Source organism: Corylus avellana, chromosome 5 (assembly GCF_965113065.1).
Source record: "Corylus avellana chromosome 5, dhCorAvel1.hap1.2, whole genome shotgun sequence".
Taxonomy (NCBI): domain Eukaryota; kingdom Viridiplantae; phylum Streptophyta; class Magnoliopsida; order Fagales; family Betulaceae; genus Corylus; species Corylus avellana.
Genome location: NC_142494.1, coordinates 10,982,238 through 11,053,931, shown reverse-complemented (window position 1 = coordinate 11,053,931; position 71,694 = coordinate 10,982,238). Strand labels below are relative to the sequence as shown.

The 71,694-nt window shown below is 36.0% G+C and overlaps 4 protein-coding genes and 1 pseudogene across 6 annotated transcripts; 3 read left to right on the top strand and 2 right to left on the bottom strand.

Moving 5' to 3' along the window:
- LOC148585768 (uncharacterized) overlaps positions 1-15,579 on the bottom strand; it is a 15,632-nt pseudogene extending 53 nt beyond the window's left edge.
- Positions 15,580-39,474: 23,895 nt separating this feature from the next.
- On the top strand, positions 39,475-53,662 carry LOC148585767 (uncharacterized). 2 transcript variants are annotated; one of them, XM_088516248.1, is made up of 8 exons: positions 39,475-39,797; positions 39,956-40,068; positions 47,897-47,946; positions 50,934-51,167; positions 51,330-51,482; positions 52,940-53,035; positions 53,124-53,144; positions 53,400-53,662. In XM_088516248.1, exons 1-8 carry the CDS (start codon positions 39,514-39,516, stop codon positions 53,568-53,570), a joined length of 1,122 nt encoding a protein of 373 aa, XP_088372374.1. In that variant the 5' UTR covers positions 39,475-39,513; the 3' UTR covers positions 53,571-53,662. The 2 variants fall into 2 exon arrangements, with proteins under 2 accessions (XP_088372374.1, XP_088372376.1); XM_088516250.1 differs by lacking the exon at positions 51,330-51,482.
- A 1,283-nt stretch (positions 53,663-54,945) lies between these two features.
- On the top strand, positions 54,946-59,806 carry LOC132180413 (Adaptin ear-binding coat-associated protein 1 NECAP-1). Its single transcript, XM_059593220.2, has 8 exons — positions 54,946-55,264; positions 56,121-56,152; positions 56,640-56,740; positions 56,836-56,908; positions 57,051-57,082; positions 58,846-58,936; positions 59,087-59,201; positions 59,298-59,806. Exons 1-8 carry the CDS (start codon positions 55,151-55,153, stop codon positions 59,607-59,609), a joined length of 870 nt encoding a protein of 289 aa, XP_059449203.2. The 5' UTR covers positions 54,946-55,150; the 3' UTR covers positions 59,610-59,806.
- A 2,175-nt stretch (positions 59,807-61,981) lies between these two features.
- Positions 61,982-68,066, top strand: LOC132182885 (uncharacterized). Of its 2 annotated transcripts, none has more exons than XM_059596250.2 (6): positions 61,982-62,087; positions 65,197-65,376; positions 66,218-66,938; positions 67,020-67,133; positions 67,293-67,450; positions 67,525-68,066. In XM_059596250.2, exons 2-6 carry the CDS (start codon positions 65,290-65,292, stop codon positions 67,720-67,722), a joined length of 1,278 nt encoding a protein of 425 aa, XP_059452233.2. In that variant the 5' UTR covers positions 61,982-62,087; positions 65,197-65,289; the 3' UTR covers positions 67,723-68,066. The 2 variants fall into 2 exon arrangements, with proteins under 2 accessions (XP_059452233.2, XP_059452234.2); XM_059596251.2 differs by having other exon boundaries at positions 61,984-62,087; positions 65,206-65,376.
- Positions 68,067-69,423: 1,357 nt separating this feature from the next.
- LOC132182960 (protein trichome birefringence-like 42) lies at positions 69,424-71,294 on the bottom strand. The gene is made up of 4 exons (XM_059596333.2): positions 70,775-71,294; positions 70,494-70,668; positions 70,037-70,221; positions 69,424-69,954 (listed from the first exon to the last, which is right to left on the bottom strand). Exons 1-4 carry the CDS (start codon positions 71,200-71,202, stop codon positions 69,453-69,455), a joined length of 1,290 nt encoding a protein of 429 aa, XP_059452316.2. The 5' UTR covers positions 71,203-71,294; the 3' UTR covers positions 69,424-69,452.
- Positions 71,295-71,694: the final 400 nt, after the last annotated feature.

The following is a 71,694-nucleotide window of genomic DNA, read 5'->3' as shown; positions in this document are numbered from 1 at the left end:
ATGAACAATAGAACCTGAGTCAATCCACCAAGTATTGGAAGGAACAATAGTAAGATTTGATTCGAAACATACGCAAGCTAAAGGCTTACCTTTCTTTTCGAACCATGCCTTACGTTTGAGGCAATCTTTCTGAACATGCCCAAACTTTCTGCAGAAATGGCACTTAACACTGTTTAGTCCCTTTTGATGAACCTCAATCACTTGAGGAGGTCCATTAACTTTAGGTGACTCTATCTTTTTGCCCTTCTTAGGCTTCTTCCACTTCTTTTTGGCTCCATGACTTACAAGATGAACAGAATGATATCCTTGTTGCTTAAGCCTTGCCTCTTCTTGAACAAGCATACTGGCCAATTCATTTACATTCCACTTATCTTTAATAGTGTTGTAATGAATTTAAAATGGCCCATATTGAGAAGGCAAGGAATTCAAGATAAATTGTACAAGAAAAAATTCATCCACATTCATCCCAAGAGCCTTTAATTTAGCAGCTCGATTTGTCATTTCAAGGATATGCTCATGCATCCCACGTGTACCATCAAATTTCATGGTGGTAAGTTCAGCCATCAATGTCCCAGCAAGAGACTTGTCAGCTGAATGGAAACGTTCTTCCACAGTTGTAAAGAATTCTTTAGCACTATCACATTTAGGAAGTGTTGACTTAATATTATTCGCTATGCTCATTCGCATAAACATAATGCTCAATCTATTCGATCTTTCCCAAGACATGTATAATGCCTCTTCTTCTGCACTGCTTGAATCAGTAATAACAGGCGGTTTCTCAGTCCGGAGTGCCAAATCAAGATCCAGAACACCAAGGTGAAACTGAACTTGTTCAGACCAGTCAGAGAAATTTGTTCCATTAAGAATCGGAACAGATAAAGCATGAGAATGTAGAGAAATAGGAACTGACACTGCAATAAAATAAATGCTCACTATATTAATGCTATGAGTTATCAAAAATAAAATAATATTTTAAGTAGTACTACCGCAATTCACCTTTGGGTGGAAATTACAATATACTAAAAATATATATATGACCATTATGGTGATTCCCTTTCACCTATAGGAATAATTAATAATGCATCCGTAATTCGATAGGTCCGTTACCTTTGGGTATCCGGTTCCAACTCTCAATTAAGGATGCACATTAATTATCCCATCTTAGTTTATCAATCACTTGAAAGGTGGTGCACCTTTGGGCCTATCCAAAATATTCATGTGATTAGAAAAACCGTCAAAAATTTGCAATGCCATTATCTTAATACCTGGGATATGGGTATTAAGTTTCTAACATACGACTTGAAATCTATGTATCCTTTTAGTCGGGTCACTTTGGTGATCACCAAACTATTTCATAATATAGATCTCAATTCGAAATAATGACAATGCAAACCGAATAGTCATAATATGCCTTTTTAACATTGATTTACATAAATATTCATGTTTATAGATAACAAAAGTAATACATGAAATAAAATAATCAATCTCTTAAAGACAACATTTACTGTCATAATATTAATTTAATTCTTTAAAGCAGCAGTAAATTTGGAGCAATGAATTTTGCGAATAGCAAATATATAAAATTTTTCCATCTGTCAATATTTATAATTTGCACTAAATGATATTTCTAAACTGTGCACTAAGAGTTTTGCATAATAAAAGAAAGAACTCGATTAATCATATAGAAATAAAGACATGCATGTGTACACAATAAACATTGATAAGGTTTATCGTTCATACGTACACAATAAAGACTAAACTAGCCTTTATTGCACATAACATCCACGACTTCATGCTTTTAATGGTGCGTATGTTTTGTAATTATGCACTTTATGCCAAACTCATAATCATATATGCCAAACACGTACCAAAATGACTTCTGAATATATTAGCAAAGTGACATAAACCGTAATAGCAAAATATTTATTTTATACCATAATAATACAAACAATTAATAGCAAGTGCAATTCGTGTAGTAGGGTCCCAATTCTTTATTGTCCACGCAATAACTCTTTTAGAAATTATAACCTAAAAGAGATCACCAATATACCTATATGTTGGGATGTTTCATGAAGAGTATCATTAATCAGTCACATGTCATAAATCATAATTACGAAACAGATGTACATGACATGCATAAATAAAGATAGATTCCAAATTCAATGTACTATAATTACAGAAACCTCAATTTAGCATCTAGTCGTTTTAGTTTTGCATACACAAGTGACAAATACAAAAACATCACATTGGCATATGCAAAAATAAATTACGATAGATACGGATTTAATTAAGAGGTTAACTATTAATATTTAACATATTTCTTAATGGAAAATCATGAAAGTTACAACTAAGGCTCTGATACCACATGTAAAACATGAAATGGACATAACACACTATAACTTCAAGATCTTAACTATCATGAATTTCACAATAAATTGATAAAAGAAAACATACCAGAATCCATTGCTTCTTTAATTCTTCTTTAAAAGCCTAAATACCAGAAATCGGTTTCTCTCGCTTGACCCACTTAAGGTACACGAAGATGATGGAAATTGCGTACATTTATAGGGTAGAGAGAGGACCGGTTTCCTTTATTCCTTTATAACTCAACTTCCCATCAAAGTAAGAGTTAATTCAATAGGAAACCACTTCTCTTAATTAATTAACCAACAGTTTATTAAGGATTAGGATTAAATAATCTCATAACTTAAGGAGTCCAATAAATACTCATATGTGCCATGTCATGTGGGACATTAAATTCTTACAACCAAGCCTAGAACATAGCATATGATGCATGAGCTATAACGCCCCAGTGAAATCAATTAACTAGAATTGACTTGATGGTTCGCCTCCTAGCCCTATTTCGTGAGGAACAAGACTTAGGGATCTCATCCTCTTGGAAGAAAGACTGCAGTGGAAGACTTTTGATTGAGGGACAAAGATAACTATAATTTAAATCCACAATCATAATAACCAGAATGAAACTTAAAGCATCATAACTGTAATACTCTGACAAATCACCATTTTTTTAAAAGAGTTAAAGATTTCTTACTTAGCTAGTTAACAATTCCTTAAAACAAAGCCTTAAACCAAGTGACATAAACCTTCTTTAAATAACCCAAGTCCCTTAAGACTTTTTAGAAGCAAAAACCCCAAAAACACCCTCACTGGCCGAACACTCGCCCCGGGACCACACGAGCACTCGCCTAGGGACCACACGAGGGCTCGCCTAACCACCCCTTACCCCTTGGACAAAACACAATTATACACCTGAGCATTTTTAACCTGTTGTGAACAGGACACAAGCGCTCGATGCTACAATACACTAGCACTCGCTAACGAGACTTCAGACTATTGGACAATACCCAATCATATGCCTGAAAAGAATTTTTAACCCCTTGTAAACAGTACACGAGCGCTCACTCAATAGTACATGATCACTTGCTGTCAACTCTGAAAAGCAATTTTAACTCATTCTTCACTTTTCAAACCCAAAGCACGCCTCCACCCTCTATATAAACCTTGCTATTCCCTTAGCCACCTTCCACCTCAGAAAACCTAACCCTAGTGCGAGGAGAAGCTTGGAGAAAGAAAAGAGGAAGTTTGATGCCTTGGTACCTTCTAAGGTGATTTCTTGACCCTTCCTTTATGCCCTTTTTAATTGTTGTTACTGATTTCCTAGTGTTATAAGTTTTAAAGATGCTATGACAAGCTCTTATACCCATCTTTTTAACAAAACCAATAAATGTTTTCAAAAGGATTTTAAACACCTCTTTGATTTTTTGTGCTGTGTTTTCTTGTAGTATAAGTGCTTATCTTGTGATAGAAGCCTAGGACACATTTTTGGGGGCTCTTGGCCGAGCCTTACCCTCTGGCTGAACGCTCGCCCTAGGGAGTGAGCGCTCGCTGATAAGTGCTAAAATATTCATATTTTAGCCCTTTAATTTATGTTTGTTAATTTCTTAGTTTTGTTGTTTTGTGTTATTTTATTTTCTTTTTGTGTTTTCTGTATTTTTTGTAGGTCATGGAAGAAAAAGAAGCATTCCTGGAGTGTTCGAGCATTAAAGGACAAAATTGGGGAAAAAAGCTAGAAGTTTTGAATCAAGCGCAAGCATTCATATAGTGCGATCGATCCCAACAACAAGGATCAATCACAAGTGTGCAATCGAGTGCACTATCCATATGATTGAGCGCACTCGTGCGCTAGAGAAAAGTCAGATTGCGGCCAAGACTCCTTTTACTTCCAAAATAGGGTTTTCCAAGTCCTTGTTGTACAAGGACTTAACCCTACGATTTTTTAGGGTTTCTAGGGTTTTCCTAAGCCTATAAATAGACCTCTAAGCCTCACAATTATATACACAACTTCAAGGAGAGGAATAGGATGCTACTTCAATGAGTGTTTTCCCATTTCTTCTTTCCCTTTTCTTTTCCTTTTATTTTAACTATGCGTAACTAACTTTTTAGTTAGGGGCTAAATTGAAGCCCTAATCATGTCTTTTTAAGATTTCAATATTGGCGTCTTTGCTACAATCATATTTTGATATATTTAAATTGATTATTTCCTACTTAATTGAATTCCTCATATGAATGTGCCTGATCAACATATGTATGTGGTATGGATTAGTTAGTTAAGTCAATTTGGATGATCGAGTCATGGGCTTAATAGAGTGACAAAAGATACCTTTGCGGGTTCTTGCAGTAATCAACATGGGAAACCGAGAGTATATACCCATGCCCTAGGCCTTATCTGTTTGTCGATTTCTACAGATTTATGTTTTTTTAAAGAACAACTTAGTATACACCCATGCTAAATCCTTTGAGAAAGAAAAGAGTTAGAGTATACACCCATGCATAATTTGTTGCTTAGGAAAATCAATAGCTTAAGGAGTATACACCCATGCCCTTAAGTTGACAAACATTAAATATATTGGTATGATTGGTACATTGGCATATTGTTATCTTAATTAGTCTGATTCATGGTGGATATCGAATCCCTAATGCTTTCATTTACCTTTATCTCTTTTCATAATATCAATTTCGTGACAAAATTGGTATTTAATTTAGAAAATCAATTCTAAGCAAAATCAACAATCCTCGTAGGAATGATCTCATATTTGCCGCACTATAGTATCGTTTGATCTTGTGCACTTGAGAATTAAAACGTACCAATTGTTCGCCTATTAATTTAGGTCGGTATTTGGCACAACAAGTTTTTGGCACCATTGCCTGGATTGTTTAAAGTTGTTTAGAATTATTTTCCTTAGTTAATTTTATTTCTATTTTAATTCTTTTTTTGGCAGTTTCTGTTCTGTTCTCCGAAGGTGCGCTCGAGCGCCCATTCCATGGGGATCAAGTGCACCAGTGCGATCGATCGCACATCCGGACAGCAGCACATAAACTATTTTAATTAAGGATCTGATTTTTTTTTCTTTTCATGCAGGGTGGTCATTTGAGTCTGCATCTTCATAAGTTTTATTTTTAATTTTGTTTTTATTTCCCTTTTAATTTTAACTTCCTTTTGTTATTTTATTTTTGTTTTCACACATGTTGCGAGACATTTCAACTCCCCATGGGCCATGTTCATATTGCCATAATCCTTATCACCATGTTAGAGATTGTCCTTCAACAAGACAATTTTCTAACTATTCTTATGGGCATATGAACACATCATTCTCTAAACCGGGGGAAGACAGCTATTTTGACTCATATAACCCATCATGGAGCCAATATTCTAATCTCTCGTGGCAAGCTCAACCTCCTGAAAATCATGCTCCACAATTTCATGAATTGCACCATCAATCATATCAGCAGTTCTATGGTGAATCATATTCTTGGCTAATTGACAGTACGACCAAGAGGCAACTGCTGCAATTCTTAGAAGCTCACGAAGAGGAGCCATCTCCCATCAATTGGCCTCAACAATACCAAGAGCAACAGCAGTATCAGGCCGAGCCACCTCCTCCTAAGATCTCTGAAGAGTTATTAGATAAGATTAGAGTGTTGACCAATAGTACACGGCAAATAATTGTGACAATGAAGGCCCACCCCAAACAAGAAGCTGATATCCTCCAAGAAGAAGAAGAAGAGCTCCAAAGTCAGTCGGTGACCACTCCTCATGGATATATGGAAGAAGAAAGTATTTTCTATCATGAAGAGAAGCCATCTCCACAGTTCTATGGTCAATTATATTCTTGTCTTAGTCCCAGTCTGCGGCAATCCATTTTCAAGATAGTAGCTCATGAAGAGGAGCCATCTCCAATCGATTGGCCTCAACAATACCAAGAAGAAGATTGCCAAAGTCAGTTGGTGGCCAATCCTAAAGGGCACTACATGGAGGATGAGTGTACCTACTATCATAAGTAAGCTATCACATTTAGGAGCGAAGAAGTGGTTGAAATTAAAGAGGAAGAGAGGAAGGAGAGCAAATTGAGGTTCCACAAGAACCACATCGAGAAAAAGAAGAAAGCATTGAGAATTCTTCAACATCAACTCTTATTCCCAAAGTACCAAGAGTCTAGGAGAGAAGTCTGTTAGAGCCACCAAATGAGCAAATTGAGGACATCATGATAGAAAAGCTCCCTGAGTATTCTTCATATTTTATTCTAGTTCATGATTCCCTTCCGGATGAGAAACTGTTTGAGAAAACTCAGAGTGGTCCACCCCGATCTATAGAAAATTGGAATTACTTTTCTGTAGGAAAAATTCATTCTCTTTGGTCCAAGAGAAGAAAAGACTGGTGCTTTAAGTTTAAACTTAAAGGTCAAAAAGCACTGAGCACTTCAATGATGAGGATTCCGTTGGCTTGGTAGATCCCCTATATTTTGACTAAATGAGTTAGCTCCACAGGTTCGAGCGCAAGCCCTATTCACTCAAATCCTATTTCAAGCCGAGATTCATGATCTCCATCCATGTTTTATCTTTTCCATTGTTGTTTCATGTTCATTCTTTGATTATATTTTTACAGAAATGTGTTACACTTGATTGATATTTGGTTGGAGTATCATTTATCTGTTTAATTTTACTGTGTTTTTAATTTTTAGTTGTTTTACGTTTTCCTTTAGTTATTAGTTGAATTTTGTTTTTATTTAATATGTTGTTTTCCTCACCTGTTGAGTTGTTGTTTCTGTTCTATAAGTGCGATCGAGCGCACCCAGTTGCGCACTCGAGTGCATTATCAACGTACACCCCTGCACGCACGAGCGCAACACCATTACACACACTCTTGCACGAGTATGATCGAGCGCACTCGACCAGAGGCTCACATGACCTGTTTTTAAGCTACACCTTCCCTTCCCCCTTCACCTTCTCCCATGCGACGTGATACACTACCATTGCCCCATTTTTCTCTGTTTTTGACAAACACAACCTGTGGCCATGGATTTTGCCTTGTCTTCTGTGTTAGGTTTGTTATTTTTGTAAGGGCTTGAGCTTTTATTTTACGGTGGTTTGGCATCACTCATTCCGGAAGCTGCACACTAGGTGTTTGATGAAAGTTCTTAACCAACTTGCAAGATACCTAGAAATCGGGCATCATCATCTCAAGCTTCCAAGGCCAAGGTCACTTCATCCCAGCCCACTTTTCAGCAGAGGGAGCTCATTTTGGGGACTTTGATGACTTCACAAATTTTGAAGCTACTCAATAGGAAGTCGAAGAATTCAAAAGTCGTGGGTTGAAAAGGTTATTCAAGCCAGTCACCTCATGGGATAAGTGTGCTTGCATCTTCTTTGGGACAGCAATGAGAGGAGTACAATAGTCTGGCTGAAGACATTAAACTTAGCGCTCATGGGAGGCACCCTATAGCATATCCTTTTTATTTCTTTGTTTGTTTCTTTTTATTTTATTTTTCATTTTATTTTGTTTTTCAGGGACAAGTGTGCTTGCATTCAAGTTTGGGGGTGTGCTACGAGCCATACTTGTCCAGCTAGTTTTCCCATCTCCTGGGTAAGTTCTTTCCATGTTATACACACATTGGGGACAATGTGTAATTTAAGTTTGGGGGTATGGGAGATACATGTACACACACTTTGTCCCATTTTTGAAAAAAAAAAAAAAAAATGCTTGTTCATGTCTTGTCTTAAAATTTTGGTTGATCTGAAATCATTGTGATTTGATTTTCATTGGTGAGCTTAAAATTTTGAATACATGATCTGATGATAGAATTTTTTAAGTTTGGTTACTTTAGGCAATTGAGAATTCACATGTTTGATTTGATCTAACACAAGCACATTAGCACATAATTTGTGGGGTATGACATGTGAGTTTGATGTATATGTTTCCATGTCTTGGGTGAAACTGGATGACTTATTGGATGGACACTTTGGCATATTACACATATAAAAAATAATTAAAAAAAAAAAGAATAAATAATTGATCATTGATAAGTTTTTCACTAAGTAATTGGACCTATTGCCTCAGTAAGCATTGAGTGTTCACGTCAAAAGGTGAAAATTTTGATTTTGTTAAATTTATGGCTAGTTTAAGTTTGTACCCTTGTTGACTCGAGTTAGTAAGTTCTTCAGGTATCTTTACACCTAATGCCTTAGAACCATCTGATTTGGAAGTCATTGACTTAACACTCGCTATATAGGTCAATTAGAAAGCTTAGGGGAACTAAACATTGCAGAGCCTGATAAAAAAAATAATAAAATAATAAATAATAAAGAAAAGAAGAAGAAGAAAAGAAAAGAAAAATATGGCATTGTTTTTCATTCGGATGGGAATTTCAGTGAACTTTGAGATATTGAGACAATGCACTTTGGAATTACTTGTAAGCTTCATATTTTTGTGCTAATTCATTTTACACTGTTTCGAACTTGTGATGCTTAAAGCCTGCCTTTTGTAAGTAATTAGACTTTAAAATTTAAATTCATTGGGAAGATGGAGTTTATCTTTTTAAGCTTGCTAATGAATGAAAATCTTGATTTTGAGTGCCGCTTCAATTTTTGGATAGTATGAACTTTGCATAATGTTTGTGGGTAGTATTCCTGGAAAACTTTCACGAGACTTCACTCGTCCTCTAGGGAATGCCTAGGGGTTTAAAAGGCTTGTTGCATACACTAAATGCAATCATACATCCCACGAAAGAATGATTTATCTTTTTGTTTTCCATTTATTTTTTAGTTTCGTATTGCTAAGGGACTAGTAATATGAAAGTTTGGGGGTGTGATAAGTGATAAAATATTCATATTTTAGCCCCTTAATTTACATTTGTTAATCTCTTAGTTCTGTTCTTTTGTGTTATTTTATTTTCTTTTTGTGTTTTCTGTGTTTTTGAGGTCATGGAAGAAAAGGAAGCATTCCGGGAGAGTTCGAGCATCAAAGGACAAAATTGGGAAAAAAAAAGCTAGAAATTTTGGATCAAGCGCAAGCATTCAGATAGTGCGATCCATTGCACAAAGCCTAAGCTCGAGCACACTTGCGCTCGAGCGCCCGACAATCAGAATCAAGCACAGGTGTGCGATCGAGCGCACTCGTATGCTGGAGAAAAGTCAGATTACGGTCAAGACTCCTTTTACTTCCAAAATAGGGTCTTCCAAGTCCTTGTTGTACAAGGACTTAACCCTACAATTTTTTAGGGTTTCTAAGGTTTTCCTAAGTCTATAAATAGACCTCCAAGCCTCACAATTATATACACAACTTCAGGGAGAGGAATAGGACGCTACTTCAAGGTGTGTTTTCCAATTTCTTCTTTCCCTTTTCTTTTCCTTTTATTTTAATTATGTGTAACTAACTTTTTAGTTAGGGGCTAGATTGAAGCCCTAATCATGTCTTTTTAAGATTTTAATATTGGCGCCTTTGCTAAAATCATATTTTGATATATTTAAATTGATTATTTCCCGCTTAATTGAATTCCTCATATGAATGTGCCTGATCAACATATGCATCTGGCATGGATTAGTTATTTAATTCAATTTGGATGATCGAGTCTTAGGCTTAATAGAGTGACAGAAGATACCTTTGCGGGTTCTTGGGGTAATCAACATGAGGAACTTGGAGCATACACCCATGCCCTAGGCCTCATGTGTTTGTCGATTTCCACAGATTTATGCTTTCTTAAAAAACAACTTAGTATGCACCCATGCTAAATCCTTTGAGTTAGAGTATACACCCATGCCTAATTCGTTGCTCAGGGAGATCAATAGGTTAAGGAATATACACATATGTCATTAGGTTGACAAACATTAAATATACCGATATGATTAGCGCATTGGCATATTGTTATCTTAATTAGTCTGATTCGTGGTGGATATCGAATCCCTAACGCTTTCATTTATCTTTATCTCTTTTCATAATATCAATTTCGTGGCAAAATTGGTATTTAATTTAGAAAATCAATTCTAAGTAAAATCAACAATCCTCGTGGGAAAGATCTCGTATTTGTCGTACTACACTATCGTTTGATCTTATGCACTTGCGAGTTAAAACGTACCAATTATTCTCCTATTAATTCAGGTGGGTATTTTGCACAACACTCGCCCAGAGAGCAAGCCACCCGTCCCCCTAGCCCCATTGTGTGGTAAAAGCTTTTAGTAGCTCTTTTCATTAGATGGAACCACGTAGAGTTCTTTAATACTGCTTATAACGATGAGTCGTGTTTTGTTATAACAGGGATTCATGATGTCGGAGGAGTCGAGCGAGTGAACGAGGTAAGTAAACACTTACGAACTCTTTCCTTAAAAACGTGTAATATGTCAGCTAACTGAGCATGCGTATCATATAACCATGTCTACTATTTGTAATAACTTGGTAACTGCTTTAATAACTAGTTGATAAGATGCCTAGTATGACATGTTACACCGATACATGCGGTATAACGGCCATGGGCTTACTATGTAGACTTGATTCTATGGTCAAATGTGTGTGTTGTTATATAGGCCTTGGATCTAATGGTTGTTCCATGACCAGCACAGCCTTAACAGGTGGTCACTACAGGACGTATACCACTAGTAGCGTAGGCACCCGAGGTCGGACTCGGTTGGGTTACTAGTGTTATGGGCGGTAGCGTACAATGGCCAGGGCACTGGCATTGTATTACAGGTCCCTCAGAACAGAGCCAACCCTACTGAGAAGGGGTAATATCTCGGGTAGACCATATATAATAGTTATGACTTAAAAAAAACATTAGTTTTCTACATTAAAATACTTAGGTGATTGCCGCCGGGAGTACACCAACATTTATCAAACCAAAAAATATTTTCAAGGTGTATTAATGGAGACAACACCTCTTTTCAATGTTTATCAAAACTGCACGTTTATTTCTATTTAAAAATAATGAGCTCATGTCATACCCACTTGTGAGGTTTACTTACTAAGTCGTTAGACTTACGCAGTTATTACTCTTATAGGGAGCTTGTTCCTAGAACCCAAGAGTGGTATGGTTCCCACCACAGACTTTGCTTTAAGATCTTCATTCTGTTATCAGGTTTGCTTTATACTATTAGTTGCTCCATGTCTTTCAATTTGAGGATTATACTTGTCCCTGTAATGATTAATAGATTTCCCAGATTTATTTTACATTCGTATGCATTAACTCTAATTATGCCTAGAAGGGCGATTCCTCATTTAGCCACCAGTTGGTTAAATATTGGTAATGGCCAGTAACCCTGCTAGATTGGTCAAGGCCAATTTAGGGGCATTACAGTATGCTATCAGAGCATACGGTCTTGCCAACCATAGCGAACAATTTGAGAATAGGCCGCAATACCCTATGTATAAATCTTAAAAGACTAGAGTATAGGATAGACCTAGGTTCTCTATTATTGTTTGATTGAGGTGCGGACTAGAGTAACAGCCTTCTTGATTGTTTAGTATATAGGGTTGAACAAGATCGCCTGCTCTGCGTTACAGGCACTTGATCCTACTCTACACTCAAATGCGCAATGGATGTCGACGTTGGGCAACAGTTCGAGAATCGCCAGCTTAGTACGAGCCTTATGCACTAAGATACAAGCCTCACCCCATCAAACACAAGATTTCAACCCAGCCCTTTCGGAGGCTGAACCCTCTATCACAGGATCAAAATCATGTAAGGTAAGCACAAACAGACTCCAAGGGTGGCCAGAAAATGGAAAAGTGGAAGCATCGCAGCACATCAGCAGTACGGGATTTTCCACCTGTCCCCGAAAAATATAACTCCTACCTTAGCGCAGAAAGGAAGCAGGAGATGTACACACACCTGACTCAAATCGAAGACGAGTACGCCAAGATGGAGCAAGTAAAGATCCAACTACTGAAGGTAAAAGCCCCGCCAGCTGGGTCTTACCGATAGAAGGCCACTTTCCTCTCCAACATTGACAAGGACTATGAGGCATTTGTCAAGGACGAAGAAGACCCGTTAGAAGAATCGACCGGAGAGTGTTAGACTTAGAGGTTTGGTAACTTTTGACTAGATAGGTTGCTAGGCAATTAGACTACGCATTGTACTTAGCTGTACATTTTGTATTTGGAGCTCGTGTGTTGTGCAAAATGAATTTCGAAAAGAAAATGAATTTTACTCGTACCTCAAATTTCACAAATTCGATTTTCATGTCAATTTCAATCCCAACTATACTTGTTTTGATACCTCAATTATTTCAAGAAATTACCTTGTCTTGAACTGTTGGTTTCAAAAAAAAAAAAATTGGGCCTCGGGTAGAGCACTCGCCCAGAGCCCCACACGTTCCTCTTTAAAATGGATAAACGCTCATTTTAAACCCTATTCCTCTCCATTTTCTCTCAAGCCAAACACTTCTGCTCCAACCAAATGCTCATTTTAACCCTATTCCTCTCCATTTTCTTCATCTTTTTAACAAAGGTATGTGATTTTAACCATTTTGAACTCAAGATTTATAGTATTGTGATTTTAGGGTTTTTGAATTGGGATTTTCAATTTCTTGCATTTCATGGCATCTAGTTGGTTGGTTGTGTACTAGGATCATACTTTAGGGTAGGCCCTTGTGTTTGGAGCGTCATTTTCCCTTCAAATCACCACATATTCGGATTTGGGGATTTTTGTCCTAAATCTGAAATCCTTGTGTTATCTTTACCCCACCATGCAATTGATGCATGGATTGTGACCCAAATGCCCCTATGATGGCCCATGAACAAAGCCCACTCACTCCCTTGACCAATTTTGACCAACCCGAAACCCTAGCTTTTGGATTTGGGGGTTTTCGCCCTAAATTAAAAATTTTTGGTTTTTGTGGTCCTAACCTTATGGGCCAATTGAAGCCCAAACCCCTTAAAACCAAATTCCGAGGACAAAATTCTTTTAAGGAAGGGAGAGTGTAATACCTTGACAAATCACCATTTTTTTTTAAAAAAAGAGTTAAAGATTTCTTACTTAACCGGTTAATAATTCCTTAAAACAAAGCCTTAAACCAAGTGACCTAAACCTTCTTTAAATAACCCAAGCCCCTTAAGACTTTTTAGACGCAAAAACCCCAAAAACACCCTCACTAGCCGAACACTCACCCCGGGACCACACGAGCACTCGCTCTTGTCCTAGGTGCGAGCGCTCGCTCAAGGACAACACTAGCACTCGCCTAACCACCCTTTACCCCTTGGACAAAACTCAATCGTACACCTGAGCATTTTTAACCAGTTGTGAACTATACACGAGATCTCGCTGCTATAGTACGCGAGCACTTGTTGACCAATCTTCAGACTATTGGACAATACCTAATCGTACGCCTAAAAAGCATTTTTAACCCTTTGTAAACAGTACACGAGCACTCGCTCAATAGTACCCGAGTGCTCGTTTTTCAACTTTGAAAAGCAATTTTAACCCATTCTCCACTTTCCTGACCCAAAGCATGCCTCCACCCTCTATATAAACCTTTCTATTCGACCCTTAGCCACCTTCAACATCAAAAAACCTAACCGTAGTGTGAGGAGAAGCTTAGAGAAAGAAATGAGAAAGTTTGAAGCGTTGCTACCTTCTAAGGTGATTTCTTGACCCTTCCTTTGAGCCCTTTTTAATTGTTGTTACTGATTTCTTTTACAAGGTTTAAAGATGCTATGACAAGCTCTTATACCCATCTTTTTAACAAAACCAAGAAATGTTTTCAAAAGGGCTTTTAAACACCTATTTGATTTTTTGTGCTGTGTTTTCTTGTGGTATATATGTTTATTTTGAGCCTAGAAAAAGGAAAATGCCAACCCATATCCTTAGATAGAAGCCTAGAATGCATTTTTGGGAGTTCTTGGCCGAGCCTTTCCCTTTAGCCTAATGCTTGCCCTAGGGAGCGAGCACTCACCTAAAGAGTAGGCCACCCGTCCCCTTAGCCCCAATTGTGTGGTACAAGGTTTTAGCAACCCTTTTCGTTAGATGGAACCTCATACAGTTCGCTAGTACTGCTTATAATGATGAGTCGTGTTTCATTATAGTAAGGATTCATGATATCGAAGGACTCGAATGAGCGAACGAGTTAAGTAAACCCTTATGAACACTTTCCTTAAAAATGTGCGATATGCCAGCTGACTGAGCACGCATATGATATGAGCATGTCTACTTTTGTAATAACTTGGTAACTACTTTAATAATTGATTGATAAGATGCATTGTATGATATGGTGTACCGGTACGTATGGTAGGGCTGGCAAATCGGATAGCCCATAATGACCCACCACCCGTTTAGCATCAACTCGAACACGACCCGTTTAGCTAAACGGGTGGAAACCCCAAACCCAAACATGGCCTACTAAAATTGGTGGGTTACCGTGTCAACCCATTTAGCCCGTTATTTTTAGCGGGTCGTGTCAACCCGACATGACCCATTATTTGCCTACTAAAATTGGTGGGTTACCGTGTCAACCCATTTAGCCCGTTATTTTTAGCGGGTCGTGTCAACCCGACATGACCCAGTTAAAATAATGGGTCATAAATGGGTTGACACGACCCATTTAACTTAGTTACCCCTTTAACACGCTTTGACCCAAACTGTTTCTCCAGAAATATGATATAAGTCTAATATCATTGACATTCAATAATCAAATTAATCAATATCACTTATAATTAAACCCATAACACAAAATCACTTACCAATTAAGCAAATATAAAACCATATTAAGAGAAAGATTGTAAAAAAGAGCTAGCAAAATCAAAGTAAGAAACAAAACAAAAACAATATCCTACTATTACAAAACTTAAACAATATTCCATCATCACAAAACAGAAACAAAATCAAGTCAATGAAATTGACGAATGAGGCTCCACAAATATGCTCATTTTAAGGACTATTAAATATTAATAACTTGTGCTCTAGAAGAACTTGGAATGTCATATGAATTAATATCCGTTGTCAGAACCTCCTCTTCTTTGCATTCCAACTTCATTTGAGTGTGCTCTATATCAAATGATTAAGGGGAATTAATGTTATTATAGTTTAGTCAAAAAATAATAAGTAAATAAAGAAATTAAATATGCAAATAATTAATATTACCTTGCTCTCCAAATAACCAATCTCTAGGGCAAACTAGTGCCTCAACAATATCAGGTTTGAGTGAACTCCTATACTGATCAATCACACATCCACCAATATTAAAAGTAGATTCTAAAGCAACAATTGAAACAGGAATACTCAAAATATCACGAGCCATTGCAGCTACTTCAAGATAACGAAATTCATTTCCTTTCCACAATGAAAGGATGCCAAATGTTGCATTCTTATCCAAAGACCTAGGTTCATCCAAATAATGTTCTAATTGATTCTTTTGTTAATGAGCATCAACTCCACCAAATGCTAGATATTCCTACATGGAAAAAAAGAGAATATAAACATAAAATTACTAAGTGGTTAAGCATATTTTTGTGCAACTATCCACCTAAATTAATAGACGAATAATTGTACGTTTTACTCGCAAGTGCTCAAGATCAAAACGATAGTATAGAAAGCAAGTACGAGATCATTCCCACGAGTATTGCTATAATTATGCTTAAAAGAGAATTCCCTAAATTAATTAACTGAATTAAAATGAATTAAAAGATTGAATTCAAATAATAAGAATGAAAATGTAGGGTTTTGATATCCACCGCTAATCATACTCAAATAAAACAAAAAATATGCCAATGTTCCAATTACATCAAGATACCCAATGTTTGCCAACCTAAGGGCATGGTAGCTACTCCTTTAAGTTATTGATCTCCCTAAGCAACGAATTAGTCATAGTATCTATTCTAATTATTTTCTTTCTCAAAGGATTTAGCATGGTATCTACTAAGTTGTTCTTCAAGAAAGCATAAATGTATGGAAATCGACAAACACATGAAGCCTAGGGCATGGTATCTACTCCCGGTTCTCCATGTTGATCAATCCAAGAACCTATGAGGGGGTTCTTTTGTCACTCTATTAAGCCCAGGACTCAGTCATCCAAATTGAGTAAAATAACAAATCCATACCACAAGCACATTCATGTGAGGAATTAAATAACATAGGAAATAATCAAGTCAAGTATCCAAAATATAATTGTGGCAAAGGCGCCAATATTGAAATCCTAAAGAGACATGATTAGGGCTTCAATCGTGCCCTAACTAAAGTATTAGTTACACATAAATTGGATAAACATCATCCTCATACAAAAATAAGAAAATAATAGGGAAGAGAAGAAAAACCCAAAACTCTTCTTAATCTAGCTTCCAATTCTTCTCCCGGGTTTGTGTCTGCTTCTCCCCCTCTATTTGGATGAATAGAGGGTCTATTTATAGAGTTTGGAACAACTCTAGACATTCTTGTGCAGCCTAACAACTCAGAAATCGAGTTGGAGATGGATTCTAGACTTCAAAACTGTGCAAAACCGTGTCAAATCGTGTTCTCTACTGCCTAGCACACGACTGTGCTCGATAGCAAGATGGGGCACTCGATCGCATTATTGCGATCGATCCTAATGGTTTGGGAGCTCAAGCGCATGACTGGGCTTGATCCTGGCTGCTGATGCACTCGAGCCTAATTTGGCTTGCACTCGATCGCATTTCCTTCAGCTTTTCTCGAAAATGGCTTTTAAATGTGAAACTTGTCGGAAACGCTTGCTTTTCTTCAATATCCTAAAAATGCAAGAAAACACAAAAACAACACAAAACATCAACTAATAATAAAACTAAGAGATTAATATATGTGAATTAAGGGGCTAGAATGTGTAACATTCAGCACTTATCACGTATATATACTAAGTTACTAAGAGGATAAGAAACTAATGATATTCACCTTTTCCCAATCTAGTTCTTGGTAATGGTCTTGGGGCTGAACAACTGTGGAGCTTGAAGTTGTAGAATAAGTACTATACTCCATAAAAAGATGGCTTAATTTATCATGAACATTCACAAACTCTACAGATTCAATGGCTCCATAAATCTCGTATAGTAGTATATAGGGTGAAGCTTGTAACGAGAATCTAAGACGACTACTATGGCCAACACTACAACGAATTTTGACCAATATTTCTCAAATTTGGAGATCATTTGTGTTGCCATTAATCTCTTATTCTCATCTTCGCTCACAAGTTGTTCCTTCAAGTTCACATAAATCTTGGCAACTACAGGAAAGTATAAATTGGTTGTGGGATACTTGGTACCACAAAATTTACATGTAGCATGGTAAAAGTAAGCTGAGAAACTGCTGATATTATTCACCTTTTCCCACTCAAGTGCAGTAGGAAAATGCTTATAGCTTGAATCAGTCATCTCCAAATAACTAAAAACATGCCAATAGTGAATAGCACTCTCAAGCGTAAGATATGTAGAATTCCATCTGGTTGGCACATCTTGTCTTAACCTCTTTTTACTATCCAATGACATTTGATTCACAGTCTAGAGAAAATTTTGTTTTCTACCTTGTGATCCTCTAACATACTTCTCACTTTCTCGAATCTTTTTGATAGCATCATTGATCTCCTTCAATCCATCTTGCACTATCAAATTAAGAATATGGGCACAACAGCGTAGATGAAAGAACTCACCGTCACAAAGAAGAGCTTTCTTAATGTTCAATGTTTGTTTTAATCCCTCAACACAAACATCATTAGAAGAAGCATTATCTAATGTTATAGTAAAAACCTTGTTCTCAATCCCCCACTCTTGTAGCAAAAAATATATATTTTCAGACAAAGCTATACCATTATGTGGTGGGGGCTAATAAGTGCCGAATGATACACATTCTAACCCCTTAATTCACATATGTTAAGCTCTTAGTTTTGTTATACTTTGATGTTTTGTGTTGTTTTTGTGTTTTCTAGCATTTTTAGGATTTTGAAGAAAAGCAAGCGTTCCCGGCAAGTTTCAGACTTAAAAGGCATTTTTAGGAAAAACTTGAGCCATGGGATCGAACGCAGGCAACACTAGATGCGCTTGAGTGCCCAAACTAGCAGGATCGATCGCAACACTGAGATCGAGCGCACCATCCTATGATCGAGTCCAGTCGTGCGCTAGGCAGCTGAAGACACGGTTTGCCTTCACATTGTTTCAAAGTCTAGAATCCAATTCCAACTTGATTTATGAGTTGTGAGGCTACACAAGAACGTCTAGGGTTGTTCCCAAGCCTATAAATAGACCCTCCATTCATCCAAATAGGATATACAATCTTGGGGAGAAGAATTGGAGGCTCAAGTCAAGAAGTGGTTTCAGTTTCTTCTTTTCCTTTTTATTTTTATTATGTGTAACTAAACCTTTGTTAGGGGCTAGATTGAAGCCTTGATCGTGTCTCTTTAGGATTTCAATATTGGCGCCTTTGCTATAGTTATATTTTGGGATATTTAACTTGATTATTTCTTATTTGATTGAATTTCTCATATGAATGTGCTTAATCAACATATGCATGTGTTTGGATTTGTTATTTGTGTCAATTTGGATAACCGAGTCCTGGCATAATAAAGTGACAAAAGAACCTCATCACGGGTTCTTGGATTAATCAACATGAAAAACCGGGAGTAGATACCATGCCCTAGGTTTCATGTGTTTGTCGATTTCTACAGATTTATGCTTTCTTGAAGAATAACTTAGTAAATACCATGCTAAATCCTTTGAGAAAGAAAAGAATTAGAGTAGATACCATGCCCTAGGTTTCATGTGTTTGTTGATTTCTACAAATTTATGCTTTTTTAAAGAGCAACTTAGTAGATACCATGCTAAATCCTTTGAGAAAGAAAAGAATTAGAGTAGATACCATGCCTAATTCGTTACTTAGGGAGATCAATAGCTTAAGGAGTAGATACCAATATACCATGCCCCTATGTTGGCAAGCATTAAGTATACCGGTATGATTGTTGCATTGGTATATTGTTTATCTTAATTGAGTATGATTAGTGGTGGATATCAAAACCCTAACCCTTTCATTCTTATTATTTCAAAATTAATCTTTCAATTTGTGACATTCAATTAATTAAATTAGAAAATTACTTTTAAACAGAATTTCATCAATCATCATGGGAATGATCTCGTACTTGCCTACTATACTATCGTTTTGATCTTGTGCACTTGCGAGTAAAATGTACCAATTATTTGACTATTAATATAGGTGGGTAATTGGCACAAAAAGTTTTTGGCACCGTTTCCGAGAATTGATTTAAATTTGTTTAGAATTTTTTTCCATTAAGTTTACTTTATTATTATTATTATTTTAAAATCTGTTTCTCTGTTTCTGTGTTTTTCCATTTTTGTTCTGTGGCGGTGCACTCGAGTGCCCACTCTAGGAGCTCGACCGCACCTGTGCAATCGAGCACACAGCCAACATCGGTATTCTATTTTAGTTTTTCTATGGCAATGCGCGAGAGCACCCAATCCAAGGAGATCGAGTGCACGAGTGCAATCGAGCGTGCCTACTAGTGTGATCGAGCTCACTTACCAGTGCAATCGAGCGCACATCTAGACAGCAGCACTCCAAGGCTGCATCTTCAGGCCGGTTGTAAGTTTTTTTTTTTTTTTTTTAATTACTGTTTTTATTTTCCTTTTGTTATTTAATTTTCTTTTTGTTTTACTTATGTGAGGAGACATTCCAACACCCCATGGACCATGTTCATATTGCTATAATCCTTATCACCATGTTAGAGATTGTCCTTGAACAAGACATTTTTGTAACTATTCTTATGAGCATATGAACACATCGTTCTCTGGATCGGGGAATGACCGTGGCAAGCTCAAGCTCCTGAAAATCATGCTCCATGATTTCATGAACTGTACCATCAATCATATCTGCAATTCTATGATCAATCATATTCCCCTAAATCAGCTCCACAACAGCAGTATCAGGCCGAGCCACCTCCTTCGAAGAGTTTTGACCTTAAAGAAAAGTATTAGCTTTTCTCAGCCACATTGAGCTAATAATCAACTGCTACAATCCATTGCCAACAAAGAAGCTCACAAGGAGGAGCCATCTCCCATCTATTGGCCTCAACAATACGAAAAGGAGACATCTCTTCTGTCCGGTTCCTAACCTTAAAGACAAGATGTTGAATCTTATGAGATAGAATAATCAGATGGTAAACTCTCTACAGGAGATAGAGAACTCTCACTCTAAATCCTTTGCCAGGATAGAGACTCAACTCAAACAAATAGTTGATATCCTCAATAGAGAAGACCAAGAACTTCAAAGTCAGTTGGTAACCAATCCAAGCGGACATTACATGGAGGATGAGAGTACTTCCTATCACGAGCAACCTATCACCACATTGAGGAGTGAAGAAGTGGTCAAAAATCACATGGAAGAGAGGAAGGAGGAGCAAATTGAGGTCCCACAGGATCTACGTCGGGAAAAAGGCAAAAAAGTGAGCATTAAGGCTTCTTCAACATCAACTCCTACTCTCAAATTACCAAGAAGCCAGGAGAGTATTTTGTTAGGGCTATTAGATGGGCAAATTGCGGCCATAAAGGTAGAAAAACTCCCTGAGTATTTTCCTCATGTTATTTCAGTTCATGATTCCCTTTCAGATAAGAAACTGTTTGAGAAGACTCAGAGTGATCTACCCCGATCTATGGACATTTGGAATTACCTAGCTGTAGGTAAAATTCATTCTCTTCGGTCCAAGAGAAGAAATTATTGGTGCTTCAAATTTAAACCTAAGGGTTAGAGAGCGCTGAACGCATCAAGGATGAGGATTCCGTTGGCTTGGCGGATCCCATATATTTTGACTAAATGAGTTAGCTTCATAGGTTCAAACTTAGGCCCTATGCACTCAAGTCCTCCATTAGGCCAGGGTACATGATCTCCTTCCATGTTTTATCTTTTTCCATTGTTGTTCCATTTTCATTCTTTGATTATATTCTTACAACCATGTGTTGCACTTGACTAGTATTTGGTTGGAGTATCACTTATTTGTTTTAGGGACAAGTGTTCTTACATTTATGTTTGGGGGTATGCTATGAGCCATACCTATTCCAACTAGTTTTCTAATCTCCCTGGTATGATCTTTCCATTTTTCTCTATACATTGAGGACAATGTCTAATTCAAGTTTGGGGTATGGGAAACACACAACTTTGTCCAAAATTTTAAATTTTTGTTTTTTTTGTTTTTTTTTTTAAATTCATGTTCAGGTTATTCTTGAGATTTTGGTTGATCTTAATTCTTTTTGTGATTTGAATTTCATTGGTGAGCTTAAAATATTGAACACATGATCTGATGGCTAAAATTTTTAAGTCTTGTTACTTACTTTTAGCATTTGAGAATTCACTTGTTTTGATTTTAATTACCACAAGCACATTAGCACTTAGTTTGTGAAGTATGACATACTATTTTGATTGTGTATGTTTTCAATATCTTGGGTAAAGCGGGGAAACTTGTTGGATGGATACTTTGGCATATATATATATATATATATATATAAAGTGGCGCAGCGGAAGCGTGCTGGGCCCATAACCCATAGGTCCCAGGATCGTATCCTGGCTTTGATACCAAGATGAAATGGTACGAAAATTAATTGAAATTAAAGATGAAAATAAAGCAGTAGAACCATCCATGTAGGTGGTAATTGCAAGTAAAATAAGCATGATGCAAGAATTTCCAGAGTATAAAAGAGAAATGGAAAAGATTGATAATGAAAAGATATCAACAGATTTGATTAACAAGAGTACTTACATATTTAAACGTAGTTTAGAAGTAGCAAAAGTACACAAGAGCAGAACAGATTACAAATAGTAGGCAGGGTAGTTGTAGAATGAGTTCAGTGTTTAGGCTGAAAGCTTCTACCTTACAATGAGGGGGATTCGTCCTTTTTATAGAAAAAATCCAATGGGTAAATAAAATTACATTGAGAAAGTTAACAATAAAAGTAAAGAGCTATAGTGTCGGCAGAAACTGTAGCAGAACTGTAGTGTCGGCAGAACTGTAGCAGAAACTATAGGATCGGCAGACACTGTAGCAGAAACTGTAGCAATAATGATTGAACTGTGCCATAATGATGAGCAAATGTCTTCAGGAATAGAAATGGTACCCTGATGGGCAAATGTAATGGTGCCTTTGTAAAAGGCAAGCGATTGGTGTTACGGCAAATGAATGGTGCCACTGTGAAGGGAAAATGAACGGGGCCTTAGTGAAGGGCAAGTGAACAGTGCCATTATGAAGGGCAAATGAACGGTGCCACTATGAAAGACAAAATGAACGATGCCACTGTGAAAGGCAAATGATTATAGATCTTTGACTCCGGGGTAATAGTTATCGGGGCTATTACTAGGGAAACCAGAATTTCCGTACCATTCTCTCATGGGATTAAAAGTAGCTTCAGAAGATGCATCAGAATTTTCTTCTTCATCTTCATCAGAATTATTATTGAGAGATTCCAGAAGTGCTTTTAAAATGTCCTTCTTTTCTTTTTTCTTCTTAGAAGATTTTTTCTTAGAAGAACCGGAAGAAGTAGCGGAGGTAATGGCATCTGTCTCTTTAGGAGGGAAAAGAAAAGTACTAGGAGTTATCAGTTTGGCAGGATTGCTAATAGTTAATTGATTGGGAATTGGAGGGCTTGGATTTTTGGCAAATGGGCTAGATTTTTGACATTTTCAACGATATTATCAACCTGTGGGTAGTTATCTCACCATTTTACATACCAATGTCGTTCTAGCTTGTCATCAAGAATGACATATTGCCATTTTATAATCCAAGGGATTTTGAACTTTTTGACAAAATGCAGAATGTGGGGAAATTTGGCTCCATGTTCATCAGTATTATAAAGATTTTTAAATGATTTAAAAGTCTCAACGAGTTTTAGTGGGAGGATATCAGGGATAAGACCAAACTTCATCCACCATCTGAAGAACCAGAGAGGGAGGATGCCTCCAAATTCCTTATCAAAGTTTATGAACCAAGAGTGGTCAAACTTGGGATTTTGGTAGAGCATGAATTTGGACCAGGCATCAATGTAGTCATAATAGCAAAATGGGATGGGAAAATCTTCCAATTTTCTTGGGTTCGAGGGATGTTCACCCCAATCTTTTTCATGAATAATTCTATCAAAATAGACACTGTAATAAAGTAGTTTTTTGGGTTCAGTTTTACTGTAAATGGGTTTGAAATGAACAGACTTTGTATGTAGCAGGATATTAGTGTAGTATGAATGAGTTTTCAAACGATGCTCAGGGATCCAATGAAACTGAGGAGGAAAATAAGAAGTGGCAATTTGAATAGGAGATTTAATGTGAGAACGGTTTATTACAATATGAAATAAATGCTCAGAATGACGAAGAACGACATAAGCTGATGTTTTAGCGTATTTAATGAAAGGAATAGTGGATTTTTTAGAAGAAATGACAAAAGGGTCATAATATGAAACTAAAGCACTGGAATAGGTAGCTGGTAATCCGAGGCTGAAAGCCGAGAAACGGTTAGCGAGAGCAACAGATGAATTAGTAACGGGACCAGCAATGGCAGACTTTGGTTTTATGACAAAAGCCTTGGAGTCAATCTTCTTCTTATCCTTTTTGCTTGCCATGCTGACACTGCAAAAATTTACAAGTGAGAAAATTTGGAATAGAGTTATTGGAACCTTTAATGTATTCAATATCAAAATCAAAAACGCTTAAAACGGCTTGCCATCTGGCAAAATTTTGTTTTGATGCAAAGTTTTCAACATCTTTTTTCAAAATGTATTTAGCAGATTTACAATCAATGTGTAACAAAAACTATTGATTTAGCAAATCAGATTGAAATTTAGTAATGCATAAAACGACAAAAAGAATTACTTTTTTAATAGTACTATAATTAGCTTGTGTATTGTTCCAGGATCCAGAATGGAATCGAACAATTTGTTCAAGAGATCCTGGAGAAACAACTTGTTTCAAAATGCCTCCGAAGCCAATTTCAGAAGCTTCAATTTCAACGATTTTGAAAGCATTATCAAAGGGAATACCTAAGCAGGGTAGGGTCTTAACATGAGTTTTAATCTCTCTGACGAGTGAAGTGTGAATACTAGTCGAAGGAGGAGGATGATTTAGTAAACGGTCAAACAAAGGCTTGCAATGTTTTCTCAGGTCTTTGTAGAAATCCGCAATGTAATTTAAAGAACCTAAGAATCTCTAGAGCTGGGTTTTGTCAATGATAAGATCAGGAAATTTATCGGTGAACTGAATGGCTCTATCAATAGGTCTAATCTGACCTTCAGAAATGTCAAAACCAAGGAATCTAATTTTGGTTTGGAAAAGCTTCATCTTTTTAGCAAAGACAACAAGTCCATTGTGTTTGACCGTTTCTAGAAACGAATTCAAATGTTTCCGGTGTTCATCAATAGATTTTGAATAGATCAAAACATCAACAATGTAAACGATGGTAAAATGACTGAAGGGATTGAAAATATCGTTCATAATGTTTTGGAATTCACTAGGAGCATTCTTCAGACCGAAAGGCATGACATTCCACTCATAATGCCCAAAAGGGGTAGTAAGAGCAATCTTATACCTATCCTTATCATTAATCTAGATTTGCCAAAACCCTGACTTCATATCGAACTTAGAAAAGACTAGAACCTCACTAATTCGACCTATTAGGGATGGGATACCTAATCCATTCTAGCACATCATTCAGCGGTTTGTAATTAATTACTAATCTAGGAGTTCCCCTTTTGACTTCAGCATTTTTCATAACATAAAAGGCGGCACAAGACCAAGGAGACTTGCTCTTGCAAATGATACCTTTAACAAGTAAATCTACTAAATGCTTAGTTTTAGCAGAGATAATATATAAGCGTCTAACATCAATTTCAAATTTGGAAGCAAAATAGAATTTCACTTCAACACCCATTTTAATGGTTGAAACACCAATTTCATCAATAGTGAAAGGATAAAGCACGACAATGAAGGAAAGGCCCAGAATACTTTTTCAGACGTATTTTTAACAAGGACAGCAGGAGTATCAAATCAAACATTGTTCTGGCAAACATGAACATTATTCAATTCATAATTACTTTGTAAACGGCTTCCACTGGCAGAATTTAATTTTTAGTGGATTTTTCAAAATATTTACTAGGTACTAACCCTTCTTGAATACAATTCAAATTAGCACTAGAATCAATCAAAGTAATGACATCAAAAGTATAATCAGGAGCAACAATGATATTAACTTTAGAATACCATTTAGGTGGAACAACCTTGTTAATAAGACTGACAATCTTAACTTTATCGAAAATCACTTTATTGCTAGATTCTGCTTCATCATAGTGCTCAAATTGTTTATCATCATCAGAATTGTTATCATGAAAACAATCTTGAAGTTTCAATATTAAAAGTTGTTGTTTTAAATCGTTATTATCTGTTTTAACAGTGTGCAAGTCATTTTTTAAATCAATAATTTCTTTCTTGATATTACTAACCTTATACTGCAAATCTAAGATAGTAATCTCTTTGGATTTTTGTTTAGGAAATCGTTCCAAAGTTTCATCAAGAGAGATTTTGCATTGTTAGGTTTATTAGCATTTTTAATCATCGTATTCATAAGTTTTTTAAGGTAGTCTTCTTTTAATTCAAGATTTTCAATTCTTGAAATTAAAGTGATTGGCAAATTTTCTTGTTCTTCAGTTTTTGTGAGAACATTGCAAGTTTTGACATTTTTGCAACAAGAATCATTACAACCAATTTTGAAATCATTGTTAGAGAATTCACTAGCAGAATGGTAATCGGAGTCACTTGAGGTTGTTAAAAATTCACTGTCAGATGAATCATAAGAATTAACGGATGGCAGGATTCTAAAAAGATTTTCTTTTCATTGTCATCAATTTTTAAAGCAATAATTTCCTTTTTCAATTTTTTGGGCGGTTCTAGACATTTGTCAACAAAATGTCATGGTTTTTCGCAATTACAACATTTTCCTTTGGAAAAATATTTATCAAATTTGGAGGTATTCTTTTTGGGTATTTTAGCAGAAAATTTTTTAACGGGTTTGTGAATTTTTTTTTTTTTTGTAACTATTGTAATATGGAGCAGGTCTTTTCTTAAAAACTTTATTGGGTTTCTTTCTATTTCTCCGAAAGGGAGCCATAGGAGGGAACCCAAATTGTTCGCAAAAATTTCTCATTTCATATTTAGCTTTTTTAGTATTCTTCAATTGTTGTCTTATCATTTTTTGGTCGATGCACATTTTTATGCCAAGTTTTTTAACGGTAGAAAACGAATCACCATAAGTATTGTTTTTATATTCAATTAATCCAGTGTTAGAGTTAATAAGTTCATCCTTAACTTTGTGAGCAAATAATGAAGGTAATCCATCAATAAAATTTTCTTTTCAATAAGATTTTTGACTATCAGATCTAACCATAACACGAGAAAGAAAAATATATGGATATCATCTATAATCAGACATAGTAAGACAACGAAGATTATTCAGGTAATCAGAGATACGAGAAGTAATGTTAGAAGGTGTTCCAATAAAATGTTTAATGATGGTATAAATTAATATGTTAACACTATCAGGTTCACCTGTGCCACGTTGTTCATCAAATATTGGAAAATCATCTTCATCTTTCTTGATAGCTTTCCTAATTGTTTCTCGAGATTCTTCAGTAAGGTGTTTGTCCAACCAATTCAGAAGAGTTCCAAAGAAACCAGTAGAAAGCAGATCAACAATTTCTGATTGGTTTAAATTGTGATTAGTAACGTAGGCATTAGCAACCATGGACATGTGATTCATTTTATTTAACACTTCTTGTTCAGACAAGCCATCGATGTTCCATTCATAGAGTATATCTGCCGAAACGGAAAACTGAGATTGAAAAAATATTTCTTCAAACTGTAAATCAGGAGGAGTGGGTTTTGAATACCAAATTTTTGTGATATTAATGGGTTTGGTTTTATCAAAAATTCTTTGGAGTTTTTGCTCCAGATCATTGCTTCCAAAATTTTCTTCAATCATTTTAATGTTGAAATCAAAAGGATATTGAGAATATTCAGAATTTTCGGAATCAGAAGTTTCATCAATCTTTTGAATAACACAAACTTTTCTAGAAGTGCTGGCTTGACTGGCTTTTAATTCTGACAGCATTTTGTCAATCTTTTCGACATTTTTTTGATTAGTGGTTCTTAGCCCAATATTTTTTCTTTCTTCATGTAGAGAAATGATTGGTTTTTTAGTTTTGAAACCAGAGATAATGGGAATGTCAATTTTATCTTCAATGCGGTCTAATTGTTGACCAATAATATGAAGGGATTGGTTGACAAAATTGTTTTGCTCGATGATTTTTCTAGTTTCATTGTGGGCAAGATCAAGAGTTTTAAAAGGGGAGACTTTAACAATAGTATCAGTTCTGTAAGTATGGACTAGTAAATTTTCAAGAGGTGGATGAGAAGCTTTGACAGTGGTTTTGTTTTCTTTAACAAAAGATTTTTTAACAACATTTAGAACATTATTGGTGGGGTAATGATTTTGAAGAAAATCAAAAAACAAAATGTGTTTTCGTTCTTCAATCATTTTTTCAGTCCAACAAACTTTGATAAGGGATCTTTCTTTTTCAAAAAAATTAGAACGGTAAACATGTCTTAATGGTTGATTTTCTTTTGCGGAAAAATCTTTTTGTAAAGCACACCAATCAATTTGGGAAAAGAAATTTTTTATAGGAGCATGAATAACATTTAATTGACATGGAGGAGGAAGGGGTCCATTAAAATTAGAAGCAAAAGGAGAAAGGGATCCACCGTCATCATCAACTTGAGTGGGAGGAGGGGTTTGCTTAATAGTGTAAAAAGCTGAAAAAATTTGAGAATCAATAGAAACACTCTTTAATTTTAAATCAGGATGAGTAAGAAATTTTTCAACGTCTTTATCTCTTCGTTGGAGTCCTTCTGTGGTGGTTAAACCAGCAAAAGAATTCCTTTTTTCATTGATCAACAATGGTCTTTCAATTTTGTTAGAAAGGTTTAGGTCATAAAAACTGATCTTAACAGATCCACCCAAATACTGTTGGATGTAATCAAGATTAGTGGTGTCATTTTCTACTTTAGCAGGCTTAGATACATTTTCCAAAAGCCATTCGTTAGGAAGATCAATTTCATCCCAGGGAATGATTTTAGGAGTACGTATATTAGCATCTTAAGTAGAACTTTGAATTAACAAAGTAGAGCTACCAGAGTTTTTGATTATAGCTTGAGGATTTAGATTGGTTTTTAATAATTTGTAATAAATGCAGTAAATGATAGCAAGGGGTTTGCTACCTTCTTCCATGTCATAACCAAAGGTTAGTACATTAGTTAAAGCTTTAATGATGTGAATGTCATTCAAAGCAAGAGTCAGATTAGGAAAAGCATCAAAATGGATGGGACCATTAAACAAAGAAGATTGTATCATACCAAAAATGTTGTGCTGGAAATTAATGAATCGAGCATCACGAAGGCATAACAAAACAGAGGCATTAATACCCAATCTAGTTAATGGTTTAACAGCAACTTGGACAAAACCAACATGCAAAAGTTTAAAACCTTTAGCAAGGGAATCATTAACGAATTTTTTATTGAACAATTGGTATCTTTCATTATTACTGGCAATGACAAACGTTTGTTCAATGGTCTTAACAGAGTATTCAGCTTTCCAAGTGGATTTTATCCAAGAGGTAGTGTAAACTTCCTTAGTGGAAAGTTTAGGGATATTCCATTTATCGAAATTAAACGAATTATCATCTTCAACAAAGAAATGTTCAACGATTACAACATTAGGTGGTAAACTAGACCTAGAGCTAACAAAAGAATTGGATCTCCACATCTTCAAAAGCTAAAATCTAGTACTCTCTTTATACATAGGCTCTTCTCCAAGAACTTACAACACATACCCTTGGCCAAAACTAAACTTTAACCATGCCCAAAGACGCCAAAACCCAGGCTTAAGTTGGGACTAAGAGATCAACCGAGGTTACCTGACGGGGTGGTTGGTTTATAACTGAGAGAGAGAGATATGGGGGAAAGAAAGTACAAAACTTAAGCCAATGGAAACACGAATCCTCAACTCTTATGGCTCTGATATATATATATATATAATTGATCATTGTGAGATTTTCACTAAGTAATTGGACCTCTTGCCTCATTAAGCAATAATTGTTCACTTTAAAATGTGAGAATTTTAATTTGGTTAAAGTCATGGCTAGTTTGGTTTCTTAGCCTTTTGGACTCAAGTTAGTTAGCCCATAGGAGTATTCTTACACCTAATGCCCTAAAACCATATGGTTTGGGAAGCATTGACCTAACACTCATTACATGGGTCAATTAGAAAGCTTAAGGGAACTAATCATTGCACAGCCTGACCAAAAAGAAAAAAGAAAAAAAAAAAGTTATGCGTTGGTTATTCATTCCGATGGGAATCCTAGTGAACTTTGAGGTATTGAGTCATTGCATACTGGAAATAATTCAGAAGTCTCCTAATTATGTGTTAGTTCATTTCACACTAAATTGAACTTGTGATGCCTTATACTGTCTTTTGTAAGTGGTTAGACTTTGGAATTCTAATTCACTATGAAGATGGAGTTTGTTCTTTTAAGCTTGGTAATGAATAAAAATCAATGTTGTGAGTGATACTTCAATCTTACGGATAACATGAATTTTGCATAATATTTGTGGGTAACATTTTTGTTAAATCCTCAAGAGACTTCACTCGTCCTACTAGGGATGCCTGGGGTTTAAAAGGCTTGTTGCATATACTAAATGCAATTGTGTTTCCCACGATAGAGGAGGTAGAATAGTTTTTATTTTATGTTGCTTTTAGTTTCAGTTTTGTATTGCTAAGAGACTATCAATATGTAAGTTTTGGAGTGTGATAACTGTAACCCTTAATTCACATATGTTAAGCTCTTAGTTTTGTTATAGTTTGATGTTTTGTGTTGTTTTTGTGTTTTATTGCATTTTTAGGGTTTTGAAGAAAAGCAAGTGTTTTCAGCAAGTTTTAGACTTAAAAAAGGCATTTTCGGGAAAAGCTGGAGCCATGGGATCGATCGCAGGCAACACTAGGCTTGAGCGCATCAGCGCTCGATCACACACGTAGCCAGGATCGAGTGTAGACATGCGCTTGAGCGCCCAAACCAGCAGGATTGGTCGCAACATTGAGATCGAGCGCACCCTCCTGCGATCGAGCCCAGTCATGCGCTGGGCAGCTGAGGACACGGTTCGCCACAGTTTCACACGATTTCAAAGTCTAGAATCCAATTCCAACTCGATTTATGAGTTGTTAGGTTGCACATGAATATCTAGGGTTGTTCCCAAGCCTATAAATAGACCCTCTATTCATCCAAATAGGATATACAATCTTGGGGAGAAGAATTGAAGGCTCAAGTCAAAAAGCGGTTTCGGTTTCTTCTTTTCCTTTTTATTTTTGTTATGTGTAACTAAACCTTTGTTAGGAGTTAGATTGAAGCCCTAATCATGTCTCTTTAGGATTTCAATATTGGCGCATTTGTTGCAATTATATTTTGGGATATTTAACTTGATTATTTCTTATTTGATTGAATTCATCATATGAATGTGCTTAATCAACATATGCATGTGTTTAGATTTGTTATTCGTATCAATTTGGATGACCGAGTCCTGGGCATAATGAAGTGACAAAAGAACCTCATCACGGATTCTTGGATTAACCAACATGGAAAACTGGGAGTAGATACCATGCCCTAAGTTTCATGTATTTGTCGATTTCCATAGATTTATGCTTTCTTGAAGAACAACTTAGTAGATACCATGCTAAATCCTTTGAGAAATAAAAGAATTAGAGTAGATACCATGTCTAATTCATTGCTTAGGGAGATCAATAGCTTAAGGAGTAGATACCATGCCCTTAGGTTGGCAAGCATTAAGTATACCGGTATGATTGTAACATTGGCATATTGTTTATCTTAATTGAGTATGATTAGTGGTAGATGTCAAAACCCTAACCATTTCATTCTTATTATTTCAAAATTAATCTTTCAATTTGTGACATTCAATTAATTAAATTAGAAAATTACTTTTAAACATAATTTCATCAATCTTCGTGGGCATGATCTCATATTTGCCTACTATACTATCGTTTTGATCTTGTGCACTTGCGAGTAAAACGTACCAATTATTCGCCTATTAATTTAGGTTGGTAATTGGCACAACAAGGGCATGAATGAAAATTTTGACACCCGTTTAGATAATACCCAATCTTTGTCAACAAAATGTGCAGTAAGGCACATATACCCATCAGTTGTCAAAGAAATCCACAAATCAGATGTTAAACAAATCCTTCCAAGACAAACAATCAACATAGACTTGACCCTTTGCTTCTCCTTCATATGCATCTTAACCAAATTAGCCTTAGTAGTATTTCTAGAGATAAGTGGTACATCACTACGCAAGTATCGATGCATTTCTGTTACACCATCATATTCAACATATGAAAAAGGCAAATCATGCTTAGTAACTGTAGCAACTAACAATTCTCAATATTTTTTAGGACAAAATCTAGAGGCACTTACTGACATAGATCCTTGATTTTGAAATAGGAGTAATTGCCCAACATCATGTGTGTTTCTCCTCTGGCAAGCATCTATGTGCCGCTTTAGATTTCTAGTTCCATGCGAACTACTAGTTACATATTTAACACTACAAAACATGCATTTTGCCTGTATCGTCGGGTTAGTTGGATCCGTACAAGGAATTTCTTCAAAACAAGACCAAGCTATTAAGGTCTTCCTACACTTCTAGACCTTTTTTTTTTCTTCCCTGTAAAAATATAAGCATCTTCTTCAACCACATGGTCCACATCGTCATCCAATAGTGATAGTACACCATCAACCAAATCGTTCCCACGTACTTTGTTACACATAATCGATAATAACTTAGTTTGTAGATAAATTCAAGTAATCTAATCATAGTACACCAGAAAATAAGTTGAACCCATGAATTTGAATGAACACAAGGCAGATTACCCATTAATGCTAAAAAAAATAACTTGTTTTTCCAAAGTTTATCGTCCACATATTAACGATGAGGACCAAAAATCACATGGATTTTACTCTATTAATTGTGAGATTAAAAATATAATAGATTGGAAGATCCATCACATTCAAAATGCTCAAAGCCCTCGAGTCAACACTATTGATTATTTCTCAGAAATAGAAGAAGAACAAACAAAGATTCAATTAAACAATGACTAATGACAATGGCCAAACCTCATTTATTCCAAATCATAGACTGAAGACACAATACATAGGGAAGACTACAGACTCGTAAACAAGAAAGACACTTCAAAGAAACGACCACCACAAGAAAGACACTTCATAGTAAGCAAGAAAGACACTCCTATTGTCCTACATGTGATTTTTGTTAACCCGTTCTTTGCCATATAACAGATTTACAAGGCAGATATTTATACAGGAAATGAAAATGAAAATCAGAGCAAGAGAGAGAGATAGCGATAGAGAGATATACTGGATGTGACATCGGCGCTGAAGAGAAGAGAGGGAGAGCGGCAGAGAGATGCGACGTCGGCGGCGCGAGAGAAAGAGAGAGAGAGAGAGAGAGAGAGTGTGTGTGTTATGTGCTAAAATATTCATATTTTAGCACCTTAATTTACACTTGTTAATTTGTTATTTTGTGCTATTTGATTTCATTTTTGTGTTTTTTGTGTTTTTGTAGGTCATGGAAGAAAATGAAGCATTTCTGGAAGTTTTAGGCTTAAAGGGGCAATTTGGAAAAAAGGTAGAAGTTTTGGATCAAGCACAAGCATTCAGGTGCAACACGCTCGAGCGCACTACACCTAAGCTCAAGCGCCCCAACTAAGGAGCTGCGCTCGCACGCACAGGAAAAAGCATCGATCGCAACTACGATCGAGCGCAAAAGACATGAGATGGAGCGCAGCAACGCGCTCGAGCGCACACGAGCTAGGATCGAGCGCATTCGTGCCAGTTCACATGATAGCTTGCGGAAATAGTCCTTTTTCAACCCAAACTAGGTTTTCAAAGTGCTAGTTGAACTAGGACTTAAAACTACAAGTTTACTAGAGTTTCTAGGACTTCTAGGGTTTTTCTAAACCTATAAATAGACCTCTAGGCCTCTAGGAAAAATACACAATTTTGAGAGGAAGCTTTGGGAGAAGAATTGGCGGCTCTTTAAGGAAGCGTTTTTCGGGTTTATTCTTTTCCTATTTATTTTATTATGAAGATGATTAGCATCAAATTTATGTGTAACTAAATACTTTAGTAGGGCTAGATTGAAGCCCTAATCATATCTCTTTAATATTTCAATATTGGCGCATTTGTGATAATCATATTGTGATGCTTAACTTGATTATTCCCTGCTTTATTGAATTCCGCATATGAATGTGTTTGGCCAACATATGTATGTGGTATGGATTAGTTATTTAAGTCAATTTGGATGACCGAGTCCTAGGCTTAATAGAGTGACAAATGATATCTTTGCGGGTTCTTTGGGTAATCAACATGGAAAACCGGGAGTATACATCCATGCCTCAGGCTTCATGTGTTTGTCGATTTCCATTGAATTGTGCTTTCTTACAAAACAATGTAGTAGACACCCATGTTAAATCATTTGAGAAAGAAAATAATTAGATAATACACGCATGCCTAATTCGTTGCTTAAGGAGATCAATAGCTTAAGGAGTATACACTCATACCTTTGGGTTGGCAAACATTAAGTAATCTTGATATGATTGGAACATTGGCATATTGTTATATTAATTGAGTATGATTAGTGGTGGATATCAAAGCCCTACCCTTTCATTTATCTTTATTTCTTTTTTAACATATCAATTTCATGACAATCTTGATATTTAATTTAGAAAATCAATTCTAAGCAAAATCAACAATCCTTGTGGGAATGATCTCGTATTTGCCGCACTATACTATTGTTTGATCTTGTGCACTTGCAAGTTAAAACGTACATTTATTCGCCTATTAATTTAGGTGGATATTGTCACAACAAAGAACGGCGAGTTGAGAGCCTGAGACCGAGCGCCTAAGAGTGAGAGGGAGAAAGAAAGGGGCAGCCGATGGCGTGAGGAAAGAAGGGCTAAGACTCTAAGAGTGAGGAAGGCAGCGAGAGACTTGAGAGCATGATGACTAATGAGAGGAGTGGAAATTAGGTTTAGTCGTTTATGAGGCACTTTAGTTTTTTTGTTTTGTTTTGTTTTTTTTATTATTATTAAACGGGTGTGGCAGGTCACCCACGAGTTGACTTGCTAGGAATAAAATAAATGGGTTGACCCATTTATGACCCAAATCCGTTAAAGATAAACCCAAATCCAATAACTTTGTGTTGGGTTTACAGGTCGTGTTAAAATTGCCAGCCCTAACGTTTGGTATAACGGCCATGGGCTTACTGTATAAACTTAATTATATGGTCAAATGTGTGTGTTGTTATATGGGCCTTGGATTCAATAGCTGTTTCGTGATTGGTGCAGCCTTAATCGGTGGTCACTACAAGATGTACATCATTAGTAGCATGGGCCACCCGAGGTCGGACTCGATCGGGATACTAGTGCTATGGACGGTAATGTGCAATGGTTGGGTCACCAGCATTGTATTAGAGGTCCCTCGAGACAGTGTCAACCTGGTTGAGAATGGGTAATATCTCGAGTAGACCATATATGATAGTTATGACCTATAAAGCATTAGTTTTCTATATTAAAATACTTAGGCGATTGCCGCCAGGAGTACACCACCCTTTATCTAACCAAACAATATTTTCAAGGTGTATTAATAGAGACAACACCTCTTTTCAATGTTCATTAAAACTTCACGTTTATTTCTGCTTAATAATAATGAGCTCCTGTCATACCCAATTATGAGGTTTACTTACTAAGTCGTTAGACTTACGCAGTTATTACTCTTATAGGGAGCTTGTTCCTAGAACCCAAGAGTGGTATGGTTGCCACCACAGACTTTGCTTTAAGATCTTCATGCTGTTATCAGGTTTGCTTTATATTATTAGTTGCTCCATGTCTTTCAATTTGAGGATTATACTTGTCCCTGTAATGATTAGTAGATTTCTCAAATTTATTTCACCTTCCTATGCATTAACTCTGATTATCCCTAGATGGGTGATTCCTCATTTAGCCATCAGTTGGTTAAACTGAGGTAATTGCCAATAACCCTGGCAGGCTGATCAAGGCCAGTCTTGGGGGCATTACAATAACATATATTAATTCTTCAAATGTAGCAGTTAGAAACTAGTCATCCAAAATATAATACATATCACATCTAATTGTTTCGAATGAAATCAAAGCCTACACTTAACCAAATATAACATAAAGATAATCTCGATCATATCTTGTCGAGTAGCTCCACGAGCGTCCCACATGGACTTGAGCCAGACAAGGTCCAAGTTCTCAAAAATAACCCTTATTAAATCCCTCACAACCTCCACATGGTTCCCCGGATCCATCTCCTACTAGACTAGTTATAATAGCATAGATATACATATGGAGGAAATAGAATACAAGAGTAAGTTCGAAGACTTAGTGAGTAAAATATACATGACGTACACGTCACTAGATGATGGAGTCAATTGTTTATAAACCACATGCAACATTATGAGGTGACAGTTTGTCATTTATGCAACATAGATGTAGTATATACTTGTAAAATGAGAAGCATGTCATAGTTCAAATCGTATGGTCTACCCGAGATATTACACATTCTTAATTTGGTGGCGTTGTCTCGATAAACTTGTAATACAATACTGGTGCCCTAGATATTGAACTCTACCGTCTATAACACTAGTAGCCCGACCGAGCCTGACCACGTGTGGCCCATGCTTCTAATAATATACGTCCTGTAATGACCCACCAAGCAAACATGGATGCACCGGTTACAAACAACAATTAGATCTAAGACCTATATAACATACACATTTGACCATAGAGTTAACTTGTATAGTAAGCTCATGGTCGTTATCTCGCACGTACCGGTGTACCATGTCATAGGATGCAATTATTCTTGTTTGTCTTTTACATGTATGCTCTTACAAATCTCACCAGGTTCATTATCTTGCTCAACCAACACACGTTTTCATAAAATAGAGTTCATAGTAGATCAAAATCTATTTCATGAGAGTTGTAAAGATACATGTTTGGTACACATAAAATAGTCGTGCAATGCGAAAAAATAACAAGAAGTATTCATGTAAATTTGTACTCACTTGGGATGTATAGGTCCTCCACAAACTCTTTTGAAGTTTTCACACCCTCATAATATGTGAAAAGACTTAACATCAGTTCTAGATCCAAGTTAAAACAAGTCCTAGACCTAAATATCTCCAAACAACCTTTCTACTTGACCATCAAACGTTTGAATAGAGAAGCTCGAACATTTGGTTAGAGATGTTCAAACGTTTAATGATGGGCAAAAAACCCATTTTGAACCAACCAGCCACCTAACCACTTATAAGCAAGTTCTAAGGCCATAATAAGATCCCTAACAAACTCCTAGCCCAAATAAACATTTCTATGCAGAAGAAACTGCGTCTAACTTTGCCAAAACATTAACTCATGCTTTTAATCAAGATTGAAGCCAACAACATAACTAGAAGCTCAAAACTTATAAGCTAGACTATGAAAAGCACTTAAAGAGCATAACAACTAGATAAAGAATAGGTTAGGCTTAGAGATTACCTCCTTGAAGCAAGGCTTTCAAGAAAAATCTCATCTTCTTCCAAAACTCACACACACACACACTCAAGTAGGGTTTTCTCAGGGCAACAAAGGGAGGATGAAGCTTAAAAGGGTGAGGGATAGAAGTATTTACAGGGTTGGAAAAGTTGGGGGTGTTGTTGTGACAGTCCTGCAGGTCATCGAATGTTCGGTGTACTATTGCATAGTGGTTCTAGGCATGCAGGTTGAACGTTTGGTCATTACCCAGTGATTCTAAGATTGGCCAGCGATCGTTTGGTGGCCCTCCTTCGAACGTTTAGTGTACTATTACCGAATGGTTCTAGGGTTGCAAATCAAACATTCGGTGGCCCCCTCTCAAACGTTCGATCAAAACCAAAAGTCTAAAAATTTATCTTCCAATGAACCAGGTAAACTTGCTAGCCCTCTAACTAAATTGAACACAATCTAGTAATTACTCGAGGTACTACATGGGCCAAGAAAAAATTTTCTAGCACTATGCGTCACATACTAAGGAGGTGGATGCTAGAGTTTTACAAGCCTTGGCCGTCCACCCCAAGGAGTCCTAGTGGGTCTAGTAATTCTACTACTTGTCCCACATGGGTTATATCTCCGACCTCTCTTAGCATGTAAGCCTACATATAGAGAAAAACTTGAGGCTCTAAAGACATACCATCACTACAGATCTTTAGTATTTACTAAGAACTAATATTCTTGAGTTAACTCTCGAGAATAAGTTAAAGTTTTGAGTAGCAAGGAAGGAGCCCAAACTCCCTTGGTTATTGTCAGTAATTGGTAAGAAGATTTGAAGCTCTCATAAACACTAATATTACATGTTTTCATTGTGGAGAAATGAGCAAATTTTTGCCCAAATGCCAATGAGTGGCAATTTTCAACAAGTGATTCTTGTTTTGTATTTTAATTTTAAATAGCATTGTTCTATACTTATTCCTCATAAACTTCAATCTTGACTTGAGAATATTATTTTCCGCTACGGAATCTCATTTTTGCAATTGTATTCCCAACATGGTTATCTCTATTTATTTGACTAATTCATTTATTGCTTCTTGTATTTCCTTTATATCAATTTATTTATGCACTTGCTTACCTTACTAATTAGCTTGAGCGTGATTGGGAGCCTTGACCTCTTTAAACTTTATTCTAACCTCTTTGACTATTTGCTTGTTTTATTATAACTATTTATATACATGTGAAACATCAATGTATATGCCAATGTTAAATTATAAAATAAGGGAATAAGCAAAAAATCATCCAGCCAATTGGAGTATAGGACACCAGTCCCAACAATCAGAACTTCAATCTAAAGTCTAAGTGACATTGTCAAATTGATGCTCTTTGAATCTCACGAAGTCCAAGTTGTTAGGTTTTTAGTGAAAAAAATTCAATGTCAAAACATATTTAGTTGTAAGTTTTGGTTTAGGGTTAAGTTGGTCAAAAAGTTGATATAATAAATGTTTATTCAAGTTTGTGTATATTGTCAATATTGACATAGTTGGGATAAAATGGTCCTAACTTTTGATTCTGAGCTCCAATTAAAGTAAAATTGATGGCATTGGCAAGCTGACTCAAAATAATACAACTTTGTATTTCATGAAAAATTTCAATTCCAATGTTTACCAGGTCAAAAAGGTTATGGTTCGAAAATCTATACGTTTTGGGAACCAACTTTATGATTTTATGACTACTTTATCAAGTCTATTTAAGGGCATTTGGAGCATGAATTTTGTAATGATTTGAGTCAAGAGAGCTGAGTTTATCAAGTCTATTTACGAAAGCTGAGTTTTTTATTTTATTTTATTTTTTTATTCTCCATGTGCTAAGAGAGAAAGGTTAGGCTTTTATGCTTTCAAGTGCATATCTTTTTGAGTATTTATTGCAAACCACAAGCATTCATCAACAACAATCGAAGCCTATCAGAGTTTTGGTAAAAGAAATTAAGTAGAAGAATTGATTCAGATGTTCTATGAAGGATTACTGTAGTATAAGTCAAGTGAGTCGCTTGTCTTATGCAATAAAGTATCAACTTCAAGGTTTTGCAAGTGTGAATTTATTGTAATCCTTATTTCTTTATAGTGTATTAATTTCTTGAATTTGGTTGCCTCTGATTTTACTTTTGAAGAATTATTCAAAAGATTTTTTTTTCTGTCACTAAAATTTCTGTGTAGGTTGATTTATCGCTTTTCATATAAAATTCAATAAAAAGTCTTTGACTTTGCCGCAGAAAAAGACAATTAAAATATAAAGCTGTTTCTCTACAAAATAAAAAACAATCCTTAGTTAAAATTGAAATATGAGACATGGGTGGGCGTCAAAATTGGATTTAGAACAAAAACAATTTATTCCATTTAAATTTGAGCAAAAATCCACGTGGCGTAATATCATAGGTGGACTATTGGATTCTGGTGATGAAGTGCCATGGACATGGGATTACATTAGCCGTTATCTGTCACAATTGCCACTACCTCTCTCTTTCCCGGAGACTCTACTACAATGGCGTTGTGTGCCCCTACACACAACCTTTCTCTTATCCCGTCGAAAAGCCATGCAAGAACGGGAAGAGGAAGAAGAAGTAGAGGCTCTAGGGTGGTTCAGATAGTGGCGGTGTATGACGTGGCTGGCAGGGAAGGTGGACAAGAGGCGGCGTACGAAGAAGGACAGCTGGACCGCCCCAAGTGGGTTGGTGCTACCCCTCTCTCTCGTCTCGTCGGAGCTCTTATTTCCTTCAAGCCTCTCTACTCTCTGCTCAAGCTCGGTGCCAGACAAGTCCTCATCAGGTCTTCCTTTCATGTTAAATCACCAGTTATCTATAAAGTTTAAGATGATAGAAAATGGTGAATTTAATCAATGTTCTGATTGGTTTTCGTGGGAATTGTTTTGGTTTCGGATAATGAAGTTTTTTTTTTTTGGGAATTCTGGGATTTTGTTCGAGCAGTACAGCTGAGAAGAAGAGCATTCCATGGAGGGAAATGACGAGGGAGGTTCTGGAATCAGATGTGTACAAGGAATTGGAGAGCATTCAGAACCCTTCACTTGTATACCCAGAGTGTAAATTATCTATATCTTGAATGCTCATTTTGTTGCATTTCTCCTTTATTGTATTTGTTTTTGTTGGCCATGTGCTTTGTTTCTTGAGAAAAGAGGAAAAGAAAAGAAGATAGATATTTTCGAATCTAAATTTCATGTTGTTCTGTTTTTATTACTTGTTAAACTGAAAACTTTCATTAACTAAATTGCATAATAGGTCCCACAAAGTGAATATTTTTGTGTTTTATCAGTTCCTAGACACTGGATAATCTAAGCTTTAGAAACTTTAGTTTATTGTTTGTTTTCGAAACATATTTTGTGACTATTGATATTGAGGATTTTCTCTTTTCAATTGGACTGCATTGAAAACTTGAGCATCGTACATTGCATATTGGGAATTTGAGATTCAAAGTCCAGATACTACTGCTCAATTTTATCTGCACGTTAACAAGCCAAATTTTCTAAATTAAACAAAAATAATTGTTTTCTCTTTGCCAGTGATGTATTATACGGATCCTATGTTCCAGTTCTTACCTAAAAGAATGCCATGTATATAATCGGTTCATTATTTTTAATTAGAAATAATTAGAATGCGACTTTTCTTTTGGAATTTTAGGGGGATAGGGCTGTTGTTTTGGATTTCAACAAGATGGCTGCATGAGTTTGTTGTGAATTGTATCAGACTTTTGCTTTATCGCGGTCATGATGTCACTGGTTCCACACTTAGTTTTCTGTAATTGCTACAAGTTTACTGTGGTATTATTATACATCAGAATAATTTTCATTTCCCTTACACAAAAATTATGGTTAATAAAAAGATGTCTCTATTTTGCATTCAGCTTTCTAAAAAGGATTTGTACAACTGTAAGATAGCTAGTTGCTTTAGTCTATTTATTTGTAAAACTCATTCCAGTTTAGGGTAGTGATGTAGAGCAATTTTTTTTTCTTTTAAGAATTTCTTAATAAGTGAGATAGTCAGAAATCAAGGCGAGTGGCATGTAGTCATTAATTCTCCAGCCCATTGACCCTAATTTTGAGGCCTAAATTCAGTTATTTTGTTTCAGTTTATTTTATTTCGTTAATTCAGTCTTTCAACGGACTAAGGAAATTTAACATTACTTTTATGATTTTTATTTTCTTATCAGAGAGACTTGTTAAAAAAAAGCCAAGAGTCCCTATGAATACACATTGTACTTGGCTGGCTTTATCAGATTGAAATGAAGTACTTTCCCTTAGAATTGTCTCTCAAATTCTAGTAGACTCTAGATTTCTCTTTCCTTGAATTTTCAAGGTTTTTATCCAGCTCGAATGAGTTCTAGCCTACTGCAATTTCGCTATGCATTAGCTAATATCATAGCTCTTTTAGTGATTTGGTATGGCAAACAAGGAGGCTGAACGCACCCAGTCTGTTAAAGGATAAAGGGTGCAAGCCTTTTGGACAGCATTGAGGGCTCAATAGTCCTGCTGCTTTGGACCCTAATGCCCATAGGAATCAAGAAGGTAAACGGTGCCAGAGACAATGCATGTGGTGCACCCATTGTTCAATGTGGTCTGGTCAAATCCCCTTAGGCAGCTGGCTTATGAGAATGATTCAGAAAAGAAGTATGGAGGGTATCCAAGAGAAGTGTGACAAAATAGAGAGGCTGCAGATTACCGCCTAAAGGTCGATATTCCTAGTTTCAGCAACAACATCCATATTGAATCCTTCCTTGATTCAATCTACTAGTCAAATTTTTTTTCGAGATGATGGATGTAGTCAACTTGTTGGTGAGATCAGGTGCAAAATAATCATTGATGGCAAGGAGAAAGGTCAGTGAGAACATGGAGAAAGATGAAGCAATTTCTGGAGGTAAACTTTTCCCTCCAGCTTATAAGCAATACCTGTTGCAGTGATATCAAAACTGTATTTAGGCCACTAGAGCTGTTGCTGAATATACAGAGGAATTTCTGAGCCTTTTGGCTGCTGTGATTCATTAGAAGCAAAGGAATAACAGGCAGCACACTATATCGATGGCCAGAAATTCTATATTCAAAAAGAGTAGTTGATGAGGCCTATAGTTTTGGCACAACAGCCATACCGAATGGAAATCTCGAGGCATTTTCTTCCAAAATTGCCGTACACTATTTCAGATAAGAGAAATAACCTATGATAGTTCGAGTCTGATTTTCAGTTGCATCGGCGCTAAAGGTAGTAACAATGCAATTATCAAGAAAGCTAGTGTAGCAGGTAACAGAGATTTTCCTAAGCATCCTTATGTCAAGCCCACCAAAACAGGTGCTATAAGTACTACAGATGTAGAGAGCCTGGTCATTAGTAGAGCATAAGGATGAATTTGAGGATGGATTAGGGTGCTGATCTAACTTTCCGTCGAGTCATGTGGGTCTGGCTTCTTTTGTTCCTTTCCAAGTTAGTTTTGGTATTGGTTCTTTAGCTGACTTTGTTGCTTTCTTTAGACAACTTAATGGCAGTATAAATATACTTGTTCTGGTCATTCATTAAGAAACAACATAGAATCCTTTTCATATACGAGAGCCACTACAACAAGAGAATTGAGGAGATAAAGAAATTATCTTTAGTTAGGTTTGTAGCATTGCATTGCACCCAGAGAACTAGAGAAAAATTTCTCTTTTGTGAGAGTTGGTGGGAAATCCCTTGGTGTATTGGAGGGGATTTTAATGTTACTCGTTTCCTAAATGAAAGATACAGGGTGTCTGGTTAAATTCCGTTATGAAGGAATTCTCAAAATTTATTTCTGATTTAGGGCTGATGGATATCCCATTGGCAGGAGGGTCCTTTACTTGGTCCAATAATCATGACCCGCCCTCTATGTCCAGGATTGACAAATTCCTAGTCTCCCCTAATTGGGAGGAGCACTTTCAGGACTTGATTCAACATTGTCTTCGACGTCCTTTATCAGATCATTTCCCTGTTCTGCTAGATAGTGGTGGTATGGCTAGAGGTTCTCTTGAGAATATGTGGTTGAAAGCAGAAGGTTTGGTGATTTGGTGAAACAGTGGTGGAATTCGTACCAATGTTGTGTGGACTCCTTGCTTTGTTTTGGCGTACAAGCTTAAAAGGCTGAAGCTTGATTTAAAAAGCTGGAACAAGAAGGTTTTTGGAAATGTAGAGGTAAGAAAAAGGTCCTTTTTGGAGGCAATCCAGTCCCCTTGATTTGCTAGAAGAGGAAAGGTCTCTTGTGGAAGAAGAGATAGTCAAAAGGGCTTTGACGAAAGCAGAATTGGAGAAAGTAATTTTTATACAAGAAGTTAGCTGGAGGCAGAAATCGAGGGTGAGAATCTCATATTCTGAAAGAAGGGGATCAGAATATGAGATTTTTCCACTGCCTTGCCAACTCCCATAGGAAGAATAATTTTATCTCCATTCTTAGCATTGATGGCTCGGACACTTCCAATCAAGAGGTGATCAATGATGATACAATTATTTAGTATTACAAGAATCTTTTTCAGGAATTCCTGGAGTGTTGTGCAAGCTGGATTTGGGAAAAAACCTATTACCATGTCAACTGGGAGTTCCTCTCATCTAGGGCGCCTTGGTTTTGGTTCAAAATGGAGAAAATGGATATCCACCTGCATATCCAGCTTGATTCTCTATTTTGATCAATGGCAGCCTGCATGGTTTCTTTGCAAGCTCCAAAGGCATTCGTCGGGGGGGCCCACTTTTGCCTCTCCTTTTTGTGATTGACAGGGAGGCTCTTAGTAGGATGTTGTCTAGAGCTATGAGTGGGGGCTATTAATATGGATTTCATGTTGAGCTCTATAACAATAGATTCTTTGGAGATCTCTCACCTTCTTTCTATTGATGACACTCTTATTATGGGTGATGCAGACCGACACCAGATTCTTAATCTGGATCACATCCTTTTGTGTTTTGAGGCTATTTCTGGCTTGAAAATCAACCTTTGGAAGTCAAAGTTAATTGCGATGGATCAAGTACTGAATCAGGAAGAGTTGGTTGACATTTTGAACTGTACTATTTCTTCCCTTCCGCTGAAGCATTTGGCTCTCCCTCTAGGTACTCCTTTCAAGTCAAAAGTTATTTGGGCTGGGGTAGTGGAGAAAATGGAAAAAAGATTGGCTAGTTGGAAGAAGCTCTATTTGTCTAGAGGTGACCATCTTACTCTTATCAAGAGCACACTTTCCAGTTTACCTACGTACTCTTGTCCCTTTCCCACTTACCTGCAGGTATAGCTAGAAGATTGGAGCACATTCAAGGGGAATATCTTTGGGATGGTTTTGATGGAGGGTGAAAGCTCCGTCCAGTGAAATGGAAGTTTGTTTGCTTCCAAGTTGCCAAGAAAATAATTGGCATGCGCAGATTCCTAATCAAGTTGTAAGTTGTTCTTACGACTCGATTTCTGTACCATCATTAGAATCCTATTAGGATGAGTGTGAAAGACGGCATTCAAAAATACTCTGTAAGAGTAGCTAGTGATATCTTTTGGGCTATCAAAAGGCACAAACACTTTATGTTACTGACAAATAAGATGCTCAAACCTTTTATTTGGAAGTTTGTGGTTGTTTATTTCAAAAATATTTGACTTTTAGTGGCATCACCTATTAAAAGTATGGACATTGTTTTAGATAACAAGTTGTATTTTAATTCTAAGAGGTGCAGCTTCCTGACAAGTCAACCGATTTTCTTGGGGTTTGTGGTTAGTGCTGGGTGTACATGTGGATGATGAGAAAGTTCATATTATTAGGCAATCACCAACCCCAAAGTAAATATGAGGTATGCAGTTTTCAAGGCCTTGCCACATTCTATTGTCAATTTCTTTGTAATCTTATTGGTATTGTTGCCCTTGCTGACTGCTTGAAGAGGGAAAAATTTCAATGGAGCGAAAAGGCTTCCAAAAGCTTTGCTGTAGTTTTAAAAATTAACTATGGCACCAGCTTTAGCTCTCCCTGGGTTTGATAAGATTTTTAGAATGGAGTGTGATGCAGGTGGTGTTGGGACGGGTTTTGTTCTTTCTCAAGAGGATTGACCAGTTGCTTTTCACAATGAGAAGTTGAACAAGGCAAGACGAAAGTGGTGTACACAAGAAAAGAACCATACATAATTATTCAGTCTTTGAAGCATTAGCAGCCCACAGTTCTACCAGAAGGTCACTATTCCTTATTGTTTATGGGAGGATTCCAAACATGCACTAAATTTGGTCAGATTGCCTGAAGTTCCTGATCTGAGCATAGCAACAAATGATATGGGAGTGTAGGTTTAATCAGTTCAGGCAGAGGTAAAGAAGAAACTTGGGGATTCCAATGCAAAGAAGAAAGTGGTACTGATAAACATTGAAGGCACGAGGTGTTTCAGGAAGGAGATATGCTCATGTTTATTTTCTATGCAGGGATAGTTTTCCTGCTGGCACATACAAACATTCACTAAAAGAAAAAAAATTCAGATTCAAATCTTTTGGAGGATTCTAACGTGGTGGATCTTCCTTTTATGGTTGCCGGCAGCTGTTATGGTGTTTGCCGGCAAGTTTCCAGCATATTAGTGGCGTTTAATGATGTTTTTGAGTTCTCCGTCTATGTGGTGTTCTGGGGCATTTTCGTCAATTTCGGTGGTCTTCGGCGGTTTTCTTGTGATGCTCTGGCGAGTCTCCGACAAGCCTCCAACGAAAGTTTCTGTTTGGTTTTGCTTCTTTTTTTGGTATTTCCGGCGTGGTCTGCCTATCTTTGGTGAGTTTGGTCTGTCTCCGGCGAAGCTCCAACGAGACTCCGACGAAGATCTAGCAAAGATTGCTGTTTTTTTTTTTTCAGTTTTTTTTTTCAGCAGTATTCCAGCAGTAGTAGTTCCGGCGAGACTCGTTGGTTGATCACGTAAAATGTGATCGTTGTTAGTTGTCGAGATCCAACCAGCCTTGGTATTTTGCGGTGAGATCCGACCGGCCTTGATGTTTTGCGGCGAGATCCGACTGGCCTTGGTGTTATGCAATGAGATCCAATCTATCCTTGATGTTTTGCGGCGAGATCCAACCGGCCTTGGTGTTTTGCGATGGGTTCTGACCAGTCGTTGTTTTCCAACGAGATCCTATCAGCCTTGGTGTTTTTTGGCGAGATCCGACCGCTTGTTGCAATTTTCGACGAGTTTTCGACTGGCATTGAAGTTTTAACAAATTTTCTTGTTATTTTTATGAGTCTTTGTATTGTGTTCTCCAAGCTGTTCCATCTTGTAGGGGAGTGTTAGAATATGTTTTTATATGTTTTTCATTTGCTTGTTTCTTCCAAGCTGAATTTATATGATTTATATGACCCATCTTGAGGGGAGTGTTAGAAGAGTTATTACGGTTAGTAAGTCATTAGGGTTTGAGAGTAGTTTGGTTATTGTTATATTTCCCTAATCCTATATATTAGGATGTTTGTATTAGGTTAAAATAAGCTGAAGAATATATCAGCCTCCTCTTCTCCCTCTAATCTTCTTACTACAAAACTCTTAACACCACCATAAACTTCTACTTTTCTCAATGGCCAAAACTAATGGGAAAACATGAATATCATGACTGTTACAATATAGTAAATGGGAACAAAAAAGAAAAAAGGAGTTACTAAGATCTGTCTTGCATTGCCTTTTTCTTTTTTTGGTTTTCTTTGAAAGCAGTAGACATTAATTAAAAGTGAGAGCATGTTTATGTTTTACTTATATGAAGATTGTTGACAGGACAGAACAAGGGGATATAGGTGAAGGTGACCTAAAATTTTTACAATTGTAAATTACTATTTGGTTACTTTATAACATTTTCCCCTTCCTGCAATTGGTTTGTATACTTGTGTCCTGCAATTGGTTTTTGATTAGGGGATTTTCTTGTATATTTCTTGTGTATTAGGTTGCGTCCCATTGCACTTATTTAATGATATTGAGTTACTTATAAAAAATAAATAAATCATTAAAAAAAAAGATGAACTAAAGTTCAAAAAATCTGCAAGCTATGATACACTGATATCCAAGTATATACAGTGTTGTACATGATTCTTCACAGCTCTAGCACCGAAGTCTCTACATCTTCAAAGCTCCGAGCATTCCGCTCTCTTCAAAGGAACACATTAACCACAATGGAGCCAACCTCCATACTTCCATAATATTACCACACACCTCACCTGACCTCTCCAACTCATCAACAAATCGCTCACCCATTTAGGCATAACCCAATCAACACCAAATAGATTAAGAATAGAGTTCTATAACTCTCTTATTACTTCATAATGAATTAACAAGTAATCAATGGACTCCCCACTCTTCTTGGACATAAAATACCGCTCCACCACCACGTTCCTCTTTCTCAAATTATCCAACACCAATATTTTTCCTATAGCCATTGTCCACACAAAAAAGGACACTTGCGAGAGAGCCTTGACTCTCCAGTTACTCTTTCAAGGAAAAAAAATTATCCATACGGACTAGTTAACACTGGATAAAACGAATTCACTTCATACTTGCTCCTTTTGGATGGACTCTAGCCTATTTTATCCACATCTCCTTGTCTTACTCTGAAAGACTACAACATCTCAAACAAAGAAAAGACCACCTCCACCTCCCAATCCTTAACCGGTCTATTATGTGGTGCTAGAAATCTGAAGAAGCCTTGATTCTCCAAATGATTTATTAGTATAAGCTGACTCGTAAGTATCAATAGATTTTTTTAGTAAATCTTGGTTTCATCCTTGATTTTGTGAATTGATTTTTGTTAAAATTGGAGTCAATTTTAAGGGTTCAAACACTATGACTTTGTTATGGGGCTATCACTTGCTAGTCATCTTCATTCCAGTTCAACCAATTAATTATGAAGTGACTGCTTACATCCAACAGATTTATGAGTGACTTCTTAATGTGCAGATTATTTGAATCCTTTCCATGCGTATGATGAGGGCAACCTTTCATGGCTGGTTAGTTTCCAACTTTATTCTGAGTCTTTTAATATGTTTGTACATCTCTTTGTGACAAGTGGATAAAATTTGTGTCTTTGTTTCTATGTAAAGGCACTAGTGCTGTTTATGCATCAGAATGAGGTTTAATGGACCTAAACTGATACCTGATCAGTTTAGTATAATGCTCTGATCTCTTTCAAATTGCTCAATACACTATCATTCATCCAAGTTGGGAAATTTTATACAAAAAAGAAAAAAACCTTGTTGATTTTTGTGCTTTGAGTACATGTCCAAGGCATTGAAGAACCAGTTCACATAATGGAGAGTGCATAAAGACAATTGTGTAGTTCTAGTATTATATGGGTAAAATGACCATTAGTTAGGTTACTAAATTTGAACCCCATCACCACTCTAAAGCCTAGACCAATAGAAAAAAATGAATCCCTACAGCTCTACTACTATTACGAGCTACCACTTATCCCAAATAGGTTTACATAGTATATTTACCAAGATGAGAGGAGAGAAACGATAATTACCAAAATTATATGATAATTTCTAAGATGATACAAAGAAATGAAATGAGTGAAGGAGAAAATATATAGTCAGATTGATAACAATATATACTTACCTTGGTATCTTATATTTTTAGAATATGCTGATTGAGCTTGTCAACATGTTTGTATATGGTTGAACATATATCGGTTAAGAGTAATGCTAGAAGGAGAGTCCTCCTTGAGTCCGCCTAAGTGTGATGTGCCTTTCAAAATTATCAATATATCAGAATTCAATAATGATCATCTCAATGATAATTTTAAAAGGCACATCACATTTGAGAGAACTCTAGTCCTCTTTTATAGCATTACTTATTGGTTAAAGAGAAAAAGTAGGTCTATTTTAACTTTGGTCTATGATGCTTATACTGAGTTATATACAGTGTTTCTGCTGTAGCAATTTTTCACTGGACACAATATATATTCTTAGTGTAACAATCTCATATAGCGGAAAAACTGTAATTATCAATACAAAAAAAATACTGTTAAAATATTTTTCTTTATACAAAAATACCCAAAGCTATGTCGTACAAGGCATTTATACAAATCTATCCGACAGTCTAAACTCTAGACAAAACTTAACCAACTTGGAATCTCTGTACATCTCAATATGAATCTCTAATCACAACTGCATAATTACCTTGATTTTCCATTCCTGCAAGCACTACAAAAAAACTGTGAAGTAGTGAGTCAATTGATTTCCGACAATATAAATCATTGTTGAATCATATATAGCAAAATGCTAGACAAGTTATAAAACCACAAAAATCCGTATTATTGGATATCAATATCATACTCAGTAACTAAGAATACTTACAGTGGATTACATGAATGGATCATCAAAGGTAATTACTTGAAACCCGTTCTGCGGCAGTTGGTCCATACCCATAACAATCCCTTCACTGACTTTCTCTCTCTCTCTCTCTCTCTCTCTCGCCTAAACTCTCTTTCTTCCTATTCAGCTCTCTGTCTTAAATTTTCATCTCACTCTCGGTTTCTCTCCTCTCTTTTGTATGAATGAGGCATTTAAATAAGGAAGGACTAAAAGAGAAAGAAGAAAAGTGGGAGCAGGTGAGAGCTGTCGGCAGAAGGAGAAAAGAAAGAAAATAATATAAAATAAGAATAAAAAAATAGGAATAAGAAAGAAAAAAGTGGGAGCAGGTGAGAGCTGTCGGCAGAAGGAGAAAAGAAAGAAAATAATATAAAATAAGAATAAAAAAATAGGAATAAGAAAGAAAAAAGTGGGAGCAGGTGAAGTCAAAGAAAATAAAAAGAAAAGTTCAAAAGCCATGTGGTAAAAGAAGGAAGGAAGAAAAATGGAAGGAGTAATGAGTGGGTGTGGGGCTGCTGTGAAGAAAAATGGGGAAATGAGAAGAATAAAAAAAATAAGAGTTAGGTGGGTTGGTCGGCAAGGATGTGGGGAAAAATAGTAACAAATAATAATAAAAGAAAAGAGAAAGATAAGGTGATTATGAGCAATTATTGCAGGTTAACTCGCATTTTAAAAATAATTAGTCTATTGTCCTCATTTAATCAATCACCAACTATTAAAATCATACTCCAAATTATACCAATCAATCATCAATTATCATATCTCTTAAATCTCCCAATAAAATAATCAGTATAAAATCATCATCATGATATAATAACCTCAAATCAATATTCATTCCAATAATATTCATAAGATCTAATAAATTCCTCAAGAATAAATATTATTACCTAATATCATCAATAAATATCTCAACCTCAAAGTAAATGCCATTACCTAATATGAATATTAATATAATCATAGCATCAATTTAATATCTCTAAAATAAGACTTTAAAAATCTGGGTTGCTACACTTAGTATCATGTACTTCCTATTAGAGTATCAACTAAATGATTGACTTCGTCATTTCTTATTAGCTTAAATTATTGGGACAACAAGTAATTTAACATGGTATCAAAGTAGTGATTTTGAGTTTTAATCATGACTCTACACTTTACGTCTCATTTCATTTTTAAATATTCTGCATGTTGGGTTCAATGATTAAGGGAGAGTCTGGTTTACATGTGTGAAAGTGTTAGAATATTAGTTAAATAGTTAAACTATCCTTTCTCATAAGCTTAAGAATATTAGTTAAATAATTAAACTATCCTTTCTCATAAGCTTAAGAATATTAGTTAAATAATTAAACTATCCTTTCTCATAAGCTTTAAGCTTTTGAAGGCTGGTGAGTTAATAGTCCCTTCTCACTGGTGTACGAAATTCAAAGATATTATTACCACATGAATGTTATTTACCAACTTAAAAACTGCATTTGTTCTGTCAAAATGATTTAAACTCTTGTTAGTGACAATGCCTACTGACCTTGTTGACTATTTGAGACCCTGTTGCTCCTAATGTATCCTTTTGCAAAAGAAATTACTTCAAATGCAGAAGAATCCTTAAAATATTGCATGTCCAATGGTAGGCTGCTGCAGAAGCAGAGGCTGCAACCATGTCAATGACGAGACGAGCAATACCTTACGCTTCGTCATTAGATGAAGCTAATAAAATAGTACGTGGAAATTGGCTTCAAGCGATTGAGCAACATCATCTGCAGTATTCTGGAAATTCCATGATCAGGGACATTCTAGATATTGGATGCTCTGTAGGTGTCAGCACAGGATATCTGGCCGACAAGTTTCCAGCTGCTAAAGTCACTGTGAGTGCAAACTTTCAGCCTCAATGAAATTACTTAAGCAGTCTATCATATATTGGATAGCCATGGAAATGATATCACGTGAAAATTTTGTAATAAAAATTGGTAATGTTTATATGTTGATATTGAGCTCAACTTTTACATGTATTTATGCATTTGTTGCAGGGTCTAGATTTGTCACCTTACTTTCTTGCTGTAGCTCAATTTAAGGAAAAGAAAAGATCCCCAAGAGAGAATCCAATTAGCTGGATTCATGCAATTGGGGAAGACACAGGCTTGTCTTCCAACTCATTTGACATTGTTTCCATGGCTTATGTGGTATGTGTTGTTGTCTACCTTGTATTTAACTTGAGTTTTAAAAAAATGTGTTTTAGTCTTGATGAAGTATGAGCATATCCTGTTTCTATGGTTAACAGAAAATGTACAACATAAAACAATAGTCTATCAGTGTAATTTCAAAAGTCACAAATTGGGGGGAGTGATGATTGCAACCTAAAAGGTTTGGTTAGATTGGTTAGAAGTGTCATAATATCGAAACCACATGTATGGTTCAAGGCTGCATTGAAGATAGTTCTGCTGTTGTGTCAATATAAATGTTAGTCTTGTCCCTTGTGATCTTAAAGGTGCTCAATGGAAGTACACCTAAATGTGATTTATTCCTATTTTAATATGTTGCTATTTTCCAACTCTTGTCCAGTATGTTACCAATTATCACCTAGAATGTCCATATACTTGTCTGTGTGTGTGTGTGAGTGTGTAGGAGAGAAGGAGACACAGAGAGAGAGAGAGAGAGAGAGAAAACTGATTTAGGAAATATAAACCATAGATGTATAGCTTGATGGTTCGTGTGAAACTGAAATCTGATGGTTGCTGTTTTGCTAATCTCCACAAATTAGGATTGTAGGATTCTGTAAAATCACTTTAGGGAAGATAATTTTTCCTTTTATAAGATTTGCTAGTGTTGGAAACTGCAGTAAAAGCTACAGCAATTGCTCTGCATCCAGGGCATGGGGAATCTTTTACCCCTGGGACATCCCTTATAATAGAAGGTGGCTTCCATTGAACAATGTCACGCTGTGCACGAACAATTGCTTAGAATTTCTGTACCTAAGGTGGAGCATTAGTGGTGCTGAGAATTGGCCTCTGTGGTTTGGGGTTTATGATTATAATTTCCACTTCTCAAAGATGAACTGTGTGTTTGTGTGTGTGTGTGTGTGAGAGAGAGAGAGAGAGAGAGAGAGAGAGAGAGTTTTCTTCTGTCAAAAACGCTTGTCAAACATAGGGGAAGTATATGCTCTCACCTACTTCTTAAGTTACTTTTGGAGAAAAGCCTACTTGCATAGGAACTTTCTCAAAGAAAAGGTATTGCAATCAACTCTAGTTGGAATTAGGATAAAAAATTTGCAAAAGGACACAGCAGTCAAGCTTTAGGGCTGAACTCAAATGTAGAAATTCTGTAAATTATACCAAAGAGAGACCAATAGCCTTCATAGCTTTGTTAAAGATCTCTCTAAATTTAGGATAATTTACCATTCACCTCTCGTGGTTAGAACTAAGATCTAAGATAATTTAGGATAAAGTACCATTACTTTCTCTCCTTGATTCTTAAAAAGTTATATTTAACCTTTAGAGCATTCCTAGTGACCTCTCTATTTCTAGCTTTTCCCTAAAAGTTAGAGAAAACACACAAAAATCTATTTAGTTTGCTTTTCATAAGGGTTGTCATGAGAAACATTTGCATATACTTGTGCTTCTGACTCCCTATGTCTATGCAGCTTCATGAATGTCCTGAAAGAGCAATAGTGAATTTAGTGAAGGAAGCATTCCGCCTCCTTCGACCTGGAGGCACGGTTGCCGTGACAGATAATTCGGTAAGTTATCATGGGATAGATACTTAAGTCATAATAATGTGTTGTGCTGCTATAACACCACTCATGTTACTTTTGCTATCTTCTGCAGCCAAAGTCAAAGATCCTTCAGGTATGACCCACCCTACTCCTAATATGTTTCTGGTTTTGGTCATCAGTACAATACATAATGGTTGCAACAAGAAGCTGAATCCTAAGAACATGAAATTTTATAGTTCTTTCTACTAGAAGAACAAAAAGTGATGGCTCTTGGCACTCACTGGCTTGTTATATGAAATCTTGAAAAATAAAAAAGGTTGAAAAGCTGAAGTACTATTGATTGATTCAATTAACTTGGGGCTATCTTTTTGATTGTCAAATGTTGTAGGAATTGTCTCCAGTTCTGTTCACATTGATGAAGAGCACTGAACCATTTTTAGATGAATACTACCTGACTGATCTTGAAGAAACAATGAGAGAAGCTGGCTTTGTGAATATAAGAACGATTTTGACAGACCCAAGACACAGGACATTGACTGCCACAGTGCCTCATGCTTGACCCAACTGAGAACACCATTGGTTACAAGTGCCACAATTAGCAGCGCAAATATACAAGTTTGTCAACATGGAAAGTAGGAAACATATGTAAAATAACCACTTTTCTTTTCTTTTTTTTTGTGGAAATAGTTAAATTGGCATCTCCAAACCTTAAAATGCTTTAAAAAAAAATAAAAATTATTTTATTTAATCATTTAATTTATATTTTGACACTTTCTCGTATGTGTGGGCTCAAAGATTTAAATATAGTCCGGTTGCCGGTCCAGCCGTCCAAAGTTTTGCTTCACCATGTTTCTAATGTCAATTTTGAATCACATTTGGTACCAAAAAAGACAAATCTTAATTAACTCTAAACCCATCTTTTTAAAGGCCAAAAAGGGTAAATCAAACATAACAAAAAAAAAATTCGAAATTGGATTGGAGGGATTTCATCCAATTCGATCTATTAAATTGACATGAGCGTAATCATTTTGGACTTATGTCAATTTACTAGACAAAACCGCAAGGAATTCTCTCAGCCCAATTTAAAAGAAAATTTTATTCAAACATTAGAATGAAAAGAAAAATACAATACCACATGTCTACAAGCAAGCTACCTTGACTCATCCATAAAATTAGGCCGCTCCATTCTAAAAGAATAGAAAATTACAATGTCTTCGAACTATCAAGCAAATTACAATGTCCTTCAAACTACTGAAAAAATTGTAATGTACCACAAATAACACAAATACCCTCTAAAAAAAAAAACCTGTGACCCATGGCAGCTAGCCTACCGTGGGTTGCTTCCTTTTTTTTCCTTTTTTTTTTTTTTTTTTTCTTTAAATTTATAGGGATTTTTTTTTTTAAAGAAAAAAAATTAGGGTATTTTTATATTTTTACGGGACAAAAGGAGTATACTGCAATTTCTTGGTAGTTTAGAAAACATACATTGCTTTAATGGAATGTTTGGAAGACACTACAAATTGTCTTAATAGGAGTATATGTGTATTTTCAAAAAAAAAAAAAAAAAAAAAGCTACAGAACTAATATTTTAGAATTAGAGTGAATTTGTAGAAAGCATATAACATCCAACATTGTTTCTTTTTCTCTTTTCCCCTGAAAAAAATAAAAATAAAATTTCAATCACATTTTTATTTTTATTTTTTGGTGTACAATCACAGTTTTAAGTTTGGTTATTCTTCCTAACTATATCCTGGTGGATATTCCATTATCATTCCCAACTAATCCATATTCCTTAAAAATCAAGCAAACCCCATAAATTGACTCCATCAAGACCATCCGCTTGATTGACTTTTGTAGTTTCAATCAACAAATCCCATCAGATACAGAACTCTGATCAGACGGCTCTAAATATGCTATAGCACTGATTTGGCACTCCTCCCCTCTGCTGCTTCGTCCTTGTCCTGAGAAAGGAAACTGACACCAACCTTCCCTTCCTGACAATCTCTCAGGCCTTAAAAAACCTAAAGAATTTCACCAAATTACAATCTAGTCCCCCCCCCGGAAGTTCAGCTCCAGATCCCAAACCCTCTTCAATTTCTCATTTCTCTGCTATCAAATCTCTCTCTCTCTCTCTGAATCATGGAAAATGAGGAGGAGAAGAAATCCGAGGGTCAGGAAAGTGTGGATGAGAATGAAGAAACTGAAGCAATAGAGCTTGTTCTCTTCCAAGTCTCTGAATGTTACGTGTACATAGTAAGTAAAATCTGTCTTTTCTGAGTTTTTGGTGTGATTCTCTTAATGGGTTTCTTTAAATCAGTAACATTTTTATTATGCCTCACGTTTCTGGTTTTTTGGCTATAACTGTGTTAATGGTTTCTTAGAATTCAGTAAAACTTTCATATTTTATTGAGGTTGCCGAATTTGTGTTGTACTTCTGTTAATGGGTTTCGTTGCAATCTATAGCATGTTTTGTTCTTTCTGTTGTTTTTTGTGTGTATTTTCTTTAATGGGTTACTTTGCAATCAATAGGATTTTCATAATTCATTGAGTTTTCTTGATGACTATTAATGTAATAATCAAGATTGTGGTTTGAACTGTTTTCTAGTATTGTTGGGTGAAAAGAGGTTTTAAGTTGTTAAAGACTGAATTTGGGATTGGGGACAAGAAATATATGGCCTTGTCTTTCAAGTTTGTTGGGTTTTGGCATGAGAATAAGTGGCAATGGATGGGTAACATCAACAAAATACACCCACATGTTATGCATCTATTTAACCTTTATCTGACAGGAATGTTTGTCATTCTTATGTGCATATCATCCTCTCCATTGTGGATCTAACAATGTCTTTTGAAAATAATTTGATACATGTGGCATTCTTTAGCTTTTAGTTATATTTGACTAGTTTTTTGCTAGATTAATGCAGTTTAAGTAATTCTATGAATCATACAGGGTTGTGGGTGTTAAGTTAGTTATTAAAAGATTTTACGTATTCAGTTATGAGATTGCTACATCATCTAATTTTCCACTTATATTTAATATGTATTTTTGGATGACTTTCAAGCTACTTTTTATGTGGAGCTTATTCGTAAGATTGTTTTTGCTGTTTTGCAGATACCCCCAAGGAAAAGTGCAGCTTCCTATAGGTTTTTCTCAACTTATTATATCTTTGGAGATTACCTTTGAAATATGGACATTTATACTGTTTTCTATGTTCAATAAGAAGCCAAGTCACTTATTATACTTTGTCCAATTCTTAAAGTTCGTGATATATTTTTGTCTACCTAAAATTCTGTGTCAGTCAATTTGTACATGAAATCATCTCCATTGCAATTCATAAATAACTGAAAGATGTGGAAAGTTTAAGATGCCCCAAGTTACAAGGAAAGATTTATCTTTCTGGCTCTTCTTTTTTCTTCTGCTATGCTTGTTGTTAATTTCTTCGCAACCCTCCGCGAGGGGGCTGCCTAAGGAAAAAATGGAAAGTATGGAAGATTCATGATGATGTGGGTGCTTGTTCTGAAATCAGTTTCTGGTATCCTAGAACCTAGATCATTAGCGATGTTTACTGCTGAGAATTCTGTTCACCACAAATTGAAGAATCAATGTTTATATCTTTCAAGTTCATTTCAGGGCTGATGAGTGGGATGTCAACAAATGGGCATGGGAGGGGGTGTTGAAAGTTATTAGCAAGGGAGAGGAGTGCATTATCAGACTTGAAGATAAGACCACAGGTAAGATCATTTTAAGTTGCTATGAGTAGTAAACGATATACCTCAGTAATATCTATTATTTTGTTTTACAATAATCCAATATATATACAAAATAGGTGAATTATATGCTCGGGCATTTTTGAGAAATGGAGAGCCGCATCCAGTGGAACCTGTAATTGATAGCAGCAGGTTGATTCTGTTTCTCATTGAAGTCAAAGCCACTCTTTGTTGAACTATAAATGTTGAAGGACCGTGCTGTTACATTGTTTAAATGTTAATATTGCAATTTTGAATCTGGGGGATGTTTAAATGAACATTGTTTCTTCTGCAGATATTTTGTTCTTCGCATAGAAGAGAACATTGGTGAGCTACTTTGCCTATCTCTTGTTCATTTTTTCTTTAACCGAACAGTTATATTTCTATTTTCCTGTTTAACACATTGCAACAACTGAAGTTAATGTTTAAATTGCTTTCTACCATCCATAACTGAATTTCAAGTTAGATTCCTCCGCTCTCCCCTACTTCAAAATTTTTAGAGGAATGAATCGGAGATAAAAACTAAGAAGAACAAGACAAAACAGTCAATGCTTGCCACAATAGTAAACTAATTCTTCTGTAGTAACTGCTATGTCTAATGATGCTCATAATGAGAACCTGCCTTCACCTGATCTTGGTTTTCTCAAGGTAGAACACATTTGTTCAAGAGGACAACACTCATAGCCTGTCGAAATCATGGAGCCGCTGCTGTTATGTGTATAGGGACCATAGGGTCAACCATTGGTCTGGGTTTTTCAATTGACAGGACCATAGAGTCAAACCTTTCTACTTGAGCCAATATGGGCCAGTACTAGTTCATATAACAGAGACATTTTTAAAATTTTAAAATTTTAAAATTAATATATGACAACTTAACACTTCCTATCCTTACTTCACCAAACTGCTTGTGATAAGCCAAACAAATACAACTTTGACATTCCGCTTACCATAGCCATATCCTTTATCACATCATATGTCTCAATCTAACCTGGGAAAAAAGAAGCAACTAGCTCTCAATATTAAAATCGAAGTATGGGTACTACATTAAAAGGATACGAGGAGTAGTGGTGTTCGGACATGTATTCATTGAAGTGCTTGGTTAAAAGTGTTAATGTACTTCGCATCGCCTTTGTTTACATGACATGACAAGGTTATGGGATATAGGTTGTGCAGTTAACATCCCGCTGGAAGATGATGTACCAAAAAGACTTGTCCACTAGAGGAAGGTTATGTACCCAAAAGGCTTCTCCATTGGAGGAAACAGGAGCAAAATTCCAAGTATCTCAGAGTCACCCAGGGTCTTTCATAATCACTTTAGAATGAGTAAAATACCCATGTTCAAGATTTAACTTGTCCACCAAAATCTCGTCCCTGTTGAAACTCTGATTAATGTTCACGCCAAATAGTCCACATAATACCTAGGGGAGCAGCACTCCATGTCAAACCAACTTAAATGTAACTGTTCGCCCTTGCCAAGTAAGAATCACTTCAGCAAATTTCAGTAGCATCATCTAATGAATCCCAAAGAAAGAAAAACCATGTGATCACAAGCTCCTCGTAACTGTACAATGCAATAACAAGTGACAAATTAGTTTCACCAGTAGATTTATACATGCAATACCAGTCTACTATAATAATCTTCCTTTTAATAAGTTTATCCACTGTCGGAATCTTTCCCAAGGCAGACAAACAGCCTTCCCTGGTACCTTAGCACCACTCTTCCATGGGAAAAGATATTCTCGTCAGGGCCACATCATGCAGTTCTCCAGTACCACATGACCTGGCGTTACTAGGTGGCTCTGATACCACTTGTAACGACCCAGGGAAAGCGTTAGTCACATCTGCGCTATTACTCCAAAAAGACTAGTCAATTTGGAGCTTTCCTAGAATTCATTATAAAACCCAGTTTCACTTAGTAACTAAGCAATGTGGGACTTAGCACTCATGACTATCTTTGTAAACTACCCACTCTATGTAGGCTTCTTCTCATCTTCCCAATATGGGACCGGGGTGTTACATTTCCTCTCTGCTTCCTTCTATTTCCAGCTATCTTTTTAAGTATAGTCCTGATTCATCCAGAAGTCATGCAGGTGGTCGTCTTCGGCATGCTTTCATTGGCTTAGGATTTCGAGAAAGAACAGAAGCTTACGATTTCCAGGCGGCCTTGCATGACCACATGAAGTATCTTCCCATCTACTATATGCAACTTTTACCATTTTATCCTATGCTTTTTATCTACAAATCTCAGTGGTTTGAACTGCTGGTTTTCTATTACATGTTGGCTTAGAAGATGAATGCAAGTAAACTAATGTACCCTAAAATGTTTTGAAGATATCTGAACAAAAAGAAAACTGCCGAAGAGATGGAACAGCATTACCAGCAAGCTTCTTTGGTTGATTACAGTTTAAAAGATGGGGAGACTCTTGTACTCCAAATAAAGAACAACGTAAGCCTGTTGCGTTTAACTGTCAATTATGTCGATCGACTGATGCTATCTATTTTCAGCATTTTGATTGAGTTTCACACTTTTTGGTGTAAACAGAAAAGCGGTTGCAGTGTGAAGTCCAATTTTTTTGAAAAGGGTCTGAACAATCCCTCCGAGGAAAAGGGTAAGGGGAAAGAGCCCCTAATTTCTATAAAACTACCACCGCCACCCCCTGCTCCACTTTCACCTGCTACAACTGCTCAGAAGTCTCCAGCAAATGTGCCACCAAAGTTCAATCTCGAGGAAACCTCTAAAGATGAGGCCCCAGAATCAGCAAAAGAAGAAGCTAAAGACCTAAATTCTCCTGAAAAACACAGTATACAGGATATTCCAGATGATGGTTTCGGTGATTTTCAAGCAGCTGGGTGACATGGTCTGTGATGCTGATATGTTTAGAAGTAAATGCTCAAATTCTTTTCTCTCTCTCTAATGGTTTGGGGTTTGTGATGGATTAGGTTGAATTTACAAATTTCCTCTGATCTGGTAAATATTTGTTATACTACACAATTTGGAGTTAGTTTAGAGATGTAAGTCTTGAACTTTGCTGATGCAAGTGATTTTATTTATTTCTTTCCCACAGAATCCAGCATTGTTAGTGGAAATACGAACCTCTCCTTTTTTTTTTTTTTAAGGATAAATGTTATTTAGTAGACTGCTATACGATTGACATACAACTGGGATAACGTGACAATGAAAATCAGCCTTTGGATTATTCTTAGCTCTTGCTAATTCAAAGATTGATTTTTACTGCTTTGTCATTCTAGCTGTCTATAAACAGTCTACTAAAATAGCATTATTCTTTCTGGAGTTTAAAATTGTACTAATTATAAAATAGACAAGATACTCATACGTAATTACCTTGGCATCAAAATCAAGTAGATTGCTGTCTAAGTTTGTAATATAAATTAGAATAATGTTAGAAGTCTTTTCCATTGTCTGTGTTCTTTTAAAACTAGTGTGACTTTTAAAATTATCATGTTTATTTCCTTTGTTTGATCGGTCTCCCTCGTCTGCCTGAGCTTAATAGACTAAATTAATAAAGATTTCTCTAGTTCCATTTCAAAGAAAAATTTATCAAAAAAAAAAAAATCATTGACTTTTCTTTTAAATTATTATTATTATTACCAACCTTGTTGCTATCACAGGAGAAAAATAAAAGAAGAAATGACGAATATTCGATGAAGCACGTAAAACTCAGAAGAAAGATGACGTGATGTGAGATGCATGTGCATATAAATGCAAATGCTTTTGTGCTTACATGGAGTATAAGACATGTCTTGAAAAGTGTAGATTTAATATCATTGCTTTCATAATTAAAATGTCTTCTTTTTTTTTTTTTTCTTTCTTCCTTCTTTGTATTTTTAAATGGCTTGACCATATCATTATTGATTATTACACGTGCATTAACCTCTGCTGGGAATTCAATTAGGCTAAGGATCCCATTAGCCCTTTGTACAACTGTATTATCCCAGTTTCTTCCTTCTAAGCTAAAACAGCATCGACTTTATTTATTCAAATTCATTTTCTAACTTCATAAAAAAAAAAAAAATGTAATTCTAACTCAAATCTACCAAATGGGTATGGATTTTAATTGAGATTTAATATATATATGGGTTATAAGTCTTTATCACCTTTATCTTAGAACTAGTTAGCTACAATGGACTTGATTAATCACAACTCGTAAAACCAAAAAAAATATCTTACACAATTATTATCCCAAAACAAAACAAAGAAAGGAACCAACCAGAAAAGTTTGGAAAAAAATAATAATAATAATTAGAATTGCGGTCCCATAAAAGAAAGGGGAAATATTTTAGAACCTTCCTGTATTGAGTTTTGTGTTTTAAACCAAATTTTTAATTTGGTCAATCTAGTGCCTGATTTTTATAAAAATTTAAAAATTTAAGATCTCTAGTAATTTTTCTCTTAAATAAATAAATAAAATTATTACATAAAAGATTATTATTCCCTTCTTATTAAAGAAATAAAGTTCTAGATTGGCTCCTCTGGGTTATATTGGGGGTGGCCGGGAGCCACCCTTCTCTTGGGGTTAGGGTGACTCGGGTGAGTCACTCCAATACTCTATTATTTTAATAAGAATATGATAAATTTTTTTTCTTTATTTATTTGAAAAAAATAGCTAAAGTATTTACTTAAAAAATAGGGTTAATAACTTTTTTAGTAATTGGGTTTTAATGTTTTTATTTTTTCTCCTCTAGGTTTTAAAAAACAAATCTAATACTTCAGATTTTGAAAAGGATCGAATCACTACTTCCCGTTTGAAAAATTCTATGGGGGTGGCCGAACCACCCCCTAGGGTTGGCCCAAACCGGCCTTGGGGTGACTCAACCACCCATAAAGTCAAACTGAGGGTGGCCAGCCACTCATAGGATTTTTCAAATTGGAGGTGGTGATTTGGTCTTTTCTAAAGTCTGAGGTACTAGTTTTGTCATGTTTTAAAACTGAGGGAAAAAAAAATTAAAAAACCTCAATATCTAAATACCAAAAAAAGTTATTAACCTTAAAAAATAAAAATAAAAATAAAAATTAACTAAATAGTCAATAGCATAAACTGGAACGTGGGGCCCAATAGAAAAGGCCCACCAATACATTTTAGCCCTTTATTTTTCTATCTAATTTTGAGAAAGACAAAGACAAGACGTGTCAAACTAACACGGCCTGAAGAAGCGCATGAACTGTACCTCTCCCTCATACTATTTCTATCTATTTATATTTATTTCTCCTATCTTTCTTTTGGTCCTTTAAAAGCTGATGAATTGGGTTTTGTACAAAGTCTTCGACTTCTCAGGCTTTTGGCTTCTGGGTTTTCACCATCTCTCACAACACGTAAGTTCTGAAGCTTCGATTTTCAGCTTTGTACATGCATATGAAAAGGGCTTCTATATCTTGATCATATTTTCTTTGGTTAATTGGATATTTACTCCCGGATATTTTGTATGATGTCATCCCCTTTGTAGTAGTTTTGGCGTGGTTCTGTTTTTTTTTTTTTTTTTTTTTTTGGGCTTTTGCTGAAACAGCTTTGTAGTTCTTCTTTTCGTGCTTATCTGGATTATCATGATTGAAAATAGCTGAAAGTGATATAAAATTAGTTTGTTGCTTTTGTTTTATTTCTGGGTAATTTATTTTGTTTTTAGTGGTAAAATTATGGAATATGGGGTGATGTTGTTGAGCTTTTGGATTGTATGTAGTGAATTCCTTGATGGGTTTGATGGGAAGTTTTGGTTTTTAAGTGGGTATTCTTGGGGAATGACCAGTTGTTGATATCATCTACTGTTTTCCTTGAAAAAATATATGCTTTCGTAATTTCATTTTTTGTATTTTTGTTTTTTATCAATGCTAAGGCTAGTGGTTGTGTTTCCAGAGTAATGATCAGGCATCAACACTCCTCTGTCGTGGTGATGGAATTACCACTGCTCCCAAAATTAATTTGTGAACTCTTTTTCATGTATTTGGGTATCTGTGAAAAATGGGACCATGTCATAAGGTTAAATATTTTTGGGGCTTTGCAAGTTCACAGCCAAACTTTTTTGAACTTGTAATCTTCAAGGCATTAATGAGGCATCCTGATCATACCTAATGACATGATGTCTCATCCTGTTACTTGTTTGAGTTGTTCAGCAAGTGATAATTGCAAAAAGTTATTAGCATCTGTTTAGGTGTTGCTCTGAATACGTAGTAATTATCTGATGTTCTTTTTGTGAGACAAACTACAGTGTGGTACTTATGCAGTTTAGTGGCACTTAGTTAATCTGCAACACGGCCTGTCTGGTGGAATTGCAATTGTTGTCCATTTAATGGAGAATTTTTACACTCAAGAGCTGAAGAGTGGTGTATTGTCTTCTCTCATTAACATATGACCTCTCAGTGGTTTGTATATACAATATCCGGGAATGGCGCTATCAGTAGACTTTATTTAAAGCATTGGTGTTACCTTTGATACAATTAGCTATCCCTGCATGCATGTCAGTGTTACATTCATATAACTTCTTGGTGGATTATTTATATGATATCAGAGAATGGTTCCGTTAATGGCCTTAATTAAATGTGTTGATATTTCCTTGATAACCTATCTCTTGATCCATGTCAATTAGTGTGAGATGTCTTGACTATTACTTCACTGCTTTTGGTAACTGTGTACCCATCAGGAGCTCAAACTATTCCATAGGCCTTGAAATTTTTATCTCATTTTGCACATACTGTTGCTTTCAGCATTATATCTAACCGATGTAATTGCTTAGAAGATTACTGTTTTCTTTTTTAATTTTTGATGGATTTAATTTGAATTTTTGACTATGTGTTGTCTTAAGTAGACTACAAGGGAAGATGCCCTCTCCTCTTCCCCTCCCCAAAAAAGTATGAAAATAATGCAAGGGTGGTATTTATGTGGGCTCAAGCTTGATGGGTTCTAATCAGTTTCAGGATCTCTTTGAGGAGGAATGTAATAAAAACATTGTACTAGATCTGATCAGCTACAATATTTTCTAGTTTATGTATTATATGTTGTCGTGGTTTTAAGGTGGGGGGGGGGGGGGGGGGGGAGATGTGGAATGCAATGGAAGATCTTTCTCTTTAATCTTGTTTCCTTTATTAGTAAGGAAAAAGATTTTAGAGCAAATATGGTCTGGCTATTTAAATCTGTTATTGTTGATACTGAATCACACTGGTTTTCAGTGTGTCATCTGTGCATTATGGAGAACATTTGAACTGAAAAGTGTGGTTTACCTGGTAACTTCGTGTTGATGGGTGGTGAATGTAGCAATCCTAGTTAATTCTGTTACCTTTTGCAGATGCTTCTTTGGCATAGTAAGAAATAGCTTCTTTTTTGTTTTGTTTTGTTTTTTTTGTTTTTGTGTGGTGGCATCTAGGATATTTTTGTCTACTAAAACTATCAATTAATCTTTGTGAAATATTTCCTGGGAAAATGTGGAATTTTTAGAGCTTCTGATAATGTTCAAAACTTAATATCTAACAAAAGCATCTGTATAATTTCGTCTATAGACCTTTTACTTTTACACTTTTTATTTTTTATTTTTTAAATTTTTTTATTTTTTTATCATGTGTGAGTTAGAATTAATTACCAAGCATCTGTATAGAAAATTACACGTGATTGCAGTAGCAAAGTCATTAGCTGCTTGTCATGAATGACTTTGTAAGAGACCAAGTAAATAAGTTATCCTTATGTGTACACTGATATGGCTTGTATAAAAACGTATGACAACTATGATGGTTGATGATGTTACGTGGTTCTGGCCTACGGTATTAGGTTCTCCTTAGGTACTACAATGAAGGATTATTTGGTTATTGACTTGATGGCTTGTATTGCGTGGGTGTGCTAGCTGATTTCCTTCATGTTCTCGGAGGATCTTGTTATTGTTTCAAGTTTAATTTTGCAGTCACGGCATAGGTAGATGTAAAGTTTAGCCAAAGTGACACATATTTTCTGAACACAGTAATAATGGTTGTATTTTCAGTCACCATATTGTGACTCTTTTCTATGCAAGCTGATTCTTTATTTTCAATCAGAAGTTGCAAGCTTTTTCTTTACAACTGGAAATTGGGTAGACCTGCTATTCTCTCTCTCTCTCCCCCTTGTTAATTATTAATTTTACAATTTATTGGTTTAGCTGTCTACCATATGTCAGCTGGGTCTGTATGGAAATGATTGCTATAGCCAACATGTATTTGCTTTGTGGTTCCTCCTATATTTTATTCTTTCGTTTTTCTATTTCATTTTTTGCTATACTCTCCGGTCTTCAAATTAGATATAGATAGCAGATTTTGGACAATATATATTGTTTCTAGGTTTAATGGTACTGACATTTTTCTTTAGCTAGAATATCATAATTCAGTAAACCATATCGTAGTTTAATGAACAGTGCTTAGTAATTTGTTTCTTTTTAGCTTTACCGATGTTTCATCTAATTTCCTGCTTTAGGTCTTGCAGTAAGAACTGAAGGAATCTTTTCATTACCACACCGTAGTGGAAGAAGACCAAAACCTGTTCCAACAAGGTTTATGTACAGTTGCTATGGATGTAAAAGGTGTAACCTGGGTCGGGAACATATACCAGAAGTTTGAAGCTATGTGCTTGGAGGTGGAAGAAATAATGTACCAGGTATGCCTTTCTGGTTAATTTAGCCTTTTGCTGTCCCCAACATTTGAAGTAGCATTTGTTCTTTACTCCTATGACTGCTACTTCTGCAAGTACTGCTACTGCTACCAGACCTATTATTTCTTCTTTGACAACAATGGCTTTGATCTTCTTGTGAGATTGCCCTTTAGAGTACTAGTAGCAGCTTCACTAAATCTCATTCCCTTCCCTAAATGTAGGGAAAACTCATAAAAAAATCACCTAAAAAACAAACTCCCTTGGTGTTTCCTAAACCAAGGGAACACCAAGGAAAGCAAAGTGCTAGCCTAGATTTAGGGTAGCACTTTTGGTTCCCTTAACATTATTTTAATAGAAAAAGGCTTTCTCTTTCCTCTCTCTTTCCTTTAGCAATTATTTGAAACAATATTTAAATGATTTCTCTTTCCTCTAGCATTTAATTTAAAGAATATTTAAATGGTATAAGGAATGAATAAGGGAAGCTATGCGGAGCTTATATGAATAGGGAAGCAAAAAGTAGTTTGGTTCTCTATGGTTAAGGAAAATCTGAAGGAAACTTCTGCTAGTGTTCTTAGTATTGTTTCATTAGAGTTGATCTCTATAATCATATGTAGGAGAGCTCTGTATTCGCCTACTGTGAATATATTCGATGTGACTGTCAACATCTGAACTGGTCAGCTTGTTCATTTCATTCCTCACTAAACATTAACTTGTGTCATAATTCTTTTGGAATTATCTTGTATACATAGTCACTGTGTAATTGAGTTTCTTCTCATTTTAATAAAATTCGTATTACTTATAAAAAATGTAACATTAACTTAATATTACCTTTATTATTTTGGGACAGGACACAGTCAACTATGTTGAGAATCAGGTTCAGAATGTTGGAGAAAGTGTTAAAAAGTTCTATTCAGATGTCATGCAAGATTTGCTTCCCCCATCTTCTTTTGATCCTGTGAAAGTGCCAGCCTCTGACTTACCTGTAGAACGATATTCTGATGTTGGGATCTACAAAAAGTCAAGATTAGGTATAAAAAGGCGTTCTGTGAGGGTTGGTACTGAGAAACTAACTGAGGATTCAAAAGCGATGGCTGATATGCATAAAGCTGTGGGCCGATCGCAATCTCTGCATGAAATTCATTATGAAGATAATTTGTTCCCACCATCATCAGAGGATTCTGCGAAAAGAACTTGCTCTGAGTTTAACTCAAACCTGGGTATCAAAGAAAACGCAGAAAATGACAACCTTCCACTGGCTGAAATGTCAGGGGCAGCGGTACCCATAAATGATGTGGACAGAGTATCATCTTTCTGTGAACTCCTAAATGAAAATGGTGGAGCATCATGTGACCACACAGTTACAAAATCAGCCTCAGCTTCGGTTGAAGTTAGAAGGTTTGACTCCCGAGCAGAAAGTTGTAAGAGGGTTGAAAATGCAAGTGAACATGGAAGTGATGTCTCAATGGATAGTGCATCATCTGATATGACTATTTTGATTACCCCCATTGAAAACGAAGGGATAGACATGAGACTTCCATACTCAGATGGCGTCTCAGCAGAGTCAAATGGTGAATATTTTTTTGGATCATGCCATTGGATATTGTTTTTCACCTTTGCTGGTTGCTCTCTTTTGACTTCTGGTTTTGCAGCTGCAGACATTTGTACGAACGATGGAGTGGTTTCTCACATGGGGGGGCGATCGCTGGATTCAGATGTACTGTGCGAGGAAATTGCTGATAAGGAGGGTTTTGTCTCTCATCCAGGTTTTATTACATCTTCTTAGATATTTTACATGAACCTTTTCCTCCTAGTTTTCGAGATCAACAGAAAGAGTTGTTGTAATTTTGTTTTATATGGAAGTGGATGAATCAGGCCATCCATTCCTGCTGCGTATTGCTCACTTTTACATGTAAATTTTGCAGAAAGATCAGACGACTGGAGTTTGGATGCAATCGAGAGTAGTACTTTCTCTGAACAGGGAGTGGAAACCAAGGTAAAGCTAGAGGAAACCTGTGTTCTGGTGGATGGAGAAGAACTTCATTTTTTTCCTCACGAGGAATGCAAACGCAGGCCATACAAGGTTCTCTATCTGTGTGTGTGTTTTCTGTTGTGTGTGTATGTGTACTCTGCCTCTAAATGATCATTCTTTTTCAGAAAAAAATCCGGGAAGCCTTTTCTTCAAGAATGAGGTCAGCAAGGAAGCAGGAGTATGAGCAGCTGGCGGTTTGGTACGGGAACGATGGAAAATCCAATCAGGGATCTGGAGAGAGCTCGATCCCAAGTCTTACTGCGGCGGACAGAAAGAAATCTGCAACTAGTGATATCTGTGAAACTGAGTGGGAGCTTCTTTAGATACCACTAGTATGCAACTGTGTAAATAATTGGTCAACTTCACTACTTATGCAGCCTTCCCTTGCAGACAATGGTGATGAAGGTGCTGTGCTGGATGTTGAGGGTGGTAGCCAAAATTCCAGCTCTTATAGAACTTGTCTGAAGTAAGTAAAATGGTTAAACAAAAGGGTAAAAAAAAGAAAAATGCTTTCTAGCGATGAAACTTATAAATAATTTATAATTAGCAAGCCCTCTATGATATGAGTAGGGTTTAATGCAGGTCGTTATACGTACCTATATGATGCACAAACATATGAAGCCTACTAGTATTGTTAATAAAATGCCTTTTTATTTAATTAAATACTTTTACTCACTGTTATATTGAACTTATTGAATTGCATGAATCTGGTATGTTTGAATAGAATAATGAATTAAATTTCATGAGGGGTTTTTTTTTTAAAAAAAAATAATAATAAAAAAATAAATTTTTGACAGTAATTGATAATGGTATTTTGGATGTTTTGCTAGTAATTTGATAATTTTACGAATCTTTGGGTACTATGTATTGTATCAAAAAGCATTTAGACTCTTAATGTTTTGACGTAAAATGTTTTGTTGAAAAATGATTTTAGTGGAAAATATTTTTTTGAAAAATGATTTTTTGGAAAACATTTTCCAGTGTTTAGCGGGTACTGAAAATCTATATATATATATATATATATTTCATTCAATCATTTAAACTTTTAATTAAACTTTAAATTAAATGTCTCGATAAACTTTAAATTAAATGTCTCGACTAGGTTTCAGTGGTGACTTGGCCGGGTATCAAGAGTCCTGATTGGGTCCAAGTGAAGTCCCGACAGAGTCCTGACAATGTCTTAACAAAGTCTTGAGCGGGTCCTGGTTGAGTCCTGATGGGTTCCGACAACATTTTGGCTGGGTCTATTGATTTGAGAGAATGAGATGTTTAAACTCGAAAATTAGTTTATGATTTTTAAAAATGGAAATTATTTTCTAAAAATTGAAGAAGAATTTTCAGTTAAACAGAAAATATTTTCTCTCGACTATTATTTTACGTTGAACCAAACATCAAAAAATGCAAAAATATTTTCGAACGTCGAACGGAGCATTAGAAAAGATGCCTTAAATATTTTAAACAACAATCCGAGGTAAGTTTATGGTTTAGTACGTGTACACTTGCCATTTTCCATTGAATTTGATATCTGATTTTGATGTTGGCCTTGTAACAAATGCTTTGTGGCTAGGAGACCAAAATTTGTGTTTTTAAATTTAGAAGGATGATTGCAAATACATGATGAGTCAAAATCAGAGGAGGTAGACGTGGGCAAATGGAAATTATCTAAATATAAAAGGCAGGTTTTAATTTCAGCTACATGTGCTGGCTTAAACTCTTGAATGAAGTGAATAACAAATATGGAATTCGAACTCAAAGACTTATTTTAATAGACTGATACTATCTTAAATTATTATTTATTTCAAAAACTTAAAACTCAATAAAAAAAAGGTTAATTTTTAATCATTTAATTAACATTTTCATGCTTTTTGAATAGCAAACAATTGAATTTAGGGCTAGTAAAAAAAGTACCTGCCATGACCTGTTTACAACCCATTTATTTATCATTTGCATGTTTTTTTTATAATAAGGTTCATCTAAACGTCATAAAGAATAGTTACATGCATAGAATAAACAAGTACCTGTTTATTTCAATTCCATTGAAAATGAATAGATGTTAAGAAATAAAAGCATCTGTTGAGTTATCAAAGACAATAGATGCATACAGTAGCCTGTTCCACGTATCCGGCACTCCAGGCAAACACCAGTGGCTGCAATCAGCAAAAGACTTTGGCTGTCTTTGTTGCATTGGTGTCAACACCTTCCCCTGCTTTGCAGTGTAAACTGTTGGATGAGCATCTCTTCGATACTTGGAGAGCTTTGTGATGTTCAAGTATCTCACTGGCGTCCTCAGGCCCCCAACAGTTCTCTCAACAATCTCCACAATTGAATCAGGAAATGTTGCTGCATAGGACTCATCCATGGTGGGTTTGCTTTCATTGTAGCACCACTGCTTCCCTTTGTGTTCTGTTGATATGCTTCGGAAGAAGACCTTTGTGTTGTTCTTCTTGTCTACGTTGTCATCAACCCAACCAGCCCATGTCTTCATGGCAATCTCAAATGCTGATTCAATCTTCATCTTCTCAACCAGTTTTCCTTCATACTCAAGCAAATCCCACCTGCAATTGTCTCTCCTATCAGATATAAATCTCCTCTCAAGTACTTCAGAAAATTCAGAAAAGACTTAGAAAGAAAGCTTACGCTTTGATCTTCCCAGTGTGAACCCACCAGTGACCAGTGTTGAACACCATAATATCAGCACCATGCCATTTCTTTGCCGAGGCAGAAAGTTTGTCCAGCCTTAGAATTTTACTCCCACTTGCTTTGTTTTCTTCCAATTCAACTAGAAAGGGGCTCCAGTAGAACTCCACAGAACAATTATAGTCCTGTTGAAACAACAAGAATATCTTTTTATGATCCGCACAATGAAGAAAAAAAGATCAATGATGGTATCTGGAGCTTCCCCCTGATTAGATTTTTCGGGACACAGTGCAAAGCGTCCCTTTCACACAGGTAAGATAAAGCTCGGGCTTATGCCCGCAAACATAACTCTAAAGAATTGTTTGCATTCAATGGGGTCAGATAAAGCTCGGGCTTATTCCCGCTAGCCCCTTTCGGGTTGGCTGAAATAAATATTGAAACTGTCATTTTCTGTTACCTTTGCTCGGAAGACTTTGTAGACACCACTTTTGGCATGAACTTGAGCTTGTGAGGAAGGAATAGAAGAGTAAAGAAGGCAAGCAAGAGACTCCCACTGGTTTCTGTTGAGTGAGTCCCCAACAATAATCACTCTTTTCCCTCTAAGTCTCTCTAACATGTCTGTACCATTAAACCTTTAAAGACGAACCTAGTCAAAATTAATGGATGAACTTAATTTCATAAATTGAAGAGGGGAGAGGGGAGAGGGGGGAAGTTGAAGTTGGAAGCCTTTTGACTTACCTGGGAATCTTACACCCTTTAGCTTCCCAACTCCATTTTTGGTACTCGAAATCTGGCCTTCCATTCCTCTGGCAACTAACTTGATCACTAAGAAATGGACACTGTGATCCATTATAAACAGGACTTGTCATTGGATCATAAACCCATTTTCCATCAAAGATATTGCAGCTCTCTACTACTTCTTCCTCACTTGCCACCTTTCCATATTCTATGATGTTTGATGGTTGCAAGAAGAACTGCATGTTAGCTGCTGAATGCTGATCATCCGAGTCATTGTATAATGCCATTGATGCTCCTACTGTTGGAAGAGTCGAAAGTTTTACTCTGTATTGGCCCTGATTCAGACACAAAAGAAGGATCATGCAGCCTATGAAGCTGGCAAATGTGCAGAACCTCCATTTGTTATTGATGGTGGAATTGATCTCCATGCCTACTGTTTCTCTTAAGCTAACTCCTACTTTTCAACCCCATTCTGATTTCCTATATATAAAAGCACAAATTCGGCCAGTTTAAAGGGGGAAGCAATTGCCCAACACAAAGGAGAGTTTGGAATTTTATTGAGTCTTTTTCCTCTCACTCTGACTTTGGAAGGGGCCAACAAACAGTTTATTTCTTTTTATTGCTTTAAAAAACGTCAATGTTTAGTACTTTAGTTATAGAATTTATTTCTATAGTTGTGAGTGGCTAAATGTCTAGTTAGGGGTAGGAGTGAAGCCACGTATTTTTTATTACCTGTTCTTGAGACGATTCTATTTGTAGTTCTTCATAGTTCTTCATAGTTTAATAATTGAATGTCAGTTTTAATTTGAAAGTAGTTTTATGAGAACAAATTTATTGTTATGATTCAAATATATAATTAAATGCTTAATTTACCTTGTGTCATGTTATCAAAATCAAACTCAATTGCTCCGCTTTTTAGT

What these genes read in the sequence shown, in the direction of transcription:
- LOC148585767 (XM_088516248.1), top strand. Translation starts at nt 39,514, where the DNA reads ATGGCGTTGTGTGCCCCTACACACAACCTTTCTCTTATCCCGTCGAAA. An exon ending in TTCACTTGTATACCCAGAGT is followed by an intron (nt 40,069 to 47,896) that starts GTAAATTATCTA and finishes CTTAATGTGCAG; the next exon opens with ATTATTTGAATCCTTTCCAT. An exon ending in CAAAGTCAAAGATCCTTCAG is followed by an intron (nt 53,145 to 53,399) that starts GTATGACCCACC and finishes CAAATGTTGTAG; the next exon opens with GAATTGTCTCCAGTTCTGTT.
- LOC132180413 (XM_059593220.2), top strand. Translation starts at nt 55,151, where the DNA reads ATGGAAAATGAGGAGGAGAAGAAATCCGAGGGTCAGGAAAGTGTGGAT. An exon ending in AAAAGTGCAGCTTCCTATAG is followed by an intron (nt 56,153 to 56,639) that starts GTTTTTCTCAAC and finishes AGTTCATTTCAG; the next exon opens with GGCTGATGAGTGGGATGTCA. An exon ending in CCTGTAATTGATAGCAGCAG is followed by an intron (nt 56,909 to 57,050) that starts GTTGATTCTGTT and finishes TTTCTTCTGCAG; the next exon opens with ATATTTTGTTCTTCGCATAG.
- LOC132182960 (XM_059596333.2), bottom strand. Translation starts at nt 71,202, where the DNA reads ATGGAGATCAATTCCACCATCAATAACAAATGGAGGTTCTGCACATTT. An exon ending in AAAGGGTGTAAGATTCCCAG is followed by an intron (nt 70,669 to 70,774) that starts GTAAGTCAAAAG and finishes TCGTCTTTAAAG; the next exon opens with GTTTAATGGTACAGACATGT. An exon ending in ACAAAGTCTTCCGAGCAAAG is followed by an intron (nt 70,222 to 70,493) that starts GTAACAGAAAAT and finishes TTGTTTCAACAG; the next exon opens with GACTATAATTGTTCTGTGGA.
- LOC132182885 (XM_059596250.2), top strand. Translation starts at nt 65,290, where the DNA reads ATGGATGTAAAAGGTGTAACCTGGGTCGGGAACATATACCAGAAGTTT. An exon ending in GGGTTTTGTCTCTCATCCAG is followed by an intron (nt 67,134 to 67,292) that starts GTTTTATTACAT and finishes TAAATTTTGCAG; the next exon opens with AAAGATCAGACGACTGGAGT. An exon ending in GCAAACGCAGGCCATACAAG is followed by an intron (nt 67,451 to 67,524) that starts GTTCTCTATCTG and finishes ATTCTTTTTCAG; the next exon opens with AAAAAAATCCGGGAAGCCTT.